Source organism: Salvia miltiorrhiza, chromosome 6 (genome assembly GCF_028751815.1).
Source record: "Salvia miltiorrhiza cultivar Shanhuang (shh) chromosome 6, IMPLAD_Smil_shh, whole genome shotgun sequence".
Taxonomy (NCBI): domain Eukaryota; kingdom Viridiplantae; phylum Streptophyta; class Magnoliopsida; order Lamiales; family Lamiaceae; genus Salvia; species Salvia miltiorrhiza.
In genome coordinates this window covers 26,422,772-26,494,611 of record NC_080392.1, presented here as the reverse complement: position 1 = coordinate 26,494,611, position 71,840 = coordinate 26,422,772, and the positions used below count along the sequence as shown (strand labels likewise).

General features: G+C 39.2%; 3 protein-coding genes across 18 annotated transcripts; 2 read left to right on the top strand and 1 right to left on the bottom strand.

Moving 5' to 3' along the window:
• Window positions 1–22,496: 22,496 nt before the first annotated feature.
• LOC130987553 (uncharacterized) lies at window positions 22,497–28,643 on the top strand. 4 transcript variants are annotated; one of them, XM_057911126.1, is made up of 14 exons: window positions 22,497–22,742; window positions 22,928–23,069; window positions 23,151–23,240; window positions 23,944–24,009; window positions 24,145–24,210; window positions 24,335–24,420; window positions 24,577–24,622; window positions 24,703–24,757; window positions 25,422–25,498; window positions 25,920–26,061; window positions 26,139–26,263; window positions 26,334–26,438; window positions 27,530–27,688; window positions 28,325–28,643. In XM_057911126.1, exons 2-14 carry the CDS (start codon window positions 23,049–23,051, stop codon window positions 28,397–28,399), a joined length of 1,113 nt encoding a protein of 370 aa, XP_057767109.1. In that variant the 5' UTR covers window positions 22,497–22,742; window positions 22,928–23,048; the 3' UTR covers window positions 28,400–28,643. The 4 variants fall into 4 exon arrangements, with proteins under 4 accessions (XP_057767109.1, XP_057767107.1, XP_057767108.1 ...); XM_057911127.1 differs by having other exon boundaries at window positions 22,567–22,845; XM_057911124.1 differs by having other exon boundaries at window positions 22,527–22,742; window positions 27,530–28,643.
• A 3,045-nt stretch (window positions 28,644–31,688) lies between these two features.
• On the bottom strand, window positions 31,689–33,679 carry LOC130990691 (uncharacterized). The gene is made up of 2 exons (XM_057914916.1): window positions 32,939–33,679; window positions 31,689–32,888 (listed from the first exon to the last, which is right to left on the bottom strand). Exons 1-2 carry the CDS (start codon window positions 33,677–33,679, stop codon window positions 31,689–31,691), a joined length of 1,941 nt encoding a protein of 646 aa, XP_057770899.1.
• A 17,149-nt stretch (window positions 33,680–50,828) lies between these two features.
• On the top strand, window positions 50,829–59,349 carry LOC130987551 (probable inactive histone-lysine N-methyltransferase SUVR2). Of its 13 annotated transcripts, none has more exons than XM_057911120.1 (12): window positions 50,829–51,041; window positions 52,367–52,428; window positions 52,557–52,810; window positions 52,953–52,988; window positions 53,130–53,159; window positions 53,293–53,899; window positions 54,592–55,814; window positions 55,935–56,200; window positions 56,629–56,695; window positions 56,807–56,857; window positions 58,227–58,320; window positions 59,044–59,349. In XM_057911120.1, exons 3-12 carry the CDS (start codon window positions 52,619–52,621, stop codon window positions 59,064–59,066), a joined length of 2,589 nt encoding a protein of 862 aa, XP_057767103.1. In that variant the 5' UTR covers window positions 50,829–51,041; window positions 52,367–52,428; window positions 52,557–52,618; the 3' UTR covers window positions 59,067–59,349. The 13 variants fall into 13 exon arrangements, with proteins under 13 accessions (XP_057767103.1, XP_057767094.1, XP_057767099.1 ...); XM_057911116.1 differs by having other exon boundaries at window positions 50,883–51,041; window positions 52,562–52,819; XM_057911112.1 differs by having other exon boundaries at window positions 50,883–51,041; window positions 52,562–52,819; window positions 53,290–53,899.
• Window positions 59,350–71,840: the final 12,491 nt, after the last annotated feature.

Here is a 71,840-nt window from a genome sequence, read left to right as displayed (position 1 = left end):
AATAATAAAGTTTGAGTGGTACTGCTTAAGGAATTATTAAGAGATTAATTAATTTAAGCTGTCAGAGCTCTAATTAATTAATGGATGTCGGATATTTTAAATACGGAGATTTAATAAGTCTAAATACAAGCCCCGACTCATCACCGGCAATAAAGGGGTAAGTCAGTATCGGTTCTCTAGTGGAATGAACTGATATTTATAAATTAATTATGGTCTGGGCTGACCATGGATGAATTAATTTATTTGAGGCCCATCTTTATTCCTTGTATCTGGTCCCTGGGCTGGCCCAATGTCTCCTAGCCCAAGAAGACAGAATTTTCGGCCCTAGCACTGTAATTGGCGCCTCCTCCCTTTTTCTGTATTATTAAATACAGCTGTCAGCTCTCAGGAAAATACACTGATAAAATATTAGGGTTTGAGAGCAGAGGGAGGCGCAGAAAATCGTGAGGTGCCATTCTGTCTTGGGAGTTCTCATAGCTCGTTGTCCATCCAACGTTGAGAATTGAGCGGGATACAGTCGAGAAGATCAGAGCTGGAGTCTGAATCATTCAACGCGATCGTCAATCATCTGTGCATCCAATTCTCAAGTAAGTATTTCCTAACACCTAAGTGCAGCTGTTAAATTCATAGGAGCATGTTAGGAATTAATCGTTGTATGGCAAATTAATAATAACCAAGAAACGATCATCGGGCAATCGAGTATTAATTCAATTTAATATTCCTTCAATTGGTATCAGAGCCCAGGATTATTTTCTTGGCTCTATTATTAATTTGTGTACGATTAATAATGTGCGTTGTTTTTTAACTGCTGTTGTTCTTCGTGATTCGTTGATTCGTGGGATACGTCGTTTGACGTTGTAATCGTTTTTCACCACGAGAAAATCCGTGGTTAGATTAGGATTTCAATTGTATTTGTTTTTCCGTTGTAAATCTGTAAAATTGAAGAACGAGACGAGGACGACGACGAATCAACGACGAGGAAGGTGTAAGGAGGAGCAACGAGCACGGAGCGAGCAAGGCCGCCGGCGCCAAGGGCTGCGCGCGCGCTGAGCGCCGCGCGCCTGGGCAGGCGCCGTGCGCCCTTCTGCTGCTGCTCGATGCGAGGCGAGGCGGGCGGCTGCTGCTGTGCGGGTCGGGCAGGGAAGGAGGCTGCAGCCGGCAGGGGCTGTGCGCGCTCGGGGGCCGCGCCTGCGCGCTTCGCGCGCTGCGCGCCCAGCGGCGGCGCACTGCCGCTGCTTGCGCCGCTGCTGCTGTCCACGCCGGGATGCTGCTGGAGCGCTGCCGCTGAGGCTGGAGCCCGCTGCTGCTGCTGGTGCGTTCGTGCGGTGGAGGGGCCGGGTGCTGGTGGCGCCGAGCGCTGCTGACCGGGCGGCTGCTCGCGCGGGTGGCCGGCGCCGGGCTGCTGCCGAGCGCGGGGCGGCTGTTTGGGAGATGGCCGCGGCGGCTAGGGTTTCCAAACCCTAGCTGCGATTGCTTCTCAAACCCTAGGGGGCCCAAACCCTAGCTTGACGGGCCCATGTGAGTTTTTGGGCCGTTTTAGTTTTTGGGCTTGTTTTTCTATTTTATTTTGTAATAGAATAGATGTTGGGTTTCCACGAATGGATCACGAAGAATTTTAATTCTTTTATTACTGTTCTTTGCATGTCGTGGTTGTTAATCCCTTATGCTCTTTACCTGCTTTTGCCCGTCTTTGTTTGTTAATATTTGTTTATTAATTGCGCTTAAACGAGCATGATAGTAGGTTTGCCGTTTTCTTAAGCATGTTTTAGAATTCTGCGAGCATGATTTACATGTTGCGTTCTAGAGAAGCATGTTTAGGTTTATGTGCTTGAGCATGAACAAACCTTTTGAAAGAAAAAGACTAAGCAGTTTAATGATTTTTATAGTAATTAAAAATTATTTTAGACCTCCACATGCGGTCTCTAGACAAAGTGATTAGCAATATGAGTAACGGTCCACCCCACGTGGCTTACTTCATATCTGTTTCTCATAAGTTTGTCAGATGAGGTTTCTATAAAAATATTTAAACCATTGAAGTAGTGGGAGTTATGCAGTAACGGTCCACCCCACGTGGCTTACTTGTATAATTTTCATAAGTACTTTGGAGAATGGTATTAAATAAGATAACCAAGAAAATTAAATTGAAAGCGACATGGTCCGCGTGAGTATGTTAATTTCGAGAATTTAATTTTCAAGGTTAAAATGTGGTTATTGCTTAGATATCATATCAAGTACAATGTACAACTTCCCCACGAAGTCCCTTCTTGATGATGATATGGTCTAGTTAAGGTGCCAACTATTAATTTCCTTTGTCAAAAGGTTAAGTTGACATGGATGGAAATTAAATGACTAGGTGAATAGTCTGGTTGAGGAATTCGTGTGTAACTGTCCACCCCACGTGGCTTACACATGGGATTTTTTGAGCCGTTGGAGGTTTCATTAATATTGTTTTATCAAAAGGTTACAATATTATTGTTACGAATTATATGCTTTTCATGTTCTTACATGTTTATTTGTTTACTTTCAGATATGTCTATGTCTCCGATTATTAACATTCTAGCAAACAATCCTCTCATCGGTCCAAATTACACTGAATGGAAACGCCATATTATGTATATTCTTGATGCTGATGAGCACAGTTTTGTGCTTACCACTCCACGTCCCGCGGCCTTAACTGATGAGTCGACTGATGCGGAACGTGAGGCGCATAAAAGGTGGCACAAGTCGAATAATATGGCCAAGTGCTATATTATGATGACTATGTCGCAAAATTTGCAACTCCAGCATCAGGTCATGGATGACGCAGCGACCATCATGTTAAACCTCAGTGAGGTTTATGGGGAGTCCGAGAGGTCTGCTCGTTTTAACTTGATGAGAGAAATCTTATCTTGTAAAATGAGCGAGGGCAGCTCGGTGCACGATCATGTCATGCATATGACAAATCTGTTTGACAGGCTTGATCTGCTAGGAGGGGGTATCGAAGGCGAAGCCAAGGTCGATATCATCCTCAATACTCTCCCCAAAACTTTTGAGCATTTCCGTCTCAATGTCGTTATGAGCAAGGCCAACTATACTCTCAATGAGTTGTTGAATGCTCTAGTTTCGGCAGAGGGGGTCATGGGCACGCGTAATGGGAAAGAGGTCCTTGTTGCTGCCAAGGGATCTACTTCTTCGTCGAAAGGCGGGAAAAAGAAGTGGAAAGGTCCAAAGGGCAAGCATGACCATGAGGCTAGTGGGAGCGGTAAAGCCAAAGTTGATGGCCCTAGCGGCGGCGTGAACAAGCCGACAGCCAAGGGAAAGTGCTTCAAGTGCGGCAAGGTTGGGCATTGGAAGAAAGATTGTCCAGTGCTCAAGGCAAAGGGACAAGGTACGTCACAAGTTTTAGTGACAGAAACATGTTTAGCTTCGTTTTCTACTCATTCATGGGTAGTGGATACGGGGGCAACTGACCATGTTTGTTACACCTTGCAGGGGTTCAACCCAACAAGGGAGCTGGCAAGTGATGAGATCACCATCTCCATGGGCAATGCGTCGAAGGTCGCAGCTGTTGCTATTGGAGATTTATCTTTATGTTTTGGTGATGACATTTTAGTTTTGAGAGACATTTTATATGTGCCGGAGTTTCGGCGGAACATAATTTCTGTTTCAAAGTTGTTTTTGAATGGATATTCTGTTGTTTTTGATAGAGGTGTTTCTATCATGAGAGATAACAAGACTATTTGTTCTGGAATTTTGAACAATTCTCTCTATACTATTACATGTCCAATTAACAACTCTGTCCATGTTGCATCTACATCACAAATCCTTCCAAATCCGAATAAGAGGAAGTATTATTCTCATGAACAATATACACATGCATGGCACCTAAGGTTAGGCCACATCAATCTAAATAGGATCCAAAGGCTCGTTTCAAATGGAGTCTTGAAAGACTTTCAAGCTGTTCCATTTAGAACCTGCGAATCCTGTATAGAGGGAAAGATGACGGCAAGGCCTTTCAAGGCCAAGGGGAATAGGGCCTCGCATGTGTTAGAATTGATTCACTCTGACTTGTGTGGACCGATGTCCACTAGAGCTCGTGGAGGGTATGAGTACTTCGTCACTTTCATTGACGATTACTCAAGATATGGGTATATTTACCTACTTCAACGCAAGTCTGAATGCTTTGAGAAATTCAAAGAATTCAAGGCAGAAGTGGAGAAGAGGAGGGGTAAATCTATCAAGTCATTGCGGTCTGATCGCGGTGGCGAATACCTCGGAAACGAATTCTTACAGTACTTGTCGGAATGTGGGATTACATCCCAATTGACTGCACCAGGTACTCCCCAACAGAATGGTGTAGCGGAGAGAAGAAACAGAACTCTTATGGAAATGGTACGATCAATGATGAGTTATGCATCTTTGCCTATTTCGTTTTGGGGATATGCCTTGGAAACAGCGGTTTATTTGCTAAATAGGGTACCGTCCAAATCGGTTCCTAAAACTCCTATCGAATTATGGTCAGGGCGTCAGCCCAGCTTGAACCATATAAAGGTATGGGGTTGTCCTGCATACGTGCTAGACAAGGAAGCGAAGAAATTGGAACCCAGGTGCGAATTAATGTTGTTTGTAGGATATCCTAAGGAAACGAAAGGTGCTTATTTTTATAATCCTAAGGATCAGAAAGTGGTTGTTAGCACCAACTCACGATTCTTGGAGCATGATTATATAAATGAGCACAAGTCTAGGTCCGAGATTGTCCTTCAAGAAATCGAAGGCAATGGACAGGCGATTCCATCACCCCAGCCAAGTGTGCAAGTGAATGCACCACAGGACACTGCACAAACCATTGTCACAACTGTACCACCACCGCTTCGTCGTAGTGGGAGGGTTGTAGTTCAACCCGATCGATTTATGTTCTTGGGAGAATCTTCGGATCTACTCCCTGTTGATGAACAAAAGGATGTCGACCCTGATAACTATAGACAAGCAATGAAAGATCAAGATGCAGATTCTTGGTACGAGGCCATGGTTTCTGAGATAGAATCCATGGGTGCTATGGATGTATACGAGAAGACCGAACTACCAGATGGCTTTTTAGCTATAGGTAGTAGGTGGGTATACAAGAGAAAGAGAGATTCGGATGGCGAAGTCGCAGCTTTTAAAGCTAAACTGGTGGCGAAAGGTTATACCCAGGAACAGGGTATAGATTATGATGAGACTTTTTCGCCGGTTGCCATGCTCAAGTCTATCCGAATACTCCTTGCCATAGCAGCCCACATGAACCTTGAGATTTGGCAAATGGATGTCAAGACCGCTTTCCTAAACGGTTTCCTTGAAGAAGGAAGGGACATCTATATGCAGCAACCTGAAGGGTTTGTGAAGAAGGGCGAAGAGCATCTTGTGTGGAAGCTTAAGAAGTCCATTTATGGACTTAAGCAAGCTTCGAGGTCATGGAACAAACGTTTTGACGAGGTCATTAAATCCTACGGATTTACTCGTTGTGAGAACGAAAGTTGCGTGTACCGTTTAGATGCCAATGGTGACGTGGTTTTCCTTGCACTTTATGTAGATGATATCCTCCTCATTGGCAACAATGTTGAGCTATTATCGGACATAAAGAAGTGGTTATCCGAACAGTTTCAAATGAAAGACTTAGGAGATGCAGCGTACATCCTGGGGATCAAGGTCGTTCGTGATCGCCAGAAAAGGATGTTGAGCTTATCTCAAGCGTCTTACATTGATACTGTGATTGCTCGTTTTAGCATACAAAATGCCAAGAAAGGCTTGCTACCTTTTAGACATGGCATTCCTCTGTCTAAGGACATGTGTCCTAAGACGCCTAGTGAGGTTGAGGAGATGAGGAAGATACCCTATGCTTCCGCCGTAGGTAGCCTCATGTATGCGATGCTATGCACGAGACCTGATATTTGCTATGTCGTTGGCATGGTTGCAAGATATCAGTCGAACCCTGGACCAGGACACTGGACTGCGGTAAAGCATATTCTCAAGTACCTGAAACGGACTCGAGATTATAGGCTAGTTTACCAGTCAGACAGTCTATTTCCTTTGGGTTACACCGATTCGGATTTCCAGGCTGACCGGGATGAGAAGAGATCTACCTCTGGTTATGTGTTTACCTTGGGAGGTGGAGCCGTATCGTGGCGGAGTGCAAAGCAGAAGTGCATTGCAGACTCCACCATGGAAGCCGAGTATGTAGCTGCTTCGGAAGCTGCTAAGGAGGCTGTATGGTTCCGGAACTACCTCTTGGATCTAGGAGTGGTCCCTAATTTGCCTAAGAGTATCATAATTTATTGTGATAACTCGGGTGCAGTGGCAAATTCTAAGGAACCCAGGAGCCACAAGGCGTCAAAACACATAGAGAGAAAGTACCACATCATACGAGAAATCGTAAACAGAGGAGATGTGCTAGTAGAAAAGATTGATACTTCGGAGAACCTAGCTGATCCTTTCACGAAAAGCTTACCGCAAAAGACCTATGAGAAGCATGCTCGAGGGATGGGATTGCGGTTGATGCCACCCACTTAGAGAAAAACTTTCAGTATAAGTGGGAGAGATGAAGTGAAGTTCTTGTAATAGCTAGTATTTAGACACATTGTATACTAAAAGTTTTGCTTTAGTATAAGTGGGAGATTGTTGGATTTGTATACTGAAAGCAAGAACTTTATGCTTGTATACAATGATTCCTGTTATTCACTATTCTTATCTCCTATCTGATTGTGTTCATGATTGCATATGTATGTTCTTTATCTCTGTAAAAGTAGATTATATGGTGTGTTGTAGATCACAGAAGACCGTATAATTGGAATAACCTTAAGAGATATAATATGATCACAGCCGAAATAACTCTAGGACAAGTTATTGGTTTAGGCTGCAGTATAGATGGAAGTAGTTTGTCTTGGCTACTTGTCTATACTGGTACGTCATTACGTATTGATAGGACCAACAGTTGAGATGTATTCTTCTATCTGACTTAAGTGAAGAATCAAGATCTCGGTGACTCATAAATCTTAATACTAATAAGTATTCAGATATATATGTTAATTCGTATATCACTTTGACTTACTATGAGCGAGAGTTAAATACTAACTCGAGTACTCTGTATCTTGGGTGATAGCGGTTAATATATGATATTTGATTATCTGTATTAGTACCCGTATCCGGTATAGGATAATGACATCCCCTTAAGGAGCTCAATAAGGTTTATTACGCTAAACCCTGCAGGTTGATTAAGTTCAGGCGTAATAATAAAGTTTGAGTGGTACTGCTTAAGGAATTATTAAGAGATTAATTAATTTAAGCTGTCAGAGCTCTAATTAATTAATGGATGTCGGATATTTTAAATACGGAGATTTAATAAGTCTAAATACAAGCCCCGACTCATCACCGGCAATAAAGGGGTAAGTCAGTATCGGTTCTCTAGTGGAATGAACTGATATTTATAAATTAATTATGGTCTGGGCTGACCATGGATGAATTAATTTATTTGAGGCCCATCTTTATTCCTTGTATCTGGTCCCTGGGCTGGCCCAATGTCTCCTAGCCCAAGAAGACAGAATTTTCGGCCCTAGCACTGTAATTGGCGCCTCCTCCCTTTTTCTGTATTATTAAATACAGCTGTCAGCTCTCAGGAAAATACACTGATAAAATATTAGGGTTTGAGAGCAGAGGGAGGCGCAGAAAATCGTGAGGTGCCATTCTGTCTTGGGAGTTCTCATAGCTCGTTGTCTATCCAACGTTGAGAATTGAGCGGGATACAGTCGAGAAGATCAGAGCTGGAGTCTGAATCATTCAACGCGATCGTCAATCATCTGTGCATCCAATTCTCAAGTAAGTATTTCCTAACACCTAAGTGCAGCTGTTAAATTCATAGGAGCATGTTAGGAATTAATCGTTGTATGGCAAATTAATAATAACCAAGAAACGATCATCGGGCAATCGAGTATTAATTCAATTTAATATTCCTTCAGTTCTCTCACGTGCTTGAGCGTCTCAATCGCAAACTGTTGATCAGAGATTACTTCCAGCAAGGCATCTATTGGATTCTCAGTGCCTTCAGGGATTTTGAACTGAGTTTTGACAGGTTCTCTCAGTTTCCATTCAGTGAGAAATCACTACACCAAAAACGCGCATACATAACGGATTTTATCCGTTATCTATGCGGAAAAACTTGCGTTAAGTATAGTGGTGTTATGTATGTGGCGCGCATACATAACGGAGAAAATCCATTATCTATAGTATTTTATATAACGGTAAGATCCAAATACATAACGGAGAAAATCCATATATTATTATCATCAAAAAGAATTCATACATCATTTGAATATAGTCAAAATTCAACAAAAGTTCTATCTAATACTATTATGCCTTACAAAAATAATAAATATATTAAATATGCAACTAGCTAGCCATCTGGTATAACTTTTCTTGTGAATACACAAGCCTCTTCTACTCAACTCAACGTACGGCTCATTTAATCCACCACCACAAACCTGCCACTAAAGCTTACAAAGAGCCAACCAAGAATATTAGCTAGATAGCTATAATAACATCATTTAAAAGTGATTGAGAAAAAGTAAACTAGATTTCAGAGTCTTACAGTGAGAAGCTGATTTAGAAAAATGACAAGAAAACTGTAAATGATAACTTTATTTGGGAAGGGTCATGTATTAAAACATCACATAGGTCATACTATCAAATATCAATTATTTTGAGAATAATAGCATCTATCTAGAATCAACTACCAAGACATAATAATGGTGATGTTGTACCAATCTCTGCTCATTTTAAACACCATAATAATTTCAGATTACTTCTTAACTTATGAAAAAAAGCAAGTAAAACTCCAATTTGATCACAATGATTTATCCACTTTAAGATGAACATTTTAGATTAGGATAGACACCGAGAAATGGTGGCATGGAGATTCCAACTTTATTCAACAGCCCAAAAATCATAACTTTAGCACTCTACTACACGAAAATTTTGGCGTGGAAATTCCAACTTGATTGAAGTCTGAACAAAACAAGTGAATGCAAACTCAAAAAAAGAGAATGGGGAAAAGTACCTCTTAAACTGAAAATGGAGGATTCCACACAAATTTTTCTAATTTCGTCATTCATCTTTGATTTATCCTGCAAGTAAGTCCCTTAGGACACAAGTTTTTTTTACTTCAATTAGTCATCTTGGATACTATGACTGCATTAGCCAGCTTCAAGCAATAGTTTTTTTTTACTTCAAATAGTCATCTTGGATACTAGTGTAGTTCGTACCTTTCTTCTTGTTAGAAATGGATATTGGGCCCATTTTAAGGGAGGAATGAACCCAATATCCATTTCTAACATGGCCTTTTAAGGGAGGAATTAGCCCAATTTCCATTTCTAACACTTCTAAAAATGAAAGGATTAAGAAATATATATGCAACATGATGTGTGTGCAGAGGACGAAACATACATCATTAAAAGTGAAACTAAAGGAATCAAACTCTCATGATAACTAAGAAACGGTGCAATCTGAAATAAATCAAGTAGAAGAATCGCGAGCTTCTAATTGCATGCCAAGAATAGATTTATGCTTCCACTTTGGAAATTATTAACCAAATCAAGAGAAAAGATGCCAGCAGTACCTGAAAATGAAAGCTATTGATGCAGTGACCGATCTGATGGAACAAAGGGACCATAACACGTTGAAATTTCGGAGCTTGCGTCTTTTCCAAGACTTCCTCCATTTCACTAATAAACATAATTTGCAACTAATTGACAAAGAAACAAAATCAGTTCAAATTCCTCTGTTTCCACCAATAAAACAACAAAGACCAATTCAATTAACCAAATCTCAATATATCTGAACCGAAATTTGCATCTGGCTGGACGGATAGAACACCAAGCACAGCTGCACCTATGGAAACTGTGGGGAAACACTCTATGATTGTCATATTTATATGGATGGGAATGTCATATTTAAATTAGATAAAGAGAAAGAAAAAAAAAACAAACAAAGAAATAAAGCTTAAATCATCAACTATGATTTTACCTATTTTACCTAAAACCAATCACCGCAGAATTATGGAAGAATTCATTCCAAACGAGCAACTCTGCTCCTCAACCTCATATTATGATTCTCCTGCACAAAATTAAACCCTAATATCACATCAAACAACATTCTCCTCAATTCATCTCGAATTTTAGTAGCTTGATATAAACATTCCAGAAAATCAATTGATGCAAAAAAGTTGAAATTTCATCACCTGCTCAAGAACTTTAGCATTGGACTGCTCCACCAATTTCGATAGGGTGTCAATTTTGGCCAACATTCTGTCATACAAATCCTCCATCTCCGCTGTGTAGGCCGCCTAGGAGCCCACCAATTTACCCAGCCGCCCAATGTCAAACCCTACCACGCGCAGATCCAACTGCTTCTGATTTCTCAATTGATCCCTCTTTCCGGCCAAGCTCCCGTCGATTTCGTCCTCCAACATCGCGTTCGGACCGCTCAATTCGCAATCCATCATCGAAAACTGCAAATTAGGGCTGAAGAAATCATATTGTGATCGAAATGAGGGCCTGATGTTGATAATCGGAAAGCTCTTGGGCTCGAAGGAGTTGCATCTGTACCGAAATGCCTTGTATTCGTGCGTGTGAATCAGCTGATCCTGAAGCGGCTTGGCGACGAGGAGGAAGCGGGATGGGGAGGGAGAGAGGGGGTGGAGTTTTGGGGGTGATGGCGAGGGGAAAGAGGAGAGAGAGAGAGGCGGTGGAGTCTTTCAAGGAGAGGTAGAGGGGGGGTTTTGCGACGGGCGGAGAACCAGTCGAGGACGGAGGTGGATGAGGCAACGAATGGCGGCGGCGGCGGGAGGGGAAGAAATATCCAGTGACAAGGTCGCTAAAGAAGAAGAAGAAACTAATCGACGACTTAGGTGGGGGTGGGGGTGGGGGTGGGGGAGAGGGAAAGATGCGTTGGGTTGTTTGGGAAGAGAGGCGACCAGAGAAAATCAGTAGCGAGGAAGCATCCGTAGAGGACAGTGGAGGACGGCGGGGATGAAGAGATCTATGGGGGAGGAGGCGAAGAAAACTAGTTTAATTTGTTAAAGTGTTAAATGAAAATATTGCTCAACTCATTTTTATTTTCTTTTGAGTGATGTTAAGTAATAAGAGCCGTCACAGGGACGAAGTACGGAGTGATCGCCGGTGCAAAGAGGCACGGACAAGGAGCGGCTCCGATTAAGACTTCCAAGCGGAGGGGCGCAGGGATGAACCGGAACATACCCGAACGAGAGGGATTTCGAGAATATGTAGGTATGGGACTGCATATTCGAGGAGAGCTTAAATAATTTGATAGGTGCTACTCATATCAATAAGATGCATCTTCTTTTCTGGTGCCCACACGGAAGAAACTCCAAGGTTAAGCGTGCTTGGCTTGGAGCAATTCCAGGATGGGTGACCCCCTGGAAAGTTTCTCAGGGAGCGTGCGAGTGAGGACAAAACACGCTAGAAAAGACTCGTATTGGTCTGTGGGGACAGCCGTCAACTCTGGAGCCGGGCTGTTACAGGTGGTATCAGAGCCGAACCTCTCCCAGTACGGTGTGGTTCGGGGACGAACCAAGCGGAAGCTGGTGGGCCTGTGACGCCCGGAGACGAAGTACGGAGTGATCGCCGGTGCAAAGAGGCACGGACAAGGAGCGGCTCCGATTAAGACTTCCAAGCGGAGGGGCGCAGGGATGAACCGGAACATACCCGAACGAGAGAGATTCCGAGAATATGTAGGTATGGGACTGCATATTCGAGGAGAGCTTAAATAATTTGATAGGTGCTACTCATATCAATAAGATGCATCTTCTTTTCTGGTGCCCACACGGAAGAAACTCCAAGGTTAAGCGTGCTTGGCTTGGAGCAATTCTAGGATGGGTGACCCCCTGGGAAGTTTCTCAGGGAGCGTGCAAGTGAGGACAAAACACGCTAGAAAAGACTCGTATTGGTCTATGGGGACAGCCGTCAACTCTGGAGCTGGGCTGTTACAGTTAAAAATATTTTAATTAAAAAAATTATAATCTAATGCATAACACAAAATATAACGGTATTAAAAATGCGTTATTAAAAATAACATAAGTAACACTCATAGATAACGTAAGACTCAAAACCGTTATAAAAGATTAGAGATAACAGTTTTTTCATAACGAATTTTTCAAATGTCCGTTATCTATGCAAAAAGGACGCGCATACATAACGGATATTTTAAATATCCGTTATCTATGAGGCGTTATGTATGTGCGTTTTTGGCGTAGTGAATCCATCAGTGTCAACATCCGAGTCATATCGAATGACACTGGGTTTGCGAGAGATTTCGATGACTTCATCTGGTTGTCAGGAGGAACAGGGGGTGCCTGTGCTTGTTCGTGAGAGGTTGAAGCTTCATGAGATGATGTAGCAGCATCAGAGGCTGTAGATGTAGCAGGAGGAAAGACTTCTTCATCAGTGGGAGAGGAAGGAGCAAAAGTGCGTTCTTTTCTGATGTTGTGGCCCTTGGTTGGAGTGGGCTCATCAGTGAAGATTGGCGGTAAGGAAGGTTGAGGAGTTTCTGTGATGTCCTCAACATGTCATTCCGGAGAGAAGGGATCAGTATCGTCAACTGATTTCATCTCAGCTGCAGGAGGAGAGCTCGGATTTTCAGCTTTGTCAAGGTCATTGAGCTGAATATCCTCAAAGAAAGATGGCATGTCAGTTGAAGTTTCTGTCAATAACTAACTGATTGGATCAGTCATCAGCTGATCTGGAGAAGTGAAACCTGCTGCAGAGTCGGCTTGAGGAGTAGACTCAGATGCAGGGGCTTCTTGGAGAGTGACTTCAGGTTCTGGATTCTAATGAAGATGAGGCGATGGAAGAGTCGATGGAGCAACAGAATCAGGAACTGGAGTTTCTTCAACGATTCTCGATGTGGATGTGCCAGCATCCTGGTTGAGAATCAGAGTATTTCTGGAGTAGCCTAGGGATTCAAGATAATCCATGGCGAACTTGTCAAAACCATAGATTACATCCCACACTCTGGTGAATTGAAAGATGTTGATCAGGGAGGCTTCTTCAAATTTAAATGAATCTTCAGTTTCAATGCTTTGAAGATCATTGACCTGAGGGCAGGGAGCCGTCTTTAGGAAGGTGAAGGTGAGAAGTCTATGGAGATTCTGGTAGACTTGTAGAGATGTATCAAAATCACCAAGAAGATGCAGTAAGTGATTTGTTGCATCTTGTCGGGCTTCAGACTGCATTGCTGTGACTGCTTGGATTTTTGCTGATGAACCAGTGGGAGTTGGTTCAGAAGGAGTCTGCAGTACAGCTTTGCCTTTGGATTTGGGAAAGATTGGAGTTCTGGAAGCAGCTTTAGGCTTTGGTTTGGTGACATTTTTTAATGTAGTTTTCGGAAGAGAGGAGCGAGGACGACGAGGTACATTTGAGGTATCTGGAATGGGATGCTCTGAAGGGGGAGGTTCAGGTAGTTCTGATTCATTTGACTCAGGGGATGAGAGAACAATTACCTTTGCCTTTGTGGAAGGCTTAGGTCCACCTTTTGCAACCTTGAGAAGTCGAAAACTATCCGTAAATGTCAGCATCTCTGGCCAGAAAACTAAAGGGAATTTTTTCATCCCTTGAATGCTGTTTCCCTGTCGGAGTAAGTTTGCAGGCTTGGTGTTGCGAGGCTCGCTGAAGAGGAGATTGAGATACGCCTCTTCCCAGTTGAAAGGTCCTTCCTTCAAGAGCGCGGCCAGAATATTCTTCTGGGGCTAAGAAGCCTTGTCTGGAGTCCCCGTTGTGCCTATCCAACACTTCTGAATGATCTTGCCTAACAGAGAGTATTCAGGCTTGAGAAGAGATAGAACGAGAGTCCCTTCAGTCGACTCATCTGATTTCTTCAAGGCAGATTTGAGAGTGACATTTGCTTCATTGTCTGAGAGAGATGTGAGTGACGGACCACCGTTCGGAAGATTGAACAGCTCTCTGATAATGTTTGCCACATTGAGAATTTCTTCCTGTTTGTTAGAGAGGTCAGAAGCAGTGTAGACTGTAATTGTAGAGAGGAGCTCGCCAGAATCATCAAAACGCAGATTCTGATAGAATTTCTTGACAGCATCAGTGATGAGGTAATTTGCTTCCCTGGTTACGAACTTCATCCATTGATGTCGGGTCAGAACTTCTTCTGCTTCAAGGTGCTTCGGCTTCTTCTGAAAAGAAGGAATATCAAGCGACTGTTCGTATCTGATTCTTTTGGTGATGCATTCATTTTCCTTGGTGTCGGACTTCTTTCCATCAGATTTGGTCATTTTTGTGAATCTGCAGAAAAAGAGTTTTGGGACTGGAAAAATCTCACAGTTGATGGTTGTGGAAGATGGTCAGTTGAAATGTGAGAGAGAAAGAGTAAGAGACGTGATGATGTGATGAGAGTGAGAGACGTGGTTTGTGGAGACAAAGTGCAGACGTGAGACGTGGTGACAAAGTGTGATCGTGGAAGATGAACTATTACAAACGGCAAGTGAAAAGACATCGGCGGTTTGAAATCCGCGCGCCAAATCGTATTTAATGATTTTTGAAGTCCGTAATTAATGCCCGTCAGAGAAATACCATAAAATAAGAGATTTTAAATGATGAAGAATATTTGGCACAATCTCTTACTCATGAAAAGAGACGGCGATCAAATCATGCGATGATCAGAAAAGATAAGTTCAAATAAGGTATTTTGAAATAATCTCGTTCATCAAGAAAACATGGTCACCAGTCAACAATTAAACAAAAGTTGTCTCATCTCTTTATCAGTTAAAGAAAAGAGCATTTCAGTCAAGTTCCCAACAATCAGTCAGGAAGAAAATCATTAGCTGATCTGAACTAAACAACGTTTCCCCTAAGTTTGACAACCAGTTATCAACATAAAGATTGACTGAAGTGAATAACGCGGGAGAAACAATCATATGCAAGAATAAACCAATTTCAATGCATCAACAGTCAAAAATTGCAATACAAAACTAAACATGAGAAGGTCGACAAAAACAGCTCTAGCTAGAACATCATTTACAAGTATGAATATTGAAGGCAATTGACATTCTTGACCTTCCTTTGTCTTTAGTTAATGCGAAGTTTCTTGCTTGCATTCTTTGGTGGACTTTCAGTTGTCTCTGTAGTTTTCTTCCCTTTTCCCTTCTTGTCTTCTTCTTGCTTCTTGATGTCGTGAGATTCAGGCACGACGTTGTCCTTGGTCTGAATTCCCAATTGCTGTTGAAGATTCATGATAGTAGATTCAAGGAAGGCAAGTTTAACCTTGAGATCGTAGGTCTTTTATTCTTGTATGAGTAGCCTTTCATCTAGCATTTGAATTTCTTCGTCAGAGAGAGGCCTTGCTGTCTTTGGAACTTCATCAGCTGAGTCTTCATTCCCTGTATCGGAAGGAAGAGTTTGATGAATTGGAGACTCAGGATGAGTTACATCATCATTGTTGTGATCTTCCTTGAGAAGACCTTTGGAGACCAGATACTGTCTAAAGTTGGGATACCAGTCATGGATTGCATCCTAGAGATTTGTGACTTTAAACTTTTCAAAGACACTGTTCTCCAGAGCTTTCATTTCAACGTTTGAAAGAACTTCGTCAATTCCATGAAATTTGGATCTGGGCATTGTCTTGACGAAGATAAAGAAGAAGTAACTGACGAGGTCTTGATACTCTTTAGCATGCTCGATAGCCATGATTAAGGAAAAAGTGGTAGAGACACAGTGTTGAGTAAGAAGTGTCAGATAGTTCTTGAGAAGAGCGAGCGGAGTTACTGAGGATGAAGATGCAGCATCGAGATCAGCAGGCTCTGCAAACTTGACCTTCTTGTTGAATCCTTCCAGGCAGAATTGGAAGAATCCGGTGAGAGGTAGATGAAGCTCTTCTGTTGGACTTCCTTCTTTGTCAGCTGCTTGTGACTCTTTTGGATGTTGTTCTTCTTGAAATTGAGGAGGATCAGCAGAGGATGACGGTGGTTGATGAGAAGTTTTGCCATCCGGAATTGGTACTTCCTTTGACGTCCTCTGTGCAGCTTCTTCAGAGTGCTCTTTGGATTGTTGCAGTGGAGAGTCAAGAGAAATCTTGACTGGAGTTGAAGAACTGTTAAGGTTTCTTTTGGCTGAACCTCGAGTTCTGTAGTGAGCCTCTGTTGTTGAAGTAGGGGTTTCACTAATCACACACGGAATCTCTCTGATTGAGCTCTTTTGCCCTTCAAATAGATGAATTGTTGAAGACACTTGGGCGGTGTTCTTCCAGAAGCATTGAATCTTTTTCGTGCTGTGAAGGATCAATGATGACACTCTTGTCCCTTGACATAAATGTCTGGAGGAATGAGTTTCTCTCTTTTCTTCAGCAAGAATTTGAAGATATGCCATTTCCCAGTTGAATGGGCCTTCTTGAAGCAGTGCGATAAGTACCAGTTTGTGTGGTCTTGACAGATGACCAGGTGATCCGAGAATGCCAAACCAGCATTTCTTGATGATTTTGGCAATGGGTCTGTGGTGGGGATGCAGTCTTGGCATGCTCAAGACGTTCTTGATGTTCAAGTTGGAGGGGGCATCATCCATCAGGGTATTTCTCATGAGATTGGTGGCTTCTTCTTCTGTGAAGACTGGATCAGGTCCTTCTGCAGGAAGATTGAACAGTTCTCTTACTGCTTGAGAGATATTGACAGTAAACTTTATCGACTCTGAAAAATCTTCATTGGTGTAGATGTCGATGTTTGCTGTGTATTCACCAGTCGACTCGTCAATCTGAATGGTGTCATAGAACATTCTAATGGTCTGTTCGTCGAGTAGGAATTCTGGTGAACTGTGAAGAAACTTTGTCCATCCATGACGACTCAAGATCTCATTGATCTTGTCGTGTTCAGAAAGTTTCTAAAGAGCCTCAGTTGTGACGAAGGGTTCGAAACAAACAACTTGTTGAGAGGCGGATTTCGAAGATCTTGCCATGAGTAAGGTTTGGAATGAAGGGTTCCTGCAAAGATCTTGAAATTTTCTCACAGAGATTGAACTGTGGATTTCACGGTGAGTCGAGAGAGAAGAAGACACTTTTTGATTTGAAGTGAAAGAGTTCTCAGAGATTGAGTAAATCTTTTACATAAGATGAAACGATTTTGAAGAGAATGTGGAAGATCGTGCACAAGGTGGTTTCAATGATCTTTTGAAATCCGTGCAAATAGATACGTGACACGTGTGGATCAATCCGTTTGTTAGTAAAAAGGGCGGGATCGTGCGAACGTGTGACTAACATATTTAGACGAGAATTCTAAGTACCATTAAACAAAAGGAAATGATATTATCATGACAAGTCACCCTTTTAACAGTTTACAATTGAGAGTCATAAAAGAAAACAATAGTCGTTAAACTTTATGAGCTCATTGAGAGAAACTTACACGTCAACCAGTTTTGAATTGAACGTTTAAGTGCAGTGGAAGTTCCCCTTTAATAGATGACTGATTCTTCTTTAGGCACTCCGGTTTTGACTATTACTGCACCTTCTTCTCTTGTTTCATCTTTCTTCTGGTCTGAAGCGTTGCTTCATGAATCACTCATTCAAACATTTCTGATGTCCTTTTGAAGTTCATTTCAGTTTCTTCAAGACGTGGCAGAAGTTCTTGTTTCTGAGACTGAAGAAGTTTCAGTCTGTTGATCAGTCTGCGCTCTTGTACATTTCTTCTATCAGCTTCGTCTTCGTCTGCGATGTAACGCATGACAATCCTTCGAGCATCTTACACATAGAGAATCTCTCTGATGATTTGCTTGTGCTCCCTAAGGAGATTTTCAAATCTCATTCTTAGGTCTTGATACTCTTGACGAACTTGATCATATCTGCAAATTCCTTCTGACGGTGAGTGGGTTGGACTCTGGTTTTCTTTTGGAAAGATGAATCTGTCGTTGAGGTCAGAATCCAATGTCCCAATCTCAAGTCCGTTGACTCCTCGAAAGAATGTTTTGATATAGTCGCTGGAGGAGTCTTTCTAGATCCTGTTCATGAGGAAAAGAAAAGAAAAAACACAGGAACAAAGAAAAGAACACAGAATATGCAACCTAAAGAAAAATCTTGAGAAGATTTTGACCAGTGAAAATAACCCTCTGAAGGATCCAGTTCAGTTAGAACCTAATCAAAATAGAATTGTTCTTGCGAACAACCTGCTCTGATATCAATTGTTAGGTCCGGAGGGTCTCGAAAAGGTGTATGGGGGGAGGAATACACCTATAGGCTATTTTTTTATCTTAACACAAAGATCAAAACGAAACTTTGAACACAAACTCAGACACCTGTTTACTGAAAAGAGTTTTGACCAAAACAGGGTTTACGACTGATACTGAATACTCTTCAGTAAGGAGTTATCAGTTAAGTTGAAATAACTTAACTGATGCACGTAAAGCTTCAGTCGAGTTTGATAAACAGAGATGTTATAAATCTTACTGACTATCAGATGATAGATCAGTCAGACTGATAACACACGCAGCGGAAAACTTTTGTTTCGCAATAGCCTGTGAGTTGAGCACGTTGTTAGTCTTAAGTTTCTCTTTGCAATTAATCAGTTGTTAGTTTACAAAGGGAAGAGCACAAATAAGAAAGTGAGTACTGAAAGCTGTAAATAACACAGAGATTTTTACGTGGTTCGAAAAACACTTCCTACACCCACGGTCGGTTGATCAAACCAACAACTTCACTCTGCAAGTGCTTATGGGTGCACTGCAAATCGATGCTCGTGCTTACGGGTGCATAGCAAACCTGAACGTGTGCTTGCAGGTGCACACAACCGAAACAACTGAAGATCCAATCTTCAGTACCAACACACCTTGTTGGATTTCTCACTCCTAGCACGCTCTGGTCACTAGGATCTCACGGAGACAGAGTACCTTCCTGAACTCCTTTACAACTCAAACACTCTATTCACTCGGTTGAAGGTTGGTTTGAAAACTTGCCAACTAAACTTCAAAGAACAAGTTCTTTGCAGTTAGTTTGACCTAGGCTTTGGATAAACAAAGATTTGGCTAAGGTCTAAGAGAATTTATGTAATCAGCAGTGACTGATTTTTAGCTTTGGGATTCTCTTCTTCGATTCAAACTTTGGAGAATTTGGGCTTTAGCTGAGAAACAATTTTGGCAGAGTTTCAGCTTATGTTGTTGAATCAGTGAAGATTGAAGTGATCCTCGAGCGTTATTTATAGGAGAAGTCTTGAATAGATCCGTTGGCGGAGAAGGTCTTCAAGATTTCTTCCGTTATAGAGTAATTTGAACTTGGGCTGAAGCTTCAATCTTCGAGGTTCCTTGTTTGGAGATGCGGCATCTCTGTAAAGGTAATCACCAAAGAGGAGTGTCCTCTGCAGAGAAATGACGATCCTAAGATCTCTGCATTTAATGCGGCTGTACTTCTGGAGTACGTGGCTTCCTTTGAACGTTGGAGGTTCAGTCCGATGAAGAATGTTTAACTGATACTTGACTTTAGTATCAGTCCGCTGATTCCACGTGGCACGCATTAAGTAATCAGTTCAAAACTGATTCTTCGACTGATGCTTCAGTCGGCAACTTCAGTCTTCAGTCCTTTGGTCCTTCATTCTTCAGTCTTCAGAACAGCAAGCTAAACTAGAAAAAGAACTCTAACACTTGAGTTCGAGCAGTTCTAGTCTATTACAAAAGAAACCTAATGATTTTGGTATCATCAAAACAAGGATTGAGATATTTCATTAAGTTCCCAACAAGGTCAGAACTGGAGTCATTCGATTCAGCCATCGACAACCTCTGCATCCAATTCACAAGTAAGTTATTCTAACTCCAATGTGCAGCACTTAAATTCATAGGATCATGTTAGGAATTAATCGTTGTATGGTGAATTATGATATCCTAGAAACGATCCACGTGGGGCTAAATCATTCACTCCCTAGATTGAAATCCACATTAAAAGCTTAAATGAAAAGATATAATTACCTTAAGGGCAATAACATCATTAGGATTGTTGTTCACATAGTCTTTGAACACCTGAGCAAACCCATCCTCACCTGCACACCCTTTGATCTGACTCTTTTATCCACCTTCATGCATGACCAATCAAAACCAAACTGAAGTCAAACGTGGAAGGAATATCATTTAGACATGCATCTAATATTTCTAGTACAAACCTTAATATATAGTTATATACATGTAACATGTGATTTGTTGCACTACTTTCTCCCTTGACAGTTATTAATCAAGAAGACTAACTCTCTTTTCATTACTTTTTTGGTTAAGTTTGCAAGCAAATAAAAAGCATTAAAATTTATTTTTTATATATGATATAAGTTAGTGAATAGTACTTTACAATAAAATTTCTCAAAAAATGAGCTTTGTTGTACCTCAATATATTTTATTGAATACGGACTTTGTTGTCATTAATATATTTTTGTTGTCCTCGAGAATCTACACAATTTCTAGCTTATCTAAAATGCATGCAAAGAAATGGAGAAAAATGAGAATTGATAAAACAAACTACCTTAAAATCATCAAGAGAATGATAAGTATACATGATACATAAATAGCAACTTATACCTTTTACTTACCTGTTAGCATGGTGGTTATGATTTCTTTCTCAAACGGCGTAGCACCATAACCTCAACCTCAAGTATCTCCAATAATGCTGATATGCTTTCATATTCCATCAAATAAAAATGATAAAATACTCTTATCATAAACATAAAATGTTATACTTTTCAGACTACAAAGGTAACAACAACTAAGGTAGCCATCTGAAAAGGTAGAGCACGTATCAAAAGAGTATTATGCATAAATTCAAAAGCATAAGCTTTGGTAGAAAACAGAGTCTCAGCGAAAGCTAAGTGGTAATCTTCCAACTTTTCGGATAATATAATCTGATTAGTAAATTCCTCCGGCGAATTATAAAATTAGAACTCAAGCTACCAAATAAAAAATAGTAATAAAATTCAATTGTCATAAAACAGTCGCAATAACAGTATTCTAACAAATCGAAAGTGAGAGATGGAAAAACTCTAATCTTGGCCAATAGTGAGAAAGCCAAGGACAGAGTAAGCATATAAGTACAGAGATGAAGATCCGTGGTGAAGCTCCATCGTTGTGTTCGATGGTAGGTTTCTTTAATTTCTTAATCTGTATAGGATTGATGCATAAGGAGTACTCGAGCTTGAACGATTCGGCCTCCTTCGCCGCTGTCGCGATTTGCTTGGATATCAAAGTCGAAAAGAAGAGGATTTCTGCGCTTCATATCTTGTGTTGCTCGATTGTGCATTGCTTCTGTTGCTGTGGGTTTTGAGGGGATTTCAAAGCTACGATGTTTTTTTTTGGGGGGGGGGGGGGAATTGAAGAATTTTACCCAAATTATTGGAGAAATTTCTTATTGTTGAAGTTGAAGAAGTTGAATAAGAAAAATTTTCTGGCATGAGAAGTTTGATGAAAAGAGTTTCAAATATTGGGATTTGAATCGTGTGTGAGAGAATCGTGGTTACAGAGAATGTGGGAGATACTTGGGATAGAGAAAATATGGCTTTAAAATACCGTTAAACTGATGTTTTATATAATATATAGATTTATATTTTATCAATAACCCACTACAACCTTCAATATTAATCAAAATAAATTTATTCATTCAATACGAATATGACAAGTGTCATAATAAACAATGAAAAGTGTGTGTTGGCAGAGATTGTCATTGATTGATGACCCAAACTTATCACCAACCCATAATAATCGGTCATTCAATATATATGATTGTATCTTTTTTTATTATTAGGGTGTGTTTGCTTTTTATCCATCTACATGGAGGGATAACAAAAATTTATGTCTTTAAATGTCTCATTTCTTATCCCATATCTTACACAAAAGAAAAATTCATCATTTTTTCTTCCTTATTTTCACTTCAAGGTGGGATAAAATGGTGAATTTTTCTTTTGTGTAAAATATGGGATAAGAAATGAGACATTTAAAGATATAAATTTTTGTTATCCCTCATTTTCCAATCCATCAAAGTGAACGCACCATTATTGCTTTTTTGTCTTCTAATCACAACCTACAAAGATCGGTTGTGAATAAACATGGTCTTAGGCCAAAACCTTAGATCTGTTTGTGTGTTGACCTAGCGATAAAAATGTTAATACTTAAGACTTGAGGTTTTGTGTTTGAATTTTTCATCGTCCGATTTTTAAATTTTTTCGTTTACTTATGTAATTTATCAAAAAAAAAATACATAAATTTATTGTTGACAAATAATATCTTGGCGACATTATAGTTGGCACTTAACAGTGAATGCCACTCAATCGTTACAAAACCAACAAAATCAAATAAACCATCTTAAAAGATATAGAATCTGATTAACTTAAAAAAAAAAAAAGATATAGAATCTGATTCTTATCCGTTCGAGTTGAATTATTTTACAAAGATAATCTAAAAAAGACAACGAAAAAGATTGGTTGAGCAATGACGTCACCGAAATACGTCATGCCATAGAGTTGAGAAATAGTACTACTTCTACTTGAGCATTAGAAATTGAAAGTCGTTGGTTTTTTGAGGGAAAGTCGCTATTGAAAAGCTAACTCAATCAGAATATTTATTGCAAATAAAAAACAAAATTAGATTAAGAGGGGCGGTGGGTAAAGAGCTGAAGCTGAGCGACGCGAGGAGAGCGGAGAGGTAGAGAGAGAGAGAGAGTGGAGAGAGGAGAGAGGAGCGATTTAGGGTTTTGAAATCCTATCCAATCCAAAGGTCAGTTAAGCAGCGAGAGCCTCTGCAGTAATTTCAAGATTGTTTTGTGAATTTTGCTTTTCTCTATTAGGTTTTTTTATCGTGTAAGAATTTTGAGAATTAGGTGAGTTTGCTTTGGTATATGATGATGATGATGATGATAATTGTGTGTTGTGAGAAAGAGGTGTCCCTATTGTTGTGTGCAGGAAGAGTGCGTGAGCGATTGAGGGTTGGTGTGAGAGAGAGAGAGAGAGGGAAAGGAGAGAGAGAAATTTGTGGGAGCTGCCCAAATTCGCCATTTCCTAGATAGCAGGGCCTCTTTTCGTCATGACCGACCGAAAGCTCGTTGTAAGTTTTCATGACACAATTGTCTGTTTGATGAGCTTACAATTGTTATCTGATTAATGTGCATTTCTGTGTCGATACTAGGTGCTGGGGATTCCATGGGATGTGGATACTGAAGGATTGAGGGAATACATGAGCAAATTCGGGGAGCTGGAGGACTGCATTGTATTGAAGGTAAGCTCGAATTGTTTTATTTGTGAGAGCTGCTTGTGTAAGTAAACAAAACAAAACCTGTTGGTCTTTAGTACGTATACTATGACTGGGAAAGGTTCGTTCAATGGGTTGCAACTATCTGAAGACTTGGGTTCAGTTCAGGTATATTCTGAAAGAATGAAACAAAGATTCTCAGTCCTATTAGGTTTAAGCTGAGAATTTTTCTAAGTTTTAATATGTTTCTTTCATTCAACTCATTGCTCTAAAGTTTTAGATTTGAACTCTCTGCTAACACCGTCAATAATATCTTCATTTGATAAATTAGTGGAATTGGGTAATGTCATAGTTCTTGACTGCATGGTTTTCTGTAAGAATTCTTATCAGATGCCTCCAAATTGTGCACCTATTACAATGTTATATATAATTTCTGTATTGGAATCTTAAGGTATGAACTTCTGTCTTAGAAATATATCCACTTTCTCACCAGGTTTGATTACCTGAAGGGTAAGGTAATTAGGTAATATGAGGGGCCCCTGGTGTTGAATCATATTGGGACTTTATTTCTGGATCTGTGGAATATCTTACTCTATGCCTGGGGTCTAGAAATAGTTTCCTGCTATTATGTGTGTGGATTTCCAATTTTATCTTGTCTGGCTGGAACATGAGATGCATAGGGATGTATTACGAATAGGGTCCCTTATCTTCTTGGCTATGGTGATTTCAGGAGCGTTCTACCGGTCGTTCTCGTGGTTTTGGATATGCGACATTTGTGACAGCCGAGGATGCAAAGGTGATTCTTGAACAAATCATTGTTAACTCCAGTTCTCCCATGTAGTTTAAGTCTCAATGTCAGTTTGGTAGCAGTCTGTTTTGTGAACCCATCATCAGTTCACATAGTGATTCTGTGTATTTGTGAATGTCGCAGGCAGCATTAGCAAGTGAGCATTTCCTTGGCAATAGGGTGTTGGAAGTCAAAGTAGCCACCCCAAAGGTTACCTTGTTTAATGCTCAATTTTATTGTTTGACTTTTTCTATCAGTTTATATGGCCATCCAGAAATAATTTGATTCTTTATACAATTATACTTTATTGTTGAACATATTCTATTTTTTTTAGGACGAAATGAAAACATCATCTAAGAAAGTTACCAGGATATTTGTGGCTAGGATTCCACCATCAGTAACTGAAGCTGTTTTCAGAAGGTTGTTCTCCCTATTTTTACTTTTACTTTTACTTCTATGAAGTCATCCACATTGAGTTATTTTTGTATCTGCAATTCAAAATGGATCTATATTTACTGGACTCCTATATGTGTGCTTGTAAAATCTGATAGTTATATTTGTTGTCTTCCTTTACAGTCATTTCGAGAAATACGGTGAAATAACAGATTTATACATGCCGAAGGTTTATATTTTTCCCATTCTCTACAACAAGAAGATGATTTTCTATGTTGTTTCACCTCACAACTGATTCATTTTTTTTAGGATCCATCCACCAAAGGCCATCGTGGAATTGGATTTATCACTTTTGCAAATGCTGGTAATTCTTGTTTGTTGCATTAGTTGGTATTTTACTTTCTTGGGTGTCGGATTTTTATGTGTTCATATTCATACTGATTAGCAGCCCCGTGTTTTAGAGAGTTGTGACAGAGAATGTGTACTTCATTCTGGAAATGTTTCTGTGTCTATGAAGATTAATTTTCATATAAAGTTTTACTGCAAAGTGGACAAGTATATTTTGTGCCTGTCTACAGATACTTGAATTGAACTCTGACTTCTATCTCTAAGATCTTTGTTAATTCTCTTTACTTGCTAAAACTGAGATAATTAATTTAGGTGTCTTATATGTATTGCTGTGCCTGTGGGTATCCTGAATATGCAATGATATATCTTCTTATAATTGAACTTTTTAGTTTACTGAATTACCAGTCTCCTAAATGTATCGCTGTGACATCTTAATTTTGGAAATAATGATGCATGTTTTATTTTGATAGGGCTGGATTTGAGATCTCATCTGCATAAAATCTTAAATAACTGCCTTTTCTGATACACTGAATATTTGATCAATCTCTTAAGCTATAGCATCCCTGATATTAACATTGTTTATTTGTGAAGGAGTCGTGTTCTTGTGATTTGCATTGTACATGTACTCTTATATAACTTGTATCACTTGACAAAATTATTTTCTTCTGAACTGTTCACAGAAGCAGTAGATGATCTAATGGTTGAGACTCACGAGTTAGGCGGTTCAACTGTGGTTGTGGATAGAGCAACCCCGAAGGTAGCTTTCAAAATCTTGTTTTTCCACAATAATTTGAAGTATCTATGCGCAGCACGTTGCAAGATTTGCCTGTGCATCTTTTTCTATGATCTTTTCAAAGAAGACAATGACATGCTGGTTTGATATAAATTCTTCAGTTCAAATATCTTCCAGCCCACATCCTAGTAATAGTTTGGGTGCATAAAAGGATATGTGCTTGTTGACAAGGAGCATACTTTGTAATTATGCCATGTACAGTATTTAAGCGTAGAAGCCACATCGTACACCCAAAATCATTTTTCATCTTTGAGGTCCACTATCACGATGAAGGTGCAATGCCCTCTTCCAGTATATGGATCTTGAAGGTCTGTTTGCATTTTTTGTGGTCTGAATGTGGTTCATAGCCCGTAACTGTAAGTTGTATTTCCTGACTGTACTGTAGGAGGAAGAATTTAGGCCAGTTAGCCGAACACCCCAAAGTGGGGGTGGATATGGAGCATATAATGCTTATATTAGTGCTGCAACTAGATATGCTGCACTTGGTGCACCAACCCTGTATGATCCTCCTGGCGCTGTGTACGGAAGTAAGTACGTTGCCAAAGCACAATGTTACCTTTTTAATTTACTGTTAAATGACCATTTTTTATTATTATCTCATTAGGGGAGGTACCTCGTGGAATGGGCAAAAAAATCTTTGTTGGTAGGCTTCCTCAGGAGGCAAGTGTAGAAGATCTTCGCCATTATTTTGGGAGATTTGGACGAATTTTAGATGTTTATGTGCCAAAGGTAAGAATATCTGTGCTTTACTGCATTTGATGGCACTAGATTTTGATATATCGCGATTCTAATTTTGTAGGACCCCAAGAGAACTGGTCATAGAGGATTTGGTTTCGTGACTTTCGCTGATGATGGTGTTGCAGATCGTGTAGCTCGGAGATCTCATGAGATATGTGGACAGCAGGTTTCAACTCCTTTTATGTTCGACTAGACTATAATCCGTTAAAAATTGTTGTACTTTATCTTTGCAAGTGATACATTGATGAACCAAAAGCCGACAAGGTCATATGAAGTTGTCAAATGTCTAAAAGCAATTTGTGCTATTAACATATGGATCAAATGATTATTTTGCAGTGTGATCCATATCTTACCAATTATATCCAGCTAGATTGAGAATTATGCAGTGGGTCTAAGTTTTAAGAAATGGTTAGAGAAGGCATTGGTTTTTTCTTTCATGCAGCCACCTGCTGCTACACCCTCAGCTGTCTAAAAGAAGACTAACAACTTTTTCGATTCATATTTGCCATCATTTTCTAAGTGATTTAGAGGGTATTAGATCTCCTTTTGCCTCCTGGCACTGATCTTGCTTTATAAATAGTACTCACTTCGTCCCGCTATTTGTGTCTCACTTCTTTTCGGCACGGAGATTAAGGAGGTGAAAATTGGATAAAAATGGTAGTGTCCACGCCTTTTCAAGAGTTAATTATTGCCTTTTATGGGAATGAGCAACAAATAGTGGGACAGTGAAAACAAGCCACTTTTAGCGGGATGGAGGGAGTAGTTTGTACTCTCCTAAGTCCACTCTCTGTTTCAACTGACGTGTACATAAAGATAGAGAGAATGAGAGATGAATGGACTAAGGGGTTGAGGGATAACGATTAGATATTTCTCCAGTACTATAAGCCTTTCTTCATATTTTTGTATTTTTTCCTTTTCAACAATAGCCTTGCCACCACCCTGTTTCTAAATTCCATAGTAATTAGCTGTTGGATCTTAAGAACTTCATGTTAAGTCAGAAACTGATGCTGGGTAACCCCTGTTATTTGACTTTTTACTGTTTGACCAAAAATAGACCTTCTTTGTGCTACACTGCCATGTATATTATTTAAACGATTCTTTGAGATGCAATGCTTGTATGAATGCTTATAGTTATAGGGAAGTAATCAATTGTTCAGTAATAATCATTGTTTTATAAATAAAATGAGTATAGAACAATTCATTCATCAACTAAATTGGCAAGAATGTTTGTAAGGTTCTTAATTACTTGTTTTACAGGTTGCCATAGATTCAGCAACACCTATTGATGATGCTACTGCTGCGGCTGCTGCTGGCCCAAGTGGTACTTTCTCGATGAATAATCCCGAGCCATTTGGGTATGGTGCACCACCTGTGCGCTCTTATGGTAGGATGTATGGGAGCTTAGATTTTGATGATGTGAGTACTGATGTATTATTTTTTCTGGCATTCACCCTAAAGAATCTGTGCAAGCTTGTGTTTTCCATAGTTCATGTCACCATCTATGTATGATCTCTATACCTTGTACCTCATCTCTGCACGGTGATATATTTTATGTGTGGCCTTTGTATAACATTTCTCTGGCTTTTCTTGCTGTGGTAATGATACCATAATGCTGAAAAGTTGAAGCTTACATCATATCCCAATCCAGTATTTAGTGATTTTAGTTTTAAATTTATGTCAACAATTATTAAAGGTAAACATGATGGTGTGTTTGCATGCTTGTTCTCCTGAATGATAGTGTTTAGTAAGCCGTCTTGAATTTTTGTGCTTTTTCTGGCAATCGTAACCATTTACATGTTTATTTAAATAATTTGGATGAATAACTTGTTTGCTGTGTAAAATGTATCTCAATTTGCTTCTGGGATATCAAAAATTATGATTTGTATTCTAACCTAACATGAAGAAGAAAATTAATTGTTCTTTTCCATTTGAGAAATCTTGTCAGTAAATACATTATAGTAGTAGCATCATGTATCCAATTCTTTAGATGGTTGGTCACAAGGTATGAAGTGCAAACTCTTGTACTGACTGAGTGTAATTATTACTTGGCAGTGGGGTTACGGCGTGGGTGGCAGTATGAGTGGAGGCAGACCTCCGCGCGCAGATTACAGGTATAGGCCTTATTAAGACGGTAGCCGCCTTATCTGATCAATCCTGGACATTTGATGCAGATTCAGACTTGTGGATTGTCTTGAATCATAGAAGGAAATATCTCTATTTGATTAATCCAGGCACTTCTTTTTAGTTACCTCGTGTTGTTCGTGTCGAAAGTTTGACAGCAAATGTTACTGTTTGAGTTAGATGCTAGTTGATCTTGAATCCAACATTTAACTGGTAGTTGGTATTTATATGAAGATGCTTTTTGATTTTATCTTATTGTGGCTAAAATAGGCGTGAACATTCGGGGAATTAGGGCGAGAAGTTAAAACAGAGTAGGAAGCGGTGTCTGCACTTTGGGAACCCTACTAAACGTAATCAATTTTTTTTAGTATGTGTGTGTTGGGCTAGCGGTAGAGTGGTTAATGTCCAATGTCAAATGTCTTTGAGGTTGAGTCTATCATGCCGTTGTCTTTAATTTTTTTTATTAAATATTACTTCCTCCGTTCACGATATTGTTTCTACTTTGTGGACGATACGGGTTTTAAAAAAGTGGTTGATAGTAGTGGGTATTGTTGTGAGTGGAGTTTGTGTATCTTTTTTGATAAATTAACATTACTAAATAAAGAAATTTAAAGGCGGCACCATAGGTGACTCGAATTCAAGACCTTTAGCCTCGGGCATTAATCCCTTATCGCGTGTGCAAAAGTTTTGATACACCAATAGTGAGATGAAGGAGTAATTATATATACTTCATTTGTCCTATTATTATTGTCTTAAAAATTTTGGGTGAGAGTTATTATTTGTTGTCCCATTATTACTGTGGCTACAACTTTTTAATATTATTTTTTAAATGGAACCTTTCCTCCCCTTTTAGGACTATTTTTATTAGACGAAGGGAGTATAACTCATTATTTACACCAAATGCTATTATGCCACACAAATAATTATCTCTTCATTATTTCTCTCTTCTACTTTTTGGACAAATATATTCTCAAAAAAAGTTATGTTCTCTCTCCTATTTTATTATAAACTATTCAATTTTTAACATCCGTGTATGGTCTATTGAATTGGGTTGGAGGGAGTATTATTTTCAAAATATCAATTTATACCTATTCTACTATCTGATGTACTTTTTTTCCACTCACATAAAAATGATTAATCATTATTAACATTATTTTTAATGTGAAATACTTTCTCCATTCATAATAAATTCAACCACTTTTATTAAAATTTGTGTCGTCTCTTCATAGGAGTATTTCTGGGGGATAGGGGGAGTATTGTTATTTAATGTTCTTTGAAAGAGTTTAGTGCCCCAAATTACCAACAAAGTAAAACTGTGTAAAGAAAAGAGTAATGTTGGATGTAATGTTATCAACAGAATGTTAATAACATTATAACCAACATGCAGCGGAAACTAAAAACACGCAGAAATACTTTTTTCACGGATTATAAATAACCCGTGAGTGCCTCAAGGCTAAATTCACTATGTTGAATCAACAATACAAAGTACAGATTTGGATCTTCTTGGAGATCTATCTTTACAGAATATCTGCCTAAGATAAACCAACCTATCTACTTTCAGTACTACAATGTTGATACAACACAGAACCCAAAACAACCGAATAACAAAAGTTAATCGGACAAAGCAAACAACCTGCTACGCTCCAATGGCCTTGCACTTCAACTCTTGCCCTCGACGTCCCGTCGATACAAAGATAGACTTTACAGATTGGCTGCCTAAGTCTACTTCGTCAAAGCAATCCTTGAAGAACCGGTGACACGTTTGCAGCAGGAAAAAGACGAATTGGTTGTGAGTGAATGTTAAGTCGCTGATAATGCACTTCCAAAACGTAAGGAAGATTGAAGCTTCTTGCTGCATTTATAGGCCTTCATGTCGTGGTTGGTTTCATCCACTTCCCACTTCCAGAACCTTCCTATAACTGCTGCAATCCGTCTTCAATAACTGCTAGTGGACCAGCCTTGGGATGTTGGCTACGAGATCATGGTTCCTGAAAAATAGCAACAACCTTCCCACTACTTTGAACCATGCATAACCGCCTATCCACTTATTAGAAACGTGGTCAACAAGCATAAAACTGTTATTTCACAACCAAAGAATAAGAAAACGTGAAAGGAAGGTAAAGATTAAATATATACATTTACCAATGGAGAGTCAAAGTATGGAGTCAAGACAGACTTCAGAATGTTGATTGAAACCCAGAAATGTTGACACCATGAATGTTATCAACATTCCACCCAAAATTGAAAACACATATGTTATCAACATTGGTCCCAACATTTTCGGAGTCAACATTGACTCTAACAATCTCCCCCTTAATCTTTTCCTTCCTGCAACAAAAACACAAACAAAGAAAAAAAAACTATATACAAAAAAGAATTCTATATTACAGGATTTCAGATCAAGGAAGAGTAAGAAAAACTCCCCATTAATCAAACAAGAGGAGAACCTCAAAATCAGTCCAGAGGAGATGTCGTAACAACACTCCCCCTGAAACAAACAAGAGGTACAACCTTAAGTAAGCACTTGAGGTACAACCTTAAGAAACACAAACTGAATGTTGACATAACAATCGGTTTGGAACAGCCAAGAGAAAGTGAAGAACTCCCCCTGAATTGAGAAATAAAAGAACCCGTAAAACAAAACAACAACATTCAGAGCATTTAACCTCTCGATCAACATACTCAGAATGAACAAAGCAAGCAGCAGCATTCAGAGCATTTAACCTCTCGATCAACATACTTAGAAAAAATAAGCAGCAGAATTCAGAGCATTTAACCTCTCGATCGACATTGATCAAAAACCAAGATGAAACCTTACACAAACAAGTTGATCAAATTAAGCTTTGCTTTATTTGATCAAAATGAAGGTCGTCCGAAGGCCAAGACCTTCATTTGACCTGCCCAACACAATATACGAAGGTATATCAAAAACATGATAAATATTGAACCAACAGATAATCAAAAACCAAGATAACATAAACTATGTTACCAAAAACAGGTGCTCATGCATCACAAACATTCACGATGTCCACGCATCAAACACACCACCAAAGAAACAATAACATTGTTTTGAAACAAACACTGCCAACAAATGTAGGTAAATCTACTCCCCCTTTTTTGTTGAAGAAGGAAAAGGTAGGAGTTTGGAGAAAACTTGTTCACAACAGTCGACCCGTGCAAGCATATCTTGTCCCATCTTGATCGTCCGATCCACCATCAGTTGTACTTGTCTTTTCAGCTTGAGAAGATCCTCTCTGGCCTTGATGAGCTCTGCAACGTCAAGATCAATCTCAACTTATGAATCTCCAGCTGGTTCCTTGCCTTTACGAGATGTGGATGTTTCTTTAGTGAGATGGGCTTTGACAGAAATGATGTTGGAAACATCAAGAGCAACATCAGGAGCAGTTGCACGATCAACATCTTCGTCTTCACCATACTTGTCGATCTCAGCTTCAGCAGAGTCAGCTTCATCATCAAGCTGATGAGACAAAGGAGGACCAGCACGTGGAGGTTCGTAGGGGAGATCTTTGACACGATCAGGAGTGAGGAGGGTTTTGGAAAACTCAAGCAGATTCTTCTCTTCAACAAGCACAACTTCCTCTCTCTCCTGGAGTCCTTGCTTAACCAAGAGATTATAGATGAGGCTTGGAAAGGGAAGCATACTTCCACCTGTGGACTTAAAGGCTGCACGAGAGATGTTAACAAACACGTGCTCACCAAAGTTGAAAGCCAAGGGCTTACCGACTTTAAAGATAAATTCAGCTTGTTCCTTGGTTAGAGCAGTAGTGTTTTTGCTTGGAAGCCAGTTGTAAACAACAATCTTGTGAAGTACAGAATATTTCCAAGACAAAGTGGATGCAGCAAACTTCGAGGTCCATGACTTAAGTTTCCCTCCAGTCAACTCCCTAGTCATCTCATCATCATCAACCTCAACATCATCAGTGTTAGTATTCGCAGTGTAGCATGCTTTGTTAATGGCAGATGGGGAGAAATTAAAGACCTTACCCCTAACAAACATTTTCCCATACTTAACAGATTTTGGGTCAAAAGCCTCTGTCATCAGATTAACATAGAACTCTCTAACAATCTCAGCATCATAGGGAAAAACATTGACAACCGTACCCCACATACTCCTATCTTGCAAAAGGATATCAAGTTTATACTTTGAAAAGAAATCCTCATCCGCACGTCTATCATTATGAAACTTCCTAGCAGCCAACACTTTGAGAGCATTCTTCGCTTCACGAGTGTAAAAACGAGTGGAGTACGACTTACTAACCTCGACCTCTGATTCAGAGGAGCTTCCAGAGCAGCTGATGCGAGGGGAGGTAGTGTGAGAGGCAGAAGATACCTTTCCGCTCTTTGAGGTGGGAGAATGTTCAACCTTTGGCTTTAGTACTGGTGGCTGTGATGTTGGACCAACATCACTGTCTTCTCGGCTAGGAAGGTTGAGAGTTGATGGATCACCCGTGTGGATTTGGATCTTGAGGAAAGCCTGAGAGAGGCCATACCAGCTTTACGTTTTCGGCTTTTCTTGTCAGGGACAAAGGTGTCAACATCAATAACATCTGTGCTTTCTTCTGGATCAACATCAGGAATTTTTTCAGTTTCATCAACATCCATGGATGTGGGTTTATCGCCAACAGCACATTCTTCTTCAGCAACAACAGAAGCTTTATCAACATCTGAACCAGGCTGAGAGGCAAGATCAAGCAGAGCCTCTTTGGCAATTTCCCCAATTCTCTCGAAAGAGATATCTTGAGGATCATGCGTTGATTCCTCTTTTGATGACGGAATTGATTCTTCGCTCGGAGTGGTAAGAGGAGTTTGATGTTGAGTAACATCAAAAGCTGGATGTCCTGTGGATTTTTCTGAAACCGCTTGAACAGTAGGGTTTTGCAGATGAGATTTCCCCTTCGTGAGTTCTTCGTCAATCTTAGCAGAGGAACCAGGACAAGGTGCCATTTTTGAATGGACGATTTCAAGAGGAGGAACAGTGGAGATCGGCTCAGGATTGATGGGAGTTTCCACCATTTGCAATGAGACAGGAGCAACATCAGTCCCAACAGACGACTCAGTGGTGCTTCTCTTCGGAGAGCCTTTTGGAGAAGGAGCTGGAGGAAAGGTTTCTCCTGGGACTTCCACCGGTGTTTGAGAAGACGAGGGTTTGTCGGTTGATTCGGCCATCTGAGGGAGAGCGGAAAGATGTTTGGCTGCACTTTCCGGTGATCCGAAGTGTTGGATCAGACTCTTGATGAGAGAAGAAATATCTATGTTTTTGTCCATGACTTTTGGGCTTCAAGGGAAAACACTGCACAAATCTCGATAGAAGGGTTTGTGAAGTGAAAGGTAATAATGAAGAATCAGAACAACCCCCTTAAATACAACCAAGAAGACCCCAGCCAACATCAACCACTAAGCCACGAGATAAAATCAAATCCCATAAAAATCTCCCTCACAAAAACAAATCAAAATTCGAAAACCATATCACAAGAGACAAGGAGAGGCGGATCAAGCATCAGAAGAACAAACCCTAGAAACACAATTAACTGATAAGATCACCAAGGAAAAAGATAAAGAGAGAGAACCAGAAAAGAGAAGAGATATGCCTATTGAAACAGAACAGTAGAGCCAATGTTACTTCAAATGTTAGTCCAACATTAGAAGTCAATGTTATCCAACATCCGGAACAACAGACTATGATTCTTTCAGCAGAGGAAGATTCTTTTAACCAAAACACATTGAGATCTTAAAGCTCAACATCCATTTTCCCTGAGTGCATCGTCGCAGCGAACGCCGTGCCCCGAGTACTTAGATGAGAGTATGAATGATCTCATTTATTTGCAGATGTTTTATGACCATTAAACTTCACTCTTGTGCTACCGGTCTTATAACATCAATTTTTTTTTTAATCAACATCTGCTAAAAGAACATAGCATAAACCGGTTAGTACGAACAACATCAAACAACCAACATGGACACTGCACTGTCAGTAACACAGGCTCCAACATGCATATGCCTAAACAAAAGAAGAAAAACAAACACAAGAAACAGAAACAGATGTTAGGATCCAACAAAGACAACCTAAGTCCTAACACCTCACATGCAAGAACATTTAAATGCAGCACAAACCGAGAGACTTCCTAAGATGGGAGAATCTCTCAAAATCTAATGTCTTGGTAAAAATATCAGCAAGCTGTTTTTCAGTAGAAATGTATTCCAACACAATGAGTTTTTTCTCAACAAGATCTCTTATAAAATGATGACGAATATCAATGTGCTTTGTGCGAGAGTGTTGAACAGGATTCTTAGAAATCTCTATAGCACTAGTGTTGTCACTAGGGGTGTCGATCAGTTCGGGTTCGGTTACCCGAACCGAAAATTTCGGTTACCCGAAACCGAAAATGACCCAAATCCACTAACCGTTCCCGAACCGAAATGAGTGTTCGGTTATCCAATAACCGACTCGGTTAACCGAGCCGGTTATTTGGGTATCCGAATACCCATTTAAATAAAAAAAAATAAAAGTAAAAAATAAAACAAATCGACTGCAATTCAGTTAAACCATTCACTTAAAAAACCATCTGAAGCTCTTCAATTCAAGCTACATGAATAAAACAAGCATCCTACATAAGTAAATCTAATTATGCTGTTAAAAATTAAAGAAACACCAAAGTTGAGAACTTAATCCATGAAATACCATCATAAGCATAACAAATGAAATTAGTCGGATGTCAAAGTTGAGGACCTATACAAATTGAAATTGCATTTGGCTTACACACCAATACCCATAGAGATAGAGAGGGAGAGAGAGCTTGTCGTGCGGTGACGACTACTCGCAGGTGGCAACAGCTGGAGGTCTAGCAGCTACTGGTGCGGCTGGAGGGCGCTCTGCTCTAGTGTTGCGGACGACGACGAAAGCTACTGGGATTCTGCGGGCGGCGGCAGCGGCGGCAGACGGTGCGGCGGCAAGAGAAAGAGATGAGTTCGCGTGCGTGACTCGTGAGCAGAGGCAGGACCAGCGTTTAGGATTTAGGAGAATTAGGGATTTAGTTATTTAGGGTTCTCCTTATCATTTATCAATTAGAATTAGAATGATAATAAACCAGAAATTATAATTAAAAATATATATTATATAACAAATCTTTAAAAAATCGGTTATTCGGTTAACCCGATTCGGTTATCGGGTTAACCGATAACCGAAATTTTTGGAGAATCACTAACCGTTACCGAACTGATAACCAAAAAAATCGGTTATCGGGTAACCAAACCCGAGCGGTTCGGTTCGGTTATTGGATTAACCAATACCCGATATCCATTTAGACAGCCCTAGTTGTCACACATAACAGTCAAGATGTTACTTTCCATACCATAGTCATCCAACATCTGTCTGAGCCAAAGAAGTTGAGCACAACAACTGCCAGCAGCAATGTATTCGGCTTCAGCAGTAGAAAGAGAAACACAATTTTGTTTCTTGCTTGACCAGGACACAACATTGTTTCCCAAAATATAACATCCTCCACTTGTGCTTTTTCTGTCATCAGCATCACCTGCCCAATCAGCATCACTAAATCCAACAATGTTAGAGTTAGTGTCTTTGGAATACCACATTCCAAGTTCAGAGGTTCCAGCAACATAACGTATGATGCGCTTAACAGCCTTCAAATGTGACTCCTTTGGCTGAGCTTGGTACCTAGCACACATTTCTACACTGTACAGGATATCAGGTCTACTTGCAGTTAGATAAAGTAAACTGCTAATCATTCCTCTGTATAATGTTGGATCAACATCACGTCCAACATCGTCCTTGCATAGTCTGTCAGTGGAACCCATGGGAGTTTTCATGTGTTTAGCAGACTCAAGGCCAAATCTTTGAACAAGACTTTTTGAGTACTTGCTTTGAGAGAAGAAAATGCCTTCAGGAGTTTGTGTTACTTGTAAATCTAAGAAAAAATTCAATTGTCCCACCATACTCATTTCGAAAGTGGTAGACATGGCCTGAACAAAATCCTTCACAAGCTTATCATTAGTAGCACCAAACACAATGTCATCAACGTAAATCTGTGCAATGATAGTGTTACCAACATGCCTTTTGATGAACAAGGTTTTATCAACTTGACCACGAGAAAACCCATAATCAAGGAGAAACACAGTCAACCTTTCATACCACGCACGTGGTGCTTGTTTTAAGCCATACAAAGCATTTTTAAGTTTAAACACATGATCAGGCTTACTAATATTTTCAAACCCTTTAGGCTGTTCAACATAGGCTTCCTCAGATAAGACACCATTTAGAAAGGCACTCTTAACATCCATCTGTAACAAAGAGATTCCGAACTGACAAGCAATGGCAAACAACAGCCTAATTGACTCAATTCTAGCAATAGGAGCAAAAGTTTCATCAAAATCAATCCCTTCCACTTGAGTGTACCCCTGTGCTACCAATCTAGCTTTGTTTCTAACAATGTTACCAGACTCGTCAGTTTTATTCTTGAAAATCCACTTAGTACCAATACCGTTCTTGTTATGTGGTCTAGGGACAAGATCCCACACATAATTTCTAATAAACTGATTAAGTTCTTCATGCATAGCATTGACCCACATAACATCTTTAAGAGCATCAGCAACATTCTTAGGTTCAACAAGCGACAGATAACATTCAAACTCAGCAAGCTCACACACGGAAGTCATACATGCAATTCTTACTAGCTCTTTGTATTTGACTTCCTTCTTCTGTCGAGTGACAACTTTCTCACCCACATCTCCGATGATTTGAGAACTTGGATGATCTCTTCTCACATGACTTGAGGGATCTCGTCTGATGGAATCATGAAGAAATTAAGCTTCCAACTCTTCTTCAGAGTCTGACACGTAGTTACCAGCTTCTCCTTCTGATGTTAACCCGGACGAAGTAACATCAGATGTTGGTACAAATGTTGTACCATCATTGACACTTCTGTGGTGGTCAGAAGCATGACTTGTGTTGTTGGGCTCCTCGAGTAGCTCAGTAACATCTTCATCCTCAGTTCTATCAATGAGACTAAGAGAATCATCAAACACAACATTAACAGTCTCTTGAATAGTCTTTGTTCTCAGGTTATATACACGAAAAGCATGACTATTCACAGAATATCCAAGGAAGAGTCCTTTGTCACTTTTGGAATCAAACTTGTTGAGATGATCACGGTCATTCAAGATGTAGCAGACACATCCAAAAATATGAAAGTACTTGAGATTGGGCTTCTTACCTTTAAGGATCTCATAAGGTGTTAACATAGTACCTGGTCTCATGTACACCCTATTAATGATGTGACATGCTGTACTCACAGCCTCAGCCCATAGTCGTTTGGAGATGCCTTTTGCTTGCAACATAGCTCTCACCATTTCCTGAATGGTTCTATTCTTTCTTTCGGGCAACACCATTTTGCTGAGGAGTTTTGGGTGCAGAGAACTCATGGAAAATTCCATTGTTAGTACAAAAAACATCAAAAAGAGAGTTCTCAAATTCTTTGCCATGGTCAGTCCTAATTCTCCCAACATACTGGTCATATTGAACTCTAAATCTTTTATAAAGTTTATTGAAATGAGCAAAGGTTTCAGATTTTGTTTTCAAGAATTCAACCCAAGTGTATCTTGAAAAATCATCGGCACACACAAGTACATACCATTTACCTCCTAAGCTTTCAACTTCAATGGGTCCCATTAGGTCCATATGCAGGAGCTCGAAACATTTTGAGGTACAGCATGTTGACAACATTGGATGAGTTGTCTTGTGTTGCTTCCCACTCTGGCAAGGTTGACACACAACATCTTTCTTGAAATTCAAATTCGGAAGGCCTCGAACTGCATCATGTGTAATCAACTTTTGAAGATTCTTGAAGTTGACATGTCCCAGTCGTTGATGCCAAAGTTCAACATCATCTAGTTTGACTGCATTGCAAAAAGTTTCTTCTTGGGACTTGTAACAATTGTCAGATGACCTATTTCCCATCATCACACACTAATTTGTGTCATCAAAGACTTCACAAAGATGTTTGTCGAACTTTACAGTCATACCTGCATCACACAACTGACTGATGCTAAACAGGTTAGCCTTAAGCCCTTCAACAAGATACACATCTTTTAATTTAGGAAAATCAGTAACATTGAGAACTCCTTTCCCCAAAATTGTTCCTTTCGCACCTCCTCCAAAAGTAACTTTTCCTCCTGATGTTGGAACGAAATCAGAGAATAAAGCCTTTGTTCCTGTCATATGTCTAGAACACCCACTGTCAAAGTACCAATTCTCAGAAATATTAGCATTCAAAGAGGTGTAGACAACAGTATTACAGGTTTCATTTTGTTCTCTCTTATCCAACAATCTGCTAAAGTCAAATCTGCCAATGTTACTAACATTCTTCTGATAACAGTCAAACATCTGTGTCGCAGATTTTACAGCACAATCACTTATGTATTTGACACAATGAGGTTTGATATGTCCAGGAGCAGAACAATAATGACAAACATAGGATTTTTTCTTTTTGCTTTTCTTATGAGGATCCTGTACGTTGTCAACATTCACACTGACATTTCTTTCTTTAACAAAAACAGTAGTATTATGATATTCCTTTCTTTGCTCCTCAGCACAGAAACCAATACCAAAATTACTATGCTGACCTTGAGACAGGACTTCATTTAAACAAGAGGTGCCTTTGTTAAACCGTTTAAACAACCTTTCAGAATCACAAACTTTACCTTGGAGTATATCAAGTTCAACATCACGTTGAGAGAGCATCCTTTCAAGCCTTGTAATTTGCCCTTTGAGATTTTGGTTTTCATCAACCAACATACAGATGTCATTTCTCATCTCCCGGCATTGAGAATCAACAATCTCATAGAGATCTTTAAAATTCTCCATCTCTTTCAGTGGATCACTTTCCTGTTCTTCCAGGGCTGCAACACAACAAAAATCCGGTACACTAGAATTGAAATCATCAAGAATAGTCATTTCATACCAGTTCGTTGTGTTAGTGGGGATCTTCATCCCATCAATCTCCTGAACATCAGTATCCATGTCAAAAACATCATTATTAAAAATCACATCAAACTATCTGAAGTTCAAGTTCAACATCACAGTCAGATCTGGAAATATTGTCATCAACACTCAGAGTTTCAGATTCCGATAAACTATCTGAATAAATTATTTCATCATCAACATCTTCAAGAGCTCCAATCATGCCTTCTTCCTGCAAATCCTCTTCATCAACTATAGCAACAAGGAGAACTTTTTCTTCCTCAGAATCTGAGTCATCACTAAGAGTTGCAGTAAGACCAGAATGCCTTTTTCTTGCAACTGTGGGACACTCATTTGCATAGTGACCCATCCCTTGATAGCCCCTGCATTGAATGTGATCAAAACTTCTTACCTCAGATGTTGTTCCAACATTCTTCTTAACATTGGTGATGTTGGATGAAGATCCAGCAAACATCCCAGAAGGTTTCCTAAAACCACTTTTGGATTTTCCTTTCTTAAAAGATTTCAGCATGTTGTTAAAAATTTTAACCAACATGGCAAGATTAACATCATCTTCCTCCTCGGGATCAACATCTGTACACTCAGACATGTTAGTAATTTCAGACTTTTCAGGAATCTTTTCAACACGAAAAGCCACACTTTTGGACACATGATCAGCTTTCTGCTGTTCAAGATTCATCTCAAAAGTTAACAACTTACTGACCAGATCACCAACACGCATAGTAGCAACATCAGCAGTTTCTTCAATTGAAGAAACTTTCATGTTATACCTTTCAGGAAGAGATCTCAGTATCTTACTGACCAGTCTTTCATTGCTAATAGGTTCCCCAAGTCCAACAGCTTCATTTGAGATTTCGCATAGCTTTTCATAGTATGCAGAAATAGTCTCATCATCGCGCATTCTCAAAATCTCAAATTTGGTGGTCAACATTCGTATTTTTGTTGTTCTAACACTGGTTGAACCTTCACATTGTTCCTGCGAACTGAGCCAAGCATCTCGAGCTTCTGTGCAATTAGAAATCATATGAAATGCAGGAACATCAACAGAGATAAAGATAACATTCAAGGCTCTGGAGTTATGGTTAGAAATGAGTCTTTCATCAGCAGACCATTTACTCTCGGGTGTGAGAGAAGTAACTCCATTATCATCAGTGGTACGCGGTGGAGTCCACCCATCCAACACAGCAACCCAGGCACGTTCATTAATAGATTTGATATAGATTTTCATCCTAGTTTTCCACAAGTTGTAGTTCTTCCCACTACTATAAGAGTAGGAGGCCGAGCCGACACACTTGACAAATCCATTGGTGGTAATTTTGCACACAGGAATCGATTCTTAGTACGTCAAGAACCTGCTCTGATACCAATTGAAAGAGTTTAGTGCCCCAAATTACCAACAAAGTAAAACTGTGTAAAGAAAAGAGTAATGTTGGATGCAATGTTATCAACAGAATATTAATAACATTATAACCAACATGCAGCGGAAAGTAAAAACACGCAGAAATACTTTTTCACGGATTATAAATAACCCGTGAGTGCCTCAAGGCTAAATTCACTATGTTGAATCAACAATACAAAGTACAGATTTGGATCTTCTTGGAGATATATCTTTACAGAATATCTGCCTAAGATAAACCAACCTATCTACTTTCAGTACTACAATGTTGATACAACACAGAACCCAAAACAGCCGAATAACAAAAGTTAATCGGACAAAGCAAACAACCTGCTACGCTCCAATGGCCTTGCACTTCAACTCTTGCCCTCGATGTCCCGTCGATACAAAGATAGACTTTACAGATTGGCTGCCTAAGTCTACTTCGTCAAAGCAATCCTTGAAGAACCGGTGACACGTTTGCAGCAGGAAAAAGACGAATTGGCTGTGAGTGAATGTTAAGTCGCTGATAATGCACTTCCAAAACGTAAGGATGATTGAAGCTTCTTGCTGCATTTATAGGCCTTCATGTCGTGGTTGGTTTCATCCACTTCCCACTTCCAGAACCTTCCTATAACTGCTGCAATCCGTCTTCAATAACTGCTAGTGGACCAGCCTTGGGATGTTGGCTACGAGATCATGGTTCCTGAAAAATAGCAACAACCTTCCCACTACTTTGAACCATGCATAACCGCCTATCCACTTATTAGAAACGTGGTCAACAAGCATAAAACTGTTATTTCACAACCAAAGAATAAGAAAACGTGAAAGGAAGGTAAAGATTAAATATATACATTTACCAATGGAGAGTCAAAGTATGGAGTCAAGACAGACTTCGGAATGTTGATTGAAACCCAGAAATATTGACACCATGAATGTTATCAACATTCCACCCAACATTGAAAACACATATGTTATCAACATTGGTCCCAACATTTTCGGAGTCAACATTGACTCTAACAATCTTAATTGAAACTTTACAAATACTTTTAAAATTAATTCATTTGCATTTTCTTCTAAATTTTGTTGTCAAGTCCATAAACCTTCCAAATTTTTTGAAAAAATGTTGAACATATTTAGAATTCAATCAAAACATTTTGAAAATTCAACTACACATTAAGAATAGCACATCAAAATGATGCTGAAAATTTCATTGGAATTTGGAAAGATGAATAAAGGTGTAACTTTTACAAATTCCAATGATAATTCAAATTACACTTTAATCAATTTATTTTCCTCTAATTTTGCGTTTATAAATAAACTAACAAGATTTAACTGACATATTAAAACTAAAAACTTTTGACTAATAACATGAGGCCCAAAAATTTAACTATGCATGAGAGAAACAACATCGTTCAATTCATTTTTGTTAACTTGAAGAATGGAAAACTACAAAAGGGCAAGATTCAAGAAGCAAGCATAAAATTCAAGGCTTCAAGAATAATTGTCACTCTAACATGGGTAGCTGCAAAACATTAAGTAAAAGGTGAAGAATGATAGACATAATGATCCAAGGAGAAAAAGAGTTCATATTGTATCGTAGTTCGATATTTAGCTAGGGATAACATAGACCAAGTATCGTACGACTAATAAAAGAAATGATAAAGTGCATAGAATACGTCTCAATTTAGTATTTACCAATATTGCTCATTTAAAGGAAGATATTATACTCGAGACATGATAACACTTATCAAAACATAGTAGGATAGAGGACATTTTTAAAGTTATAAAGGTACTCTCCCTTAAGGGATTTTCACATACTTAACAATTTACATAAAAGTATTTTTAGTAGCGAAAAATGTGACTATATATATAAAGACGTATAACAGGGAACTTGGTTACTTATAGAGTTAGAAATCAAAAAGGGAAACAAGAGACATAGGGACTTAATAACGACGACCAACCAACATTGCTAACAGCTCGCCCCCATGCTCACGCCAAGCCAGACCTGCACATTTAGAAAACACATGCATGCTGAGTACAAAGGTGCTCAATGAACTTATGCCAAAAACAATTGAAATCTTTGCTCTTAGAGCTATATGTCGAACTTGCTCTTTTTAATGCATTCACAGGAATAAGAGAATTCGAAATACCAGTTCATGCATTTTTGCCATAAATGTCAAATCAATCACAAGTAGAATATATGTCTGCAAATAAGATTGTGTATGCCCCTACTATGAGATATAAACATATATAATACTTGCATTAGGTGAAGAGAAGGATGTCTGCTCCTAATCACCATGACCGGCCGACTAGAGACGGCTCACAATCACTACTATGTGCACAAAACCCTTATTATTTTGAAAGGACCGATATCTTTGCTTCATGATCAATATAATAATTCATTTTCATAGTGGCAGCATAACACACATCATCATCATCATCATAATCATCAATACTGTATATTGGCAAGTTGACAATTTGCATAGTTTATCAATACTGCTTTCAAATCATGCTTTATTTTCATAAGTAAAGGTTTGAGCTCATTTTTGTGATAGAAACCCACAATTGGGTAGTAGTAAAGCTCACCTATAGTAGGTGCTCTCGTCACAAAACTCCCTGATGCACTATCGCCTTGTGTCTCCCGGACCTTCAGTGGCGCACGTAAATTAGGGTTCCATGTGAGAAAACAAACTTTAGTTAGAAACCATCTCAACTATTATCTTAGCACTCTACTATAACCTCTTATCACAAACTCCCATTCTTTCTTGATAAATTCCTCAATGCTTACCCAATTGGACTTCTTAAATAAACTAGATTCTTATCTTAATAAGACTCTAAATTCTTTATGGAATATTACATAATCACACCACAACAATTGCATACTTATCAATCAATCAAGTAATTCACATATAACATATTCACTAATTACATATAATCCTTTATACAATATTCCTTTGTAATCACATTTTAAAATTGAAATACTTTTTCCTCTTGCTATAAAATTCTCAAAAATTTTATATAAGACAAGTGATATATATATATATATATATATATATATATATAGGGGTTGGCTAGAATAAAAACACTCTTAAGTGTATAAAATATAAACATTTTTTAATGTACGAATTTTATCCAACAGGGTTACGAATTCATCCAACATGGTTACGAATTGTGAAAAATAAATTTTTGTTACCTTTGGGATTCGAACTCAGGACCACGAATTCATCCAACAGGGTTACGAATCAACCGTAGATCTTGATGATCTAAGGGCTGAAAATCATTTATATTTTATACACTTAAGAGTGTTTTTATTCTAGCCCTCCCCTATATATATATATATATATATATATATATAAAGAAATGGGATCATGTAGTATCCAATGCTTATAATAGATCTGTTAGGTCCGGGGGGTCTCGAATAGGTGTATGGGGGGGGGGGGAGAATACACCTATAGGCTATTTTTATGACTATCTACTGACCTCAATCAGAGGGATCTCAGTCAGAGATTAAAATGAAACTTTACACGCAAACAAAGACTCCTGTTTTACTGAAATCAGTTTTGAACAACAGGGTTGACGACTGATACTGAAAGCTCTTCAGTAATGAGTTATCAGTTAAGTTACTGGAACTTAACTGATTCAAATAAGGGCTTCAGTCGTGTTTGCAAAGATAGAGATGATATCGCTCTTCCTTACTATTAGAGGATAGTTCAGTCAGATTGATATCATACGCAGCGGAAATTAAACTTAGTTTCGCAATAGCCTCGGTGGAGCAAGTTGTTGGATTAAGGTTTCTCTTTGTTGTTAGTCAGTGTTCAGTTTTATCAATTGAAATAGCACAAGTATGAATGTAAAACTGAAAGCTGTAAATAACACAGAGACTTTTACGTGGTTCGGAAAAATCCTTTCCTACATCCACGGCTGGTTGATCAGACCAACAATCCACTCCGCAAGTGCTTGCCTGGTGCACTGCAAACCGTACCCGTGTGCTTGCCTGGTGCACACAACCGTAAACTGAAGATAACCCCTCTTCAGCACCCACACACCTCGCGTAGGATTTCCCTGCTAAGCACACCTCGTGCTCAGACTTTTCACTCAGAGTTCAAAGTACCTTCCTGAACTCCGAACCACTCAAACACTCTTATGAGGGAGAGGTTTAAACGAGTGCCAACTATACTTACAAAGAACAAGTTCTTTGAAGCAAGTTTGACCTTTGGCTTCTGGGTAAACAGATATATGCCTAGGGTCTAAGAGAATGTATGTAATCAGCAGTGACTGATTTTGGCTTTGGAATTCTCTTCTTCGATTCAAGCTTTGGGCGGTTAAGCTTTAGGCTGAGTAGCAATTTCGGCAGAGCTTCAGCTTATGTCGTTGAATCGGTGAAGATTGAAGTGATCCTCGAGCGCTATTTGTAGGAGAACTCTTGAATAGATCCGTTGGCGTAAATCGTCCTCAAGATTTCTTCCGTTGGAGAGCAATTCGAATTTGGGCTGAGGCTTCAATCTTCGAGGTTCCTTGTCTGTGTGGAAACGGCTCTCTTTGATGGACAGGAGATGTGACATCTCTGAAAAGTAACCACCAGATAGGAATGACCTCTGCAGAGATAAGATATTGAGATCTCTGCATTTAATGCGGCTGTACTTGTGCGTACGTGGCTTCCTCTGAACGTTGGAAGATCAGTCCTAGGAGGAATGTTCAACTGATACTTGACTTTAGTATCAGTCCATTGCGCGCATTAAATAATCAGTCTTCAACTGATTCTTCAACTGATACTTCAGTTGGTATCTGCAGTCTTCAGTCTTCAGTCTTCGACACCGCAACTAAACTAGAAACGAACTCTAACACTTGAGTTCAAAACGATTCTAGTCTATTACAAATAAGTCCTATGAATTTTGGTATCATCAAAACAAGGGTTAGGATATTCCACAAGGTTCCCAACAAGATCCGTAGGTCCAAATCTAGACCACACATTTATGACATGTGGCGCATCAAGATGGTGACACGTGGCAAGAAATTTCCAAGCATTTCAAAGCAAAATCTGGAGAGGGGTAAAATTGGAATGCAATTTTTGGATTTAATAATTAAAATATATATATATATTTTTTTGATTTTCTCAAAATATATATATTTTAGATGCATATAGTTTCACACGAAGATGCATAAAATTTTCACATGAAATGCATGACTTTGAACAGAAAAATGCATTTGATTTTTACAGTTTTGGTATTTTCACCACCCCACCCCATACCACCCCCAACCCACCCCACACCACCCCCCAACCCTCCCCATTACCACCTCCCAAAAATAGGCATGTTTCACATGCATATAAAATCAAACAAAAATGCATAAAGTTTTCACATAAAAATGCATTAAATTATACAAAAAATGCATTTCATTTTAATAAATTTGGTAGTTTCGCCACCCCACCCCCAAAAAAATTTGTCACGTGTCACGCACGCTACAGCCCCATACCCAATCTTTTCTTCCAATGTATAAGCCCCATAAATTATCAGTTAATGAGTTTATCTATTCTGCCTAAAAGCCCTTCCTACGTTGGTCTCTCGCTTGAAAGAGTTATGGCCAGAATGCATTAAGATTTAGAAAGGCCAAATTCGACCTCTTATATGGACTTAACCAAAAGTCGCGACTCCAACACCAGTTGTACTCTTTGCATGTTGAAATTCATTTCGCCTTGTACCCAAAGATTAGTTGTGGTCAAAACCCCTTAACCAATTAGTGATAAGTTAATTAATCAAGTTGGCCAGACCGTATTGTATCAAACGTAGTGTATCAGGAGCATATTCATGCAGTTCTTATACCCAATTAGACCTAACGAGTTTAAGTGTTCATGTTTAATTCATCTTGCCGAAATCAAGTTAAAATACTTAACTAGACATAAATGAAATAAACAAGACAAAACATATATAGGAAAATATTAGGGGTATGCATCGGTCGGTTCGGTCGACCGACCGACCGACCGCCGTTTTTACCAAACCGACTGATCGATCGGTTCATAAAAAAAATGAATCGATCTACCGATATCTAGATTTCAAACCGATCGAAAACTGAATCGTGCAAATTTCAATTTTTGGTCGACCGACCCGACCCGACCGAACTCATGTTAAACATTCTAAATCAGTAAACAAACTACTCTGATTTGCGAATTGACAGTCAACTAGCATCTACAAATTACTCTGATTTGGTGTGTAAGTAATTCCAAACTTCTTATTCTTAGCCTACATTAACTTAGTAACTTTTCCATTTCAACAAAATCCAAATCCACATACATCGAATACATGCATTCATGTTTAGTTTTGAATTTCAAGCTAAACCAAATAGAAACATTGTTTCCAACGACATTATTGCGATGATAGACAGAAATCAGAGCACCTTCTTGAGCGATATCAGTGTACTGGCGACAGATGAGCGGAGCGAGACTGCATTATCACGAAGGCAGAGAACGTAAAATGAGGCGCGGGGGACACGGACGAGTGCGGTTCCAGCGGCGGAGCTCTGCACTTCGAGATAGGCGGCTGGAAGGGGCCTAGAGGGACACCAGAGGTAGGCTTAGGTGGGAGGGGGCGGGTTTCTTCAGTGGCATGTCTGGGGGTGGGGGAGGCGGAACTAGTCTCTTGGGGGTGCGGGAGACGGAACTGACGTGAAAGTGATAGAGAGAAAGATAGGAAATTAGGTGTTAGGTGTGTGTATATTAAAGTTATAATATAATAAAAATATTAAAAATATAGTATATTTATATATATACTTGGTCGGTTCGGTTTTCGACCAATCAAATTCGGGAAAACTGATCTGAGCGAGAAAACCAAAATTTTTGGGAGAAATCGATCGAACCGATCGACCTACGCAAAAAAAACAGACCGAAAACTGATCGGTTCGGCCAATTTTTGATCGGCTCAATTTTTGCAGACCCCTAAAAAACATACTTGAATTAAAACTACTTACGAAAATATCAGAAGGTACTTACAGCCAAAAGTGCCGCATAAAACATGAACAGAAAATTAAATAACTATGCCCATAAGGGGTGAGTGCTCCTCACAAACTCTCGAAATTAAAAATACAACAGTGGTCTCTAAATTGTACATCTGTCTTTTGGTTTGCAGCTATGTGGTATTTATAGGCATGAGTTAGGGCTCATGAAGGCCCAGCCTAAAAGAGTTGGTTGGAGTTAGGGCTCTTCTGCCTCAAATTGCATTCATATCTTCAAGCTGATTTGTTCTTATCTAGACCTTAAGGGATAAGGTTTTTGAACTTCCATCCTTATCCACATCTTCTGATCGGATTGCATTGCCTTCGCCCTCAACACGCTCTTATATACTTCATCTCCTGCAATCTTCTTCTCTGCCCCTTCTGCCATCGATCATCCTCTGAATGCTACTGGATTTTGCGTGGTGCTTTGGTCATAAGGCTGTGGTTACTTGAGCAACTCCAAATTTCATTTAAGCTTTTGTAACCTTCTGCTTCAAGCTCCAATTGACCTTGTATTTGTACTCATACTTCTTTCACGAAATGCAATTGCATTATGCCTAGAAGTGTACTTGCTATACCTTGGACTTTCTGTCCAATGCTACTAGATTCCGCGCAATACTTTGGGCAAAGGGTTGGGTCATTTGGCTTCAGTGATCTGGATGGCGGAGGCGACAGTGAGAAGGAAATGTGGCGTCGGCAGTGTGCTGGAAAGGCGGCGATGGCGGCAGAAGTCACGGACTGCAACGACAGGGTTTGTTGGCGGTGGGCGGCGGGAAAAATAGGCAGCTACGGTCGGAGCGTGAGGTGGCAGGCGACTGTTGCTGCTGGCATAGTTGCGGCCGGATTTTGTCGGGGAAGGCGGTGGGAGGTGGCAGCCACAGGAGCGGTGGCACGGCGGTAGCTGGTGGTGAGTGATGGTGGCTGGAGCTGGAGAAGGAGGCGGCGAGCGCCGGAGCTTGAGGTGGCAGGCTGAGCTTGGCTACGGCGGAAACATAAGGAGACGGTGGTGGCAGCGTCTGGGATGGTGGTGGTCGGCGGTGGTCGGCGATGAAGATGGTCGGTGATGGAGGGAGAGAGAAAATGGTGGGATGCAAGGGTAAAGAGGTTTGGCAACGCAGGGGGAAAAAGAAGGTTAGGGAATTAGGGTTAGGGTTTGGGGGGTATTTAAATAGGTGGGGCAGGTCGAGTTGTATGTTGCAACCGAATCTGGGTAGGGTAAGGAGGCGGTGGCCGCTGGGCGGTACTCATGGGAATTTGGTGGCGGCGGGTAGGGATGGCAATGGATCCTGAACCCGATCCAGATCCGCAGATCCAGATCCTTTTTACACGATTTGGACCTTGTAAAAAATGGATCCAATGGATCTGGACCGGATCTGGATTACTCTTAAGATTTTCGGATCTGGTTATATATAAAAAATATATATTTTATTTTATTTTTATCAAACTCTACCTTAAAGATCTATTACTAATCTAAACATCTCTTTTCTTAAATAATGTAAATAATTCTATTAAAAATAATCTAAACATCTCTTTCCTTAGAGGGTAGCAAGTCTGAACGCGTGTGAGAGAAGAATTAGAATAGGGTTTGAAGGAGAAAATGTTTTTATGTTTATTACTCCCTCCGTCCACTAATTCAAGGCCTACTTTCCTTTTTGATCCGTCCACCAACTCAAGGCCTATCTATTTTTGGTAAGTTTTTATTCATATTTTAATTGATGGGTCCCAATAATCATTACACTTTTTCTCCACTTAACTAATAAATAATACATTTTGTGGGTCCCTTTCTCCACTCAATCAATAAACAATACATTTTGTGGGTCCCTTTCTCCACCCAACTAATAAAAATACACTTTTTTCATGTAGGCCTTGAATTAGTGGACGGAGGGAGTATATAAATGCATTTTTGTCAAAGTGGATTTCCATTAGTTTTTTTTTTCTTTCATTTTTTTAGTTCCACGTGTACTGCCAATATGCGATTGGTCGGAACACGTCAAATATCGGTAGTCGGATTATTTTTGCGGGCCACAAATATGAAAAAAGTGAAACGATGAGTATTGTTTTGTAATTATCCTTAGGGTGAGATATTTTTGAGAAAAAGCTCAAACGATGGGTCAAAAACTGATATTTACCCTTATTATTAAGGGTTAGTTGCCTATAAATTCATGAACTTTCGTTATCTTCTAGTTTTTCCCATAATATTTTTTAAAGATAAAAAATTAATCAACCAATAAAAAATTCATTCTTAATGTTCCCAAGGGGTATAATTATTTCCAAATTAAAGCTGAGTTGGACATCGAAATTGTCAGGTGATGCAATTGTATAAGGCTAGGATCGTTTCACTCGTTAGACGATCACGTCACATTGACAATTCCGCTGTCCAACTTATCTTTAATTTGAGGATAATTATACCCATGGAAACATTAAGACTGACTTTTCAATTGGGGAATAAATTTGTCAATTTTAAATGTCGTAGAGAAAATCAAAAATTGACGAAAGTTTGTGAATTTATAGGCAATTAACTTTTTTATTAATTGTGAAAATTTTTCTGCCATTTTTACAATCAATATTAGCAGTGTACTGATATATACTAGACATTCATTTAGAAAATAAATATCAAATAAATAGTGTAGAATATTTTTTTGTAATATATTACAGAATCTTTTTTATTCATACAATAAATTAAAATTACAAACTATAAAATAAATAAAAAAAGAAATTTAAAAATAAAGAACATAAAATATAATCAAAAGATTTTGATTTTTATAGAATTAGAAAATAATAAGAGAGAAAAAGAATAAGAGGTAAGAGAGAGAAAATAATTGTGGATACAACTTTTAATTTGTAAAACTTTTAATTCTAAATTATTTTCACATAATATATATCAAATTAAAATTCTTATTATGATCTTTATTCTTTATATAGATATTTTACCATTAATTGAATTGCATTATTTATTAAAAAAATAAATATGAGAAAATGAAGATAAAAATTACAGTATTATAAAACAGAGATAAAATAGTATGAGTTGGGACTTGGGATCCTCTCCGGTACACAGAGACAAAAACAAGGTGAATTTGACAATTTTTTTAATTTTAACTTTTTAAAATTTTATTTACTGTATTTCCTTTTTGAATGCACAGCAGCCTGGTGCTGTGCACAGCAGGGGATCTTTTTCCGATAAAACACCCATCATTCTTCTTAAACCCTAGTTCTCCTTCTCCCTCCTGCATCTTCAATTCTAGAGTTTGGGGACACAATAGCTTCAAGAAAAGGTATTCATGGAAGATGATTTCACTTTACATTTCTTTTTTACGGTGAAGATATTTAATGAATTTTGTTGGTGTGATTACTGAAATCCATGTTTATGCGTAAAATTGCTGAAATCACCTCCGAAATTTTGAAATTGTTGCTGAAATCATGTTTATTTGAATATGCCTGCATCTCCCGATCCTACATTCTCGCCTAGCCTCAGCGCCTCCGCCCGTCTAGGCGGCCGCCTTTCGCCGACGAGGCGCGTATACACAAAAATCTTACAGAGGCGCACATATTGGTGCGCTTCAGTCGCCTTGCCTTGAGGCGCGCCTCAAGGCGTCCTCCTCCAGCGATTTTCACAACATTGCAGGATTGCTTCCATTTGCATGCTTGGCACGCATTGCGTCGTGTTCTTGAGTAACATTAGGGGATTAGGAGTTCTCTTAAATTGTGATTTGCCTCTTGCTACCATTTCTGCCACTGTTATGAATGTGATGTACCGGCTCTAATGGTTTTTATTTATTTATTTATTTATTTTTTTATTAATAATAATTTAAAACTAAATTTTTAATTTTCAATTTTTTTCCTTATGACCCAACTTTGAGTGAGACAGATCGAATTTGGAGGTTTTTATTTTACTGTGACTGTCTGTTGAATCACCTCAACAGTTAGACATTAAGTGTATTTGCTCGTAATTTCTTCTCGATTGATTTTTGTTACAAACTTACAACTGAACTTTTATTCATCAATTCTATTTGGGCTTGCTTTGTGTTGGTTAAAGAATCTGACTTATCTAGAATCACTATTGATACTTAGGTACTTCATTCACTTTATTTATAGGGTAACAAAGTGGGCCTTCTGTTTTGTGATTGCTTAAACCCCTCTTCACAAGTTTCATCAACTAATTGTATTAGTCTCATGTATGGGTCCTTGAAACTAGTTAATAGGAGTGCTGTGTAATTATTCAATTGGATAGCAAGTTGAATAAATATTTTTCTTTTCTGGAATATTCAAGTCAAAGGAGTTTTAGCTGAAAGACACGATTGGAGTTCAACATGTAAAATGTATAAATAGTTTCTCTGTTTTCTCCCTAGTGTTCACGAACCAAAGTCCTCTTTAATGACACACTACTGCATGGATTTGCTGTTTATCACTATTTTTCACAGGCATAATAATGCTTATTTATTTTACGATATACTATGTGAAATCAAGAAAAAGTAACGTGCATTGTTAGAACTGGCCATTGTTTGTGGGGACTCTTGCACATTTTTAGTTTATTGGCAGTTTTATCTACCCCTGTGCACGACCTAAGTTGTGATTTGCTGATTTTTTTATTACCAACCAGGCTACTCTTATCTAGGGGTGAGCATAAACGACCGCAGACCGAAAAATTAACTGAACCGAAAGGTATTGGTCAGTTCTGTTCGGTTATGTAGGGTTCGATTATGGTCAGTTTTAAAATATGGTACTAAGTGCTAATTATTAGTTTACAATTACATGTTTTCTTCTTATGTACTTTTCATTATGCTTGCTAGAAAAGCTCAAGGATTATTGGTGCATTGCAAGTTCACGAGCCTGATTATAAAAATCTGCTGAGATGAATGGCAAGGAGACAAAAGTTAGAGTTGCCAATGCCTTTCGTGCTATGAAGGGTATTGGAATCTCTGAAGCTATGGTGAAACCAGTTTTAAAGAATTTGCTAATAGTGTATGAAAAAAATTGGGAGCTTATAGAAGAGGAGAATTATAGGGCGCTTGCTGATGCTATATTTGAGAAACAAGAAGCAGAAGTAAGTGATGTATGGTGAACAGCCAGCTCTCTGTCTTCGTTGAAGTTCTGTTTCCATATCTTAGTTATTTTTATTTAGTCAGTAGCTTACTTCAAATGGTTCGATGAAAAGTGCTGACTTGTCGATGCTTATTTTCATCCAGGCAAACGAGCATTCAAAGAAGACTGTGGACAGGGAAGTATGTTATCTTTCAATGAAATTGCTTATATTCCATTCTTTACAAAAGCTTCTGTTCTTTCACAATTACTCTGCTTGTTAACTATGGCAATCTAATTATTCAAGAGATTTATACGGCTTATATTTTGTACTAATCTTTCAGGCTGCTGACCGTTCCAAGAAGAATACTGAAGTAGGTTATCCTTTTTGCACCACATCATGCGTTAAAATTTTAATATTCAAGTGAAATTTTGTTCTGATATATTTCATTCATTTTGTTTTCCTCGATCTTGTGATACTATATGCTGGCTGATCCAAAATAGAAGAGGTTGGAGGAACGAGCTCAGGCAGCTGAAGAGTTGATACGGCCTTTAAAAAGGGTGCGACATAGATACCAGGATGGTCAAAGCACCTCCTCTGCTGCAGCTACTGATAGTGGTCCTACAATGCCCCTGGTCATCCCTAAAGATGAACCAACTGAAGTTACTGAACTACCTAATTCATGTCCCCCAAAGGTAAATGCATCTCAAGGCTTGGTTGCGTCACCTCAGCCCAGTGCTGAAAATGAAAGCACTGATCCTCAGTTACTTAGTAAAATAAAAGGAAAGCAACCTATTTCTCCTGAATCCTTGGTTGCCCGTGAGGTATGTGACCCCTGCCAGCCTAATAGTGTCACAAGTCCTTCTCATGCTATGAAGCTCAGAGACAGAGGAAATCAATCACTCTGTCCTCAAACATCAACTGGGGAAAAGAGTTCATTGCCTCATAGTTCTCCCCAGGCTACTTCTAATAAACAGTGGAAGATTGTACGTGGTAGTGTTCCGGTTCCCAAACAGAAGCGTGTTTCAAGTTTTCCTTTGATTATTCCTAAAGAAGAGCCTGTTACAGATGATGTGCCACAGTTCGTGCTTCCTATTGCTGTCATTGATCCAGGTTGGCATTTCCTCTGTGGCTGAGTGCTAATATGGTTCCAGATCTTGCTTTCCTTTTTACTTTTAAACTCTCATTAGTATCTCTATCAAGGTTCTTGTCTCAGCTGAATGTCTTTCTCGTTAATCCATGCTCTGTGCCGATTAGACTCCATTGGATCATGAAAATGAAAATCTACTTGACTACTCCAATGCACGTAGCTATTTATTAGTTTTTTTTTAATTTTTGATAAATTAATAATATTAAATAAAGAAATTTAAAGGTCGCGCCACAGAGGACTCGAGCCCAAGACCTTTGGCCTTGGGCATTAACATTAACCCCTTACCGCTTGACCAACACGCGCACATTATTTATTAGTTTTCATTTGTAATCTTGCTGCATTAGGGTCTTCATATTAGTTTCCAGGGAGTCCTGGTTGATTATGGTCCAGTACTTTCTAAATTCTGATTTTTCCTTTTATGTGCTAAATGTGAAGGGGTGTGTTTGTTGTGTAGCTCTCAGTATTATGTTTTAAGGATCCTAGATTAGGACTTATCTACATGCCCAGTTACATTTTAGTAACCTTCCTTTCAAGCAGCATAATGAACTCTTGATGATTTTGCTGTATGTTGATTACTGCTCTGTCACTATGTAAGAAACTTCTGCAGAAGTTGTAGTTTAATATTCACCGTCAGTATCTCTGGAATAATTTACAGAGCCATCTATCAAAGGAGGTGCATCTGATCAGAATGGCACAACTAGTGAACTGCCTTGTTTTGAGCCCTCGGATTTACCATCACTAAATGAAAATGAAAGAAACGAGGGAACTGACGTTCCAAATGAAGCAAGAACAAATGGTGAGCTTGAAACGGTGTCAAGTCAATTTGCTTCTAACCTAGAGATTGCTTCCTCGCCTTTAGGGGAGGTGAAAATTTCCTTAAGCTGCAACTTGTCTCATGTAAGGCCTGATTTCCATATGCCTAGTCTTGAAACAGTTCTGCAATTGGTGGAGGATAAATGCCTCAGATCATATAACATTTTGGATGCAAACTTTTCCGTGATGAGTATTATGAAAGAAATTTGCCAGTGCTTTCTACATTTAAATTCAGATCAGAATAGTGTGGGTCCTTCAACCATGGATGTGCATCCAACTCCAGCCATTGACGTACTGAGTAAATCTTCTGCTACAGATGATCATGGTGCTGGTGAACTGCAGTTAAGTTCTTTAAATGGAGCAAATGATCCCCAGTCTAATACTGAGTTACCTTTACACAAAACACCACTGGTTACTTCTTGCAATGGCACAGATGATGGCTGTCATCTGGAGGAGAGGGATGGTGGGGATGACAATGGAATCCATACTGAGAACAAAGAGCATCATGTAGAAGAAACAAATGGTCTGAGCTTGGTGGTTGCTGATCAGCCAGTAACTCCTGAAATAATCAAGCTGCATAATTTATTTGACATAGCAAAGGGACAAGAAAAAGTTATAATTTCACTGGTGAATGAGGTAAATAATGAGTCCCCGCCAGTATTCTACTACATACCTGAAAATGTGGTTTTCCAAAAGGCTTCTGTGAATTTCTCCTTGGCCCATATTGGAGATAGCAGTTGTGCTGCGTGCTCTGGGAATTGCTTGTCATCATCTGCACCTTGTGCATGTGCACATTTAGTCAGAGGTGAGTTTGCATATACTACAGATGGTCTTGTTAAGGAGGGACTTCTTAAAGAGTGTATTTCTGTGAAACATGATCTGAAGAAACACAACCAGTTTTTCTGTAAGGAATGTCCCGTGGAAAGATCAAAGAGTGATGATATCCCTGAACCGTGCAAAGGTCATCTGATGAGGAAGTTCATCAAAGAATGTTGGTTGAGATGTGGGTGCAATAAACAATGTGGCAATCGTGTGGTGCAGAGAGGAATAACTCGCAATTTACAGGTAGCAATACAGCAATTTTGTAGCCCCAACTCTAGCAATTCAGGAGCTAATGAGTATCCACGTCCTTTCACAATAATTACATAATATTCTCCGTGTGTTTTCCTTGTCGAGTGTGATCAGGTGTTCATGACCCCGGAAGGAAAAGGGTGGGGTTTACGTACTCTAGAGGACCTGCCAGAAGGTGCTTTTGTTTGTGAGTTTATTGGAGAAGTTTTAACGAATTCAGAGTTCTTTGGTCGCATTTTGAGGAGCGCCAAACAGGAGAAATATTCATATCCTGTGCTTCTGGATAATGCTTGGGGTGCTAAAGAAAACCTGAAAGATGAAGAAGCGCTTTGTTTAGATGCTTCAAATTATGGAAATGTTGCAAGGTTTATTAACCACAGGTAAGTTTGTTTCAGTATTGAACTTGTGTTGCAGTTATTTGCTGTCTTTGTTTTTGTTACTTAAAATATAAATTTCAGTTGAGATATAAGGTTGGGTCGTGTCAGCCCCTTTCTACATTTTGGCTTCACTAAACTCTGTTCTTAACCAATGGGATTTTGGTTGTTGAAACTGATTATGTTCTCTTATGATTGAGTATTGATCTTCCTTCACTTGCACTGCCGGTGCTGGTGCAAATCTACTTGCTCAAACAATTTTTTGTGCTTGAGTAAGTTAAGTACATTCTGAAGATAAAATATCTGTCTTTCTCGAATCCCCTTTTTCTTTACAAAATGAAGATCCAGGAAGATTGTCCTTCAAAGATATGTCGATTTTTCTGATTCAAATTGTAGATTTTCTTAACATCCATTTTCCTTTGCTACCGTTTTAGATGTTATGATTCAAGCTTAGTGGAGATACCAGTGGAAGTGGAGACTTCTGACCACCATTACTATCGTGTAAGAAGTCGGATCATACTTAATATATAGTCTACCCTGATTTTCCTTTCTTGTTGAGTTTTTTAAGACCAAGTTTCTGGATGAAGTTATTGTATGTGTCCCTAATTGCAGCTAGCTCTCTTCACTTCAAGAAAGATAAAGGCCATGGAAGAACTCACTTGGGTAGGTCTAACTACTTCATTAGTCATGCTCTACCATATATTTTCGTTTTTACAGTTGTAAAGAGGCATAACCTGAAAAAGCTATAATTCAATAATGATAAATTACTACTGATGGGAAAGATGTTATGGTTGACCATGATTATGAAAATGGCAAATGCCTAAACACTCTTTTAAACCCTCATACATTAACCACTGTACGACTAGGCCAATGCACACACTCAATATTTCTGATGTTTTATTGGAAGACAAAGTTACTATAGAGATCTATCTCTCTTTTTGAGTCAACTAGCAGAAAGAACGTATGTTGTACGTGTAATTAATGTTATTTTATTTGATAATCTATTATTTTAGAAAATTTATTAATTAATTACTTTTATTAAATAAGTTATTGAATGGATATATTTATCTATAAGCCTTATCAGTAGCTATAGATATATATCACATAGATTTAGTATAATATCTAATGAATTAATATATTCTTATAAATATATAATATGTAAAATAACCTTAAAATAAAATACTCTTAGGCTCTTTTTCTATTAGTATAGATAGAATCATATTTTTTTTATTTTTTATTTTTTTTATTTTGGATGTATACCAGCGTATCAAAATTGAAGATAGGTAGGAATTAAAGATGAATTTGGGGGAATAACAGGATATATCCCTAAATTGAATTGGCAAATGCTTCTGCTATATTCTTGAGGACCGACAGAATATATTTCTAAGAAATAGAAAAAAAAAATCACCTAAAAGTATGTTCAGGTGAGCTGTTGGCCTCAAACAAATAATGTAACTTTCTATCATGTCACTATAACTCCTATGTCATCGAAGTGCAGCATATGATTGAAGTCTTGGCTACACAAGGATTATGTTTAAGTTGAAAAGTAGTTCCACTGGTATTGTGAGGAGGTTGCTAACCAACCAAAATTCAGTCTTATATTACGACTTTAAAGAATCTGTTCTGGTGATATATATTATAGATGACAATTGATTGTTTTCCAGTCAAGCAGTTTATCAAGGTATTTTGACGAGCATAAGATATACTTAAAATATGTCATGAAATAAATGTTCAAGAGTTCATGTTATCTTGTTCAGGTGTTTATCATTTTCTGGGAGACAAGCTGATATTCCTAAATAAGATGTGTACGGCATTATTAATTTCTTTATGATAAAGTGGACTTTTAATTCGATAGATTTGTATGAATTCTTCTCTTTTCAATCGTATTATCTCGAATCTGCCGTTATGAACCTGTTACATGTTTCCTGAGCTTATTCTATGGCGGTATCATTGGAGATTTAGATGTTATCAATATGATGATGCATTGAATATAACTTTGGAAATCTGAGAAATTTGGATGGTACACTTTCAGGATTATGGCATTGATTTTGACGACCATGATCACCCTATTAAGGCATTTTGCTGTCAATGTGGTAGCAAGTTCTGCCGCAACATTAGGCGGTCAAGTAAGAATGACATTTTATCTCGTTCATTGGTTTAAAACATTATGATGTTAAAGAAATCATCACATCCTCTGCCATTCTCTGAAATTATTTTTGGCAGCTTATCATGGAAAATTGATTCTCTGTAGTACATTACTCTCAACAGTTCAGCTGTAATATATTAAGAATCTGTATGATACAGAACTATCCCTTCCTTCTCCTACCTTTCGCGTTTATCCACTTGGAGACACCCGCCCCTCTTCTATGATTTATTCTTATTTATACTTTTATTTTGTTATAATTCTAATATTTTATAAAAAAAATATAATTGTGAAATTCTTTTTTTTTTAGTTTGAGTTTCTTAGAAATTGTAATTTTATTCATTTCATTTGTCTTGTTCCTTTTCCTGTATGTAGGAAAATATACAGGTAAGTGATACTACTAGAAAAAGACTACTAAATGATAGTATAATAAAATAAGGAGAAATAATCCCTCTTTTGGTAGAACAAGAGAGAGTTTATTGCTCATAATCTATTCTGTTTTCAAAGACCCCTCGTACAACTCCGAGAAATCTTTTCTATTTGTTGAAGCTTCAAGTTTTCAACATAGGGAAGTTATAAGCATTATGTTAATCCTCAGGGCTTTCGAGTCCCTCTTGCTCATCTATTTGCATTGAACATAAATTTTCTCACATAATTTAAATGCTGTTATGATTCATCATCTCAAAGTTTGGTCTTTGTGCTGTAGGAACTAGAGCTTCAAGAATATGACCAGGTGGGTGTTGCATTTTGACCCAATCACGAACTGACCAGTTTAACTCATGAAGACCAGCGAATGAATATGTTAGTTGCAGGCCATGTTGGAGTTTTAGACGATTGTCTATCCTTAGACGTTTTAGACGATTGTTTAAACTTACTGTGCAGATTTTGTAACAGCTTTTGCAATCTAATTTGGCCTTAAGATGTTCCTGCGAGGCTCTAGTCTACTACTTAGCTGCATTGCTTATGATTTAATACAAACAAAAACAAAATAGTAGTATTATTGAATTGTTCACATGCTGCTGGCTGGGATTGAGCGGTTTTATAGTGTCCATCCAAATTTGCAGGTTTCTGCAACTCCACTGATATGTTCAACCAAACACATAACATACTTGATACTTTAGTCGTCTCAAACTCAAAACTCTTTACTCTTGTTGTCACGATTAGGCTTAACTAGACTGATACTGATAATGATTAAGTGGATAACTTCAGTTTGAAAAACTAGTCGACAAATTGATAGTTCAAATAAGACTTCAGTCTAATTAGTTGTAAATCAGAGTAAGTGTTATAAATCTTATTGACTACCTAAAAAATTGTCAGTTAGAGTGATAACACTTGGTGAGCGGAAACGATTTTAAGAAAATAGCCTTTAGTGAATCAGATTGTCAATTTTAAGATTTCCATTTTCAGTATATAAGCTTTGTGCACAGATAGAATATGAAATACTGAAAGCACGGTCAGTTGATCACACTGACAATCAATTACGCTTGTGCTTACAGGTGCACAACAAATCTAACAACTGAAACAACCGTTTCAGTACCAGCGCATTGGGTTGGATTTCTCTTCACTTTTCTCAATCTCGCAGATATGCTAAGACTTCACTCGTCTTGTTGTGGGGGCTGAGAACTCTTAAGTTTAGACAATCGTCTAAAACTCCAACACTCAAACGCTCTTTTCTCTCGGTTGAAAATGGGTTTGAAAATCTTTCAACTAAGATTACTGAGAACAGACTCTCGAGTAATCAAGGACTAGGCTGAGGATTTAAGAATATGATTGCCTAGACGCTTCTAAGAGTGTTTATAAATCAAATAAACTGATTTTTACAACAAGGTTTACTCTCTTCTTTGATTCAAGTTTGATAGCTAAGTAGTGGTTGACTCAATATTTTGGCAGAGCTTTAGCGTAAGTCTTTGTATCGGTGAGGGTGAAGGGTGTTCCTTGAGCTCTATTTATAGGCAGAGAATGAGGAATAGATCCGTTGGAGGAGGTCCTTATTCAAATACTATCGTTGACACTTGATTTGATCTGTGCTTAGGGTCTTTGTCCTCTATCTCCATTTTCACCGAAATAGGTAAGGTCTTCAGGCATGGGGAGATGGTGTTACAGTGAAAAGTAACACGGCTGAAGTAACTCTTCACGGTGAAGGACGATTTGCCATATCCCAGCATTTAATGCACTGTCCTTTGCATTTAATGCGGCGTGTACCAGACGATATCTTTTGTTTTTATTCGTCTAAGTGATATGTACTTCAGTGCATCTTCAGTCCATTTTTTTGTAGCTTCAGTCCTCTGTATTCTTCTGATCCTTAAACAAGTCTTCAGAGATTGTTTCGATTGCTTTTCACTTCAGTACAAGTCCTTCATTTATTGTTGCAATAACTTTAGGTGAGCTTCAGTTGGTCAGTACTTCAGTCGAGATTTTTCAGTCAGGTCTTCATCAGTCTTCAGTCTTCAAGCTTTGCCGCTTCAGTCTAACTAGAAAAAGAACTCTAACACTTGAGTTCGAAATGAGTCTAGTCTAGAAAATAAATTCTAAGGGTTTTGGGATCATCAAAATAAGGTTAGGATATTTCTTCTATATTCCAACAATTTCCCCATTTTTGATGATGCCAAAACCTCACAAAGTTTCAAGGCAAAGCGACTGAAACAGGTTTCTAAAGAAAGAACATATCAGTTCCCCCTGAGCATTATAATCATATAACCTGCAGTCAAACAGACCTTAGCGACTGAAAACAATACAACCCAAACAGACAAACAACTAAGAGTCAGGCAAACACATGCAAGTACTGAAATTTAAAATCAGTGTCTGGACAAAAAGTTATTGTCATTAGGTTGATGTAGCAATTTTTTTTCTTATATCTTTGAAAAATTGATAAGTTATCAATTTCAAAAGAACATACACTGCCCACGGCAGAGAAGAAAAAACTATAAACCTATAGATTAAGGTTTGTGTCCTTGCTCTTCATCAGCTTGATCTTGTTCTCCATCTTCATTTTCTGGGTCTTTTGGCAGATCTTTCTCCTTGTTCTTCCAGAGATCCTGGGGCTTGCTCTTTTCTTGTAGTCTTTTCCTCAGACTTTTCTTTAGTCATTTCCCCTTTTTCTTGATTCTTTTCCCCCTTTCTGGCATCATCAGAAAGGGTGACAACCGTGTTGTGATCAGCCAGGCGCCGGAGTTCCATCACTTGCATCTCAAGGGCATGGAACTTGGCTTTCAGATCAGTCAACTCATCTTCTTGAGCTTGTATTCTTCGTTCAAGCTTAAGTTCATTTCCAGTCGTAGTGGCTTGGTCATCTTCAGCCATCTCAATTGGCGGAATTCCAGTTCCAGTCTCAGTAGCATCAATTTCATCGTTAGGACCCCTGCAAAGAAAATAATTTGCCGAAAGATAATCACTAATTATCGCAAATGTGTCTTGTATGGCGTCCTACATATTGGTGATGCTGAACTTGATGAATAGCTCCAACTCAGCGGAGTCTAAAGAAGAGTAAAAAAACACGACATTGAGGTCACGTATCTGAGACCGAGGAGCAGTTGCGATGAAGGAATGGAAGAGGAGATTCAGTACACCTTGGTAGATGTCAGGATGAGACTCAGGGCAAAGGATATGAATGTATATACTGAGATAGTGTTTTGCTAGACCTAGGAAATGGTTCCTAAGTTCCTCTGGGCGTGATGCACTAGACCTTGAAGTGGAAGGGGCGAAGGGGTTTGAAGCTGAATCATTTATGAGAAATGTTTCAGTGCAGTGTTAAAAAATCCTTCGTTAAGGTGGCAAATGCTCATTGATGGGTGAGAGAAGAGTTTGAGCAAATTGTCGTTGGAATGAAGGTAGTTGAGTTAACTGGGGAGACTGAGGAAGAGGAGAAGGATGCTCTTGTTTAGGTTGATGGATGAGAATATTTTGCGCTGATGAGGGGAGAGGAGAGACTCGGTGGGAAAGAATAGGCTCTCGAGGTTGGTTTTGCTGAGCCTCTGGTGAAGGCGTCTCAACAATTGGATCGGAAGAAGTCTCAGGACCAGGTGCCTTAAACTCTGCAATCGAATGAGGACTGACAGAATATGTGGCAGTCGTGAGGACTGGCACTATGGATTTACCTACATTACGTCTCATTTGTGAAGATTGTGTGCGGCAATGAGTACCAGTAGATGACGATGGAACAAGAGTCACCGCTGATGTTGGAGGCGGTGCAGTAAAAGCACGAGAAGAATTTGTTGCTCCCTTGAAGAGAAGATTGGCATCACTCACTTCAAGTTTCCCTCTCCAGAAGCATTTCAGCTTCTTGGTGCTGTGCAGGATGATGGAAGACACTCTGTTTCCTTGGCGGAGATGTAAGGAGGAGCGAGTCTGGCTTTTCTCCTCAGCGAGCACTTGGAGATATGCTGCTTCCCAGTTGTATGGCCCTGCTTACATCAGAGCCGCGAGCACCATCTTGTGTGGTTGGGATATTTGGTTCGGTGATCCCAACATGCCAAACCAGCACTTCTTAATGATCTTGGCGAGGATCGTGAGTTGTGGATGGAGGGTCATCATCCGGAGGGTGCTTTTCACTTGAAAGATCTCTTCGCCTTCGACTTCTGTTTTCAGCTTGATGGCTGGCAGGAGGAGTTCATTCGTGACTTCGTCGGAGAAGTCAAGAGGAGGACCATCGGAAGGGAGAGCAAAAAGTTCTCTCACAGCCTTAGAGACGTTGATGGTGTGTCTCCTGGAGGCAGAGAAATCGGCTGCCGTGAAGATGGTGACTTGAGCATGGTATTGGCCGGAGGCTTTGTCAAAGACAATGGAGTTGTAAAACTCCTTGATCAGTTGTCGTCCAGGAAGTGAGGAGGCACGGAGAAGATGAATTTTTGTCATTTATGACGGGTAAGAATCTCGTCCGCCTCGCGATGATGATCATGGCCCTTCATGCCTTCTTGAGAAACTGAAGGCTCATAGCATACCAGTTTCTGATTGCATGTTGTTGTAGTCTTAGTTTTGCCTATCTTTGGAAGTTGGTTGTGAGGTATTTCTGCAAAGGAAGAAAGTGTTTCTCACAGATATGACTGTGGAAGATGATTAGTTGCAGAGAGAATATTTCACAACAGATTTTTAGCTGAAATTAGATAAGTGAGGAAGATCAAAAGCCATATAAACGAAATAGCAAAAGAATATAAAATTTAAAATCATAAAAGAACGTGGGTTTGTGATTTGACGAGGACGGTTCGGTTCTCACGCCTATACCAAATTTGATAAACATTTCGCGTCCGCAATTAATTTGAGTGACGTGTGCCTCGAAAGTAGTAAAAAGGTAATAATTAGCCAACGTCATCCGAGAAAAACTTATCGAATAAGAAAAGTTAAATTTTTTTTGAACTGAAGTGGAAAAACTGAAGGAATAGCGGGATTCAAAACAAGTAGGCTATTTTTAAAGGTAAAGAAAAGTTTTCCCGAGAAGGATATTTCTCCATTTTTCCCACAATAAAAGGCTATTTTAAAGAAATGAGGCAACATTTAAATAAAATAATAGTCACAATCATAAGATTAACTTACTGGTCAACTGATCATTGTAGTCAGTCGATGCCATGAGTGTTATGAAAACTGATAATTTCAGTTTCCCCCTTTATCAGTGTGAACTTCAGGTTTCTGGCTCCATCTTCAATGGCTTTGCAAACCTTTGTCAGTTTTCCTCTTCTGGATTCAGTAGACCTAATCTCCCACAAAGGTCGTTGAATCTATCTTCGGGAAGAGCTTTTGTCAGGATGTTTGCTCTTTAAATTGTCGTATGGATCTTTTCGACGACAATATCCTTCTTTTCGATGTGGTCTCTGATGAAATGATGACGGATGGCAATATGTTTGCATCTAGTGTGATGTACCGAATTCTGAGATATAGTAATGGCACTAGAACTATCACAGTAGATTGACACTTTCTTTTCTTCAATGCCATAATCCTTCAGTTGTTGAGCTAACCACATAATTTGTGAGCAGCAGCTTCCAGCAACGACATATTCAGCTTTAGTTGTTAACGTGGCGATTGAAGTCTGTTTCTTTGAAAATCGTGATATCAATTTGTTGCCCAAAAATTGACATGTGCCGGAAGTTGACTTGTGATCAATTTTGCATCCTACAAAGTCTGAATCGGAATATCCTGATAACTTCAAGTTAACATCAGAATGATACCACAATCCTATATTTGGTGTGCCTTTGAGGTATCAGAGTATTCTTTTTGCTGCATCCATATGTGCTTCCTTTGGATTAGACTGATACCTTGCACAGACTCCAACTGCAAATGAGATATCCGGTCGACTTGCAGTCAGATAGAGTAGAGAACCTATGATTTCTCTATACTTCGTTGGAGATTCTGATTTCCCTTTAGATCTTGGATCCACCTTCCAATTTGTATTCATAGAAATTTTCACAGTCTTCATGTGTTGGGCTCCGAACTTGTTGATCAGTTCCTTAATGTATTTTGACTGATTAATCAGTATTCCTTCTTCAGTTTGCTTCACTTGTAATCCCAGAAAGAAATTCATTTCTCCCATCATCAGCAAACTTTTTGCATAATTTCTCAAACCTTGAGCCGAAAATTATATCATCCACATAGATTTGAACAAGTAGAAGTTCATCTCCTTCTTTCAGTGTGAACAAGGTTCTGTCCACTGATCATTTCTTGAACCCTTGTTCAATCAGGTACTCTGATAAAGTATCATACCAAGCTTTTGGTGCTTGTTTCAGTCCGTAGAGAGCTTTCTTCAGCTTATAGACTTTATCAGGTCCAACGACTTCAAATCCTGGTGGCTGTTCCACATATACTTTATCAGTCAGTACTCCGTTGAGAAATGCACACTTCACATCCATTTGATGTACTTTGAATCTCATGTGAGCTGCATAGGCTAGAAACAATCTGACAGCTTCGAGTCTGGCTGTTGGAGAAAATGTCTCGTCGTAATCTATTCATTCTTTTTTACTGTAACCTTTGGCGACAAGTGTCGCCTTATTTCTGACTACGTTGCCTTTTTCATCCTTTTTGTTCTTGAATATTCCTTTCAGTCCAATGACTTTACCATCTTCTGGTCGATCCACCAACTCCCAAATTGAATTCCTGTTGAATTTATTAAGTTCTTCTTGCATTGCACTGATCCACTCCGGATTGTTCAGTGCTTCTTTAATGTCAATTTGTTCCGTTTGAGCTAAGAAGCAGCTGAAATATTTAGTTTCATAGGCAAGATTGCACTTTGAGCTCCTGGTCTTTACTTGGGTAGATGGTTCTCGAATGATGTCGTCCATTGAGTGATTCTCGAACCATCTTTTGTATTTATAGATGTCGTCAGCAGTAGGAGGAGCTTTGGTGTGAATTGGAATAGGATCATTGATGTTGACTGTAGGGGTGCGCTGAATTGGAGTAGATTGAGGATTAGTCCTTGTTGCGTGACGTTCTTCAGTGCGCGGAGTTCCCCCTTGACTGATGCTTTCCTTAGGATTTTCAGTTGGTACATTTTCAGAAGGAGTGGTCTTCTAAAATTGTTCTTCTTCACCATTTTCATCGTCAACTGGACTCCATACCAGTATCTATTTTCTTTTGGTGATGATTGTCCCATCCGTTTTGGAACCTTCATCGATTCCCTGTTGTCTGCGACCATCAAATGATTCATCAAAAACAACATGAGGTGTTACTTTCACTTTCAATGTTCGAGAATTAAGTACGCGATAGGCTTTGCTAGATTCCTCAATTCCCGAGTAACCAAGGAATATTTCCTGATCAGCGTTGCTATCGAAAGTGCTTAACTTCTCTTTGTCATTGTTGTGAATGTAGCACCTAGAACCAAATGCATGAAAATAAGAGATAGCTGGCTTCCTGTTATTCCATATTTCATATGGAATTTTTCCGTGTCTTTGCGTCAGGAAGGAAGGGTTCTGTGTGTAGCACGCAGTGTTGATTGCTTTCGCGCGCCCAGAACATCAGTGGCAGTTGTGATTCTGCAAGCATTGTTCGTGCCGTTTCTTTGAGTGTTCTGTTGTGGTGCTCCACCACCCCGTTCTGTTGAGGAGTCCTTGCTGTAGAGGTTTGATGACTGATTCCACGTTCTTCGCAGTACGCCTTGATTTTCATGTTGATGAATTCAGTCCCTCTATCTGATATGATACTGATGATGTCAATTTGCTTTTCATTGCTGAGTCTCTTCATCAGTTTCGGCAGCTCCTTTAATGTCTCGCTCTTTCTATGCATGAAAACAACCTAAGTGTATCGTGAGAAATCATCGACAATCACGAGAGCATATTTTCTGCCATGATAGCTTCGGGGAGACACAAGGCCGAACAGATCCAAGTGGATTAATTGAAGATGCGCTCTGAGGAATGTCCAGTCTTGGACTTGAATAAAGCTTTAGTCTGCTTTCCTCTTTGACACGCTCCACACTTCTGTTTCTTTTGGAAGACTATCTAAGGTAGTCCTTCCACCAGTTGATGTTTGGCCACCTTGTTGATCGTTTTGAAGTTGAGATATGGTTGAGCCTCCGATGCCATATAGCGTTTAGTTCGGTATGGCTCTTGCTGATAAGGCAGGTTTCTGGTGGACTGTCTTTCCAGGAAACTGCATATAAGTTTCCTTGTCTAAAACCTTTTAGCATCACCTTCTTCTTGTTGTCCTTCACTGTGAATTCATGTTTCTTGATCTTCACAGAGTATCCGCTATCGCAAAATTGGCTCATAGACAAAAGATTATGTTTTAGTTCGAAAACATAGCTAACATTCGAGATACATGTGTTACCCATGTTTAGCACATCATAGCCTTTTGTTTCTCCAAGTGAGTTGTCCCCAAAAGCGACTTTGGATCTGGCCTTTTCCACATACTGGGTTAGATACTCTTTGTATCCAGTAATGTGTTTTGAACATCCACTTCCAGGTACCAGGTATTCTTTAATGGCTTCACTGCTTCCTTCTTCTTGTTGTGTGTCCTAGATTTACCCTGCAAGAAAGAAGTATTTTAGGTACCCAATCAATTTCTGGGTCCTTGCACGTTAGTTTTAGTTCCATTAGGAACACAAATCTGTTTCAGTGCACGTGGAGGAGATGCTGCTTTGTGGATGTAGGGCTTCTTGACTAAAATCGATCTTTCTTAAGTCTGTACTGATGTCCTTCTTGCATCAAATGCCATTTTCTTGTTGGTTGTTCTGAGGTAGACTGGAGGTCTCTTCCTTTCAGTATTATATCTTCTTTGATATACTAAGTTGGGTTGAGCGGATGATGTCTGGGCCTGAAATGGTGAGCAACAGACTGATTTTATCTGTTCTGAGACTGATGAAATCCAGACTGATGATAATTTGATTGTGATTGTTATGGTCTGGATGGATGGTTACTTTGTCTCCATGGTTGTTGCTCACGAACAAACTGAATATGATTCAGTTTCTTATTGTACTGGTTCCCCCTGGGTTTGTGACTGGGGTTCTGCTTTTTTAGAGGCTTTGACTGATGATGATTCTGTCTGGAGGGGCCTTCATTCTTTTTCTCCTGATTGCTTGGATTATTGGCCATCCAGTATCTGCCGTTGGTTATCCATAATGTTTGGGAGGAGGAACGTTCCTATGTGACATCATTATTCTTTTTCTTTCTTCTTCAGCAGCATAGTCAACTGATTTGGCTGGAGTGTCGTCATTTGATTCTTCAGTTGCATCTACGATCTCCACCCCTTTTTGTTTTTCTTCCATAGTTGGTTTTCCTCCAATACTCTGAACAAGTCATGTTGATGAAAACAACTTCATTAGTGGAGAGTTCTCCATGCAATTATGTACCCACTGTTCCATCTTCAGTTTCTGTGTGGCGGTTTTGAAGGAAGCTTGCTCTAATTCCTTCAGTTTCAGTCTGGCGATCTCCATGCTTTCTTTTCTGAGTGCGAGAGTTCCGGGCATTCGGTTTTGTAGTGGCCTTTCTTGCTACATCCGAAGCACTCAACATCTTTCATATCAGTTGATGAAGATCTTCTCTCTTCAGCTCTGTCTCTTGAAGACCTTGGAGTGTGCTCATTTTCTTTTCCTCTGAAGTTCTTCTTGTGGAACTTCTTATACTTCCTAAACTTGGATTCCATCTTGTCGAACCTCTCAGTCAACAGAGCATATTGACTGGAGTAGTCTCCAGATTTATTTTTAGTCGACTCATTCGACTGTTTCTTCGACTCCTTCGATGCAGCTTTCAGTGCTGCTCCTTTGGATCTTGACGGAGTGTCTTCGTCTGAAGTTCCAGCTTTCTTGTTCTCTTTTTTCCAATGGATGTCGAATTCATTTGCCTTTAGATCTGAGAACAGTTTCTCAGTAGTGAGTGTGTTGAAGATGGGCTTGATTTGATGAGCGACTGCATATATCTGCCAATCGCCAGTTGGAAGTGCGCGGAGAATCTTCAGATTGATCTCCCGCTGGTTGTATTTATCTTTGGAGATGGATTGAACTTCGTTCAAGATTTGGCTGAATCTGTGCTCCATCTCTTCAACCGATTCCGTCCTTAGCATCAGAAAGTTGTCGAATTTTTGACAAGCTATGGATAGCTTGTTTTCTTTAATTTCGTCTGATCCGATGCTCAGCCTTTCAAGGATGTCCCACATCTCTTTGGCTGTTTTGCAATCCATGATCTTGGAAACATGTTTGTCGCCTGCAATGACATTCTTTGCAAGGTTGTCTAGTTCGTCTTGTTTCCTTTCTTCGGAGGTGAACTCAGCTTTATCCTTTATCCTCACGTCTTCGTAGGGATCTTTTCCTGCTTCTGTTGGCTGCCTCGTAATTGACTCCTTAATTATGATTGGGCCATTTGTGATAATTTCCCACATTCTACAGTGTTGATCTTTGAGGTAGCTCTTGATCCTGAACTTCCACACATCGTAGTTGTCAATGGAAAACGGCGGTAGAGACGAGGTCCTGCTAAAGTTAGTTTACATGGTAGAGATAAAGAAAAGAGAAAAGAATAATACTCAGATAGCACGAAAGAAACTTTGAAAAGTTTGTAACCCTTTAAAAAGATCTAGTTCAGTAGAACCGGGTCAAAGCAGTTTGTTCTTGTGAACAACCTGCTCTGATACCAATTGTTGGGTCCCGGAGGGTCACTGAACTGGTGTAAAGGGGAAGGGGGGATATACACCAGTACCAGTAGGCTATTTTAAAACTTTGAACTTCTTTCGTTGACTGAAGTAACTAGTGTTGACGTGATCATTGAAAATAAGATCAGTTGAAAGAAGGGGTAGACTGATACCAATAATGATTCAGTGGATAACTTCAGTATGAAGAACTAGTCGACAAACTGATAGTTCAGATAAGGCTTCAGTCTAATCAGTTGTAAATCAGAGTAAGTGTTATAAATCTTATTGACTACCCAAAGGTTTCTCAGTTAGACTGATAACACTTGGTGAGCGGAAACGATTCAAAGGAAATAGCCTTTAGTGAATCAGATTGTTAATTTTAAGATTTCTCTTTTCAAGTTAACAGTTTCAGTATATAAGCTTTGTGCACAGATAGAATATGAAATACTGAAAGCAGTAAATGACACAGAGATTTTTAACGTGGTTCGGAAAACTTTTCCTACATCCACGGTCAGTTGATCACACTGACAATCAACTACGCTTGTGCTTACGGGTGCACAGCAAACCTAACAACTGAAACAACCGTTTCAGTACCAACGCATTGGGTTGGATTTCTCTTCACTTTTCTCAATCTCGCAGATATGCTAAGACTTCACTCGTTTTGCTTGCAGGGGCTGAGAACTCTTGAGTTTAGACAACCGTCTAAAACTCCAACACTCAAAAGCTTTTTTATCTAGGTTGAAAAGGGGTTTGAAAATCTTCCAACTAAGATTACTAAGAACAGGCTTTCGAGTAATCAAGGTCTAGACTAAGGATATAAGAATATGATTGTCTAGAAAAATCTTGAATAGATTTTAATTTTCACCCTCTTTCTATAAGGGGGAATGGATCTTAATCAACTTGATTCATATTCTTCCTAGATGATCAGTCAATTAGAAAATTGTGTCTAGGAAATTCTAGGATTTGGGCTGGACAGATTCTTTTAATTTTTTTTTTCAAATATCTGTCATGGTCGTGTGACACGTAATTCCAAACCAACGATGTCACGCCGACACGTCGCAAACTGTTCATATTTCTCTATGAACGCAAAGGTCCCTTTTGTTGGTTTCGAAAATCACCTCCTTTTTTATTTTTCATTTTTCCTAACTTCTGTTTCCACAGCACTCTCCTGTGAGAAATTTCTAACTTTCAGGATCTTTCTTATCATCACTCAACAATGGCTCCAAAAGTCTCTTGTATCAACAAATCTATACGCTACGACGCCGCCCTACACATACCGAGCTTTCAAACTCAACCACGATTCAAAGAGGCCACTGCTATCCTTCAACGACAAGAAATTGTACCATCTGCCCAACACCGGACCGATTCTTGACATCCAAGATGAAGAGGCCAACAAGACTCTAAAAGCCGCTATTAAGGACAAAAAAATATCCACTGAAAGCACACTGAAGCTTTAAAATCTGAAACTTGAATACAATCTATTAGCGCGGATTATCCAGATGCTGGATAGGGATAATATGATCTCATTGACTCATCCAAAAACACCTAACGGATGGACTCGAATTTATACGAGGTCGTCCTAGGGCGGTAAGGTGACTCAAGTCGTCTCTCAAGGAAAGCTTAGCAGGGCTTCGATCGTGCTACTCACAAGAAACAGAAATAAAACCTAAACACTCTAATCGGGTAGATAGGGTCTGACACTCTCTCTTTAATTCTAGGCGTAATTAAATAAAGCTTGTAAATTATCTAATGCAGAATCAACAGGAAGCATATAAATCTATCTAGGCGAAAGATGGGAAGCAGATTAAGAACGCAGGAAAGCCAAAAACCTAGGGTTTTAACTAGCAATCTAGAAAGCAATAGTAAATCAACAATCATAAACACTAATTATCTAGGCGATGAAAACATCAAAAGCATAAATCAAATATCATTATCTAAGTGCTCGATTATCTAGGCAATGCAATAACAAGAAAGCTTGTAAAGATTAACTAATCAAAATGAAGAACTTACAATCGATTCAATGAAAACAACGATCTAGCGGAATCCACAAGTATCTAAAATGTTTCTATCTACCTAAACTAAGGGAAAAAGCATAAAATCGCGTCTGGAGGCTGCTGGGGTCGGAAATCTCTTCAAAAACCCTAAAAATCGGATTTTATAGGGTGAAAACGTAACTGCCGGAATTACACAGGGACGGCGGCGCCGTGGACGGCGGCCGCCGTGACACGGCGGCGCCGTGAGCGCCCTTCGCAATTTCTCTCCAAACATTGCGCGGCCCGCGCCGTGAGATGGCGGCCGCCGTGGACGGCGGCCGCCGTGGGATGGCGGCCGCCGTGAGCTTAGACTCCCAACCGACTCCAAATGATGCCGAAACGCGCGGTAACTCCCGATTCCTGCATACGACAGAAGCACACCCAAAAGGTCATCGAGCACGTGAAAACTAGAGCACAAAGGTACGAAACGAGCTCG

Bases quoted from the DNA above. Each gene is read 5' to 3' on its own strand.
- LOC130987551 (XM_057911112.1), top strand. From the start codon at position 52,619: ATGAATGGCAAGGAGACAAAAGTTAGAGTTGCCAATGCCTTTCGTGCT. The intron at 52,820-52,952 runs GTATGGTGAACA...ATTTTCATCCAG, and splicing joins AAGAAGCAGAAGTAAGTGAT to GCAAACGAGCATTCAAAGAA. The intron at 55,815-55,934 runs GTAGCAATACAG...GAGTGTGATCAG, and splicing joins GAATAACTCGCAATTTACAG to GTGTTCATGACCCCGGAAGG.
- LOC130987553 (XM_057911124.1), top strand. From the start codon at position 23,049: ATGACCGACCGAAAGCTCGTT. The intron at 23,070-23,150 runs GTAAGTTTTCAT...TGTCGATACTAG, and splicing joins TGACCGACCGAAAGCTCGTT to GTGCTGGGGATTCCATGGGA. The intron at 24,211-24,334 runs GTTACCTTGTTT...TATTTTTTTTAG, and splicing joins TCAAAGTAGCCACCCCAAAG to GACGAAATGAAAACATCATC.
- LOC130990691 (XM_057914916.1), bottom strand. From the start codon at position 33,679: ATGGACAAAAACATAGATATTTCTTCTCTCATCAAGAGTCTGATCCAA. The intron at 32,889-32,938 runs GTCCCTGACAAG...GGCCTCTCTCAG, and splicing joins TTATTGATGTTGACACCTTT to GCTTTCCTCAAGATCCAAAT.